The 72,089-nt window shown below is 38.7% G+C and overlaps 5 protein-coding genes across 5 annotated transcripts; 3 read left to right on the top strand and 2 right to left on the bottom strand.

The window, feature by feature from the left end:
• Positions 1 to 20,383: 20,383 nt before the first annotated feature.
• Positions 20,384 to 21,975, bottom strand: LOC109169127. The gene is made up of 4 exons (XM_019318001.1): positions 21,930 to 21,975; positions 21,710 to 21,838; positions 21,265 to 21,643; positions 20,384 to 21,119 (listed from the first exon to the last, which is right to left on the bottom strand). Exons 1-4 carry the CDS (start codon positions 21,973 to 21,975, stop codon positions 20,384 to 20,386), a joined length of 1,290 nt encoding a protein of 429 aa, XP_019173546.1.
• Positions 21,976 to 25,985: 4,010 nt separating this feature from the next.
• On the top strand, positions 25,986 to 27,305 carry LOC109169126 (probable LRR receptor-like serine/threonine-protein kinase At3g47570). Its single transcript, XM_019318000.1, has one exon. The coding sequence runs from the start codon at positions 25,986 to 25,988 to the stop codon at positions 27,303 to 27,305; it is 1,320 nt and encodes a 439-aa protein (XP_019173545.1).
• Positions 27,306 to 39,471: 12,166 nt separating this feature from the next.
• Positions 39,472 to 41,439, top strand: LOC109169125 (pinin-like). Its single transcript, XM_019317999.1, has one exon. It carries the CDS (start codon positions 39,472 to 39,474, stop codon positions 41,437 to 41,439), a length of 1,968 nt encoding a protein of 655 aa, XP_019173544.1.
• Positions 41,440 to 47,384: 5,945 nt separating this feature from the next.
• LOC109169124 (putative receptor-like protein kinase At3g47110) lies at positions 47,385 to 55,939 on the top strand. Its single transcript, XM_019317998.1, has 4 exons — positions 47,385 to 48,270; positions 53,435 to 54,730; positions 54,800 to 55,297; positions 55,483 to 55,939. Exons 1-4 carry the CDS (start codon positions 47,385 to 47,387, stop codon positions 55,881 to 55,883), a joined length of 3,081 nt encoding a protein of 1,026 aa, XP_019173543.1. The 3' UTR covers positions 55,884 to 55,939.
• Positions 55,940 to 57,340: 1,401 nt separating this feature from the next.
• Positions 57,341 to 58,630, bottom strand: LOC109169123 (U-box domain-containing protein 15-like). The gene is made up of 5 exons (XM_019317997.1): positions 58,484 to 58,630; positions 58,239 to 58,442; positions 58,121 to 58,153; positions 57,571 to 57,719; positions 57,341 to 57,479 (listed from the first exon to the last, which is right to left on the bottom strand). The coding sequence occupies exons 1-5, from the start codon at positions 58,628 to 58,630 to the stop codon at positions 57,341 to 57,343; spliced, it is 672 nt and encodes a 223-aa protein (XP_019173542.1).
• Positions 58,631 to 72,089: the final 13,459 nt, after the last annotated feature.

The following is a 72,089-nucleotide window of genomic DNA, read 5'->3' as shown; positions in this document are numbered from 1 at the left end:
TATTATTTATTTTGGTATATTTATTATTCACAATTTTTTTAAGAGTGATGTAGTTTTGATATACTAAATTCCCCAAATTCATGAGATATTGATATTTTGTAAACTTTTATCTCTTGTAAGGAAATTTTGTTTAGTAAATTAACTAATGACGATAACGTATAATTTAATATTTAATAAAAAATGTAATTGTTGAAACTTGAAAGGGATAATTAAGTGAAGGAATAAGGGTCAAATAAGCCATCGAACTATACACAAAAATGTAATTAGGCCACTGAACTCAAAAAACATGCAATTGGGTCCCTGAACAACGCAAAATGTTGCAATTGGATCCAAATGTGACTTGCTTACCTGAAGTGAAGGTTATTTTATTAAAATAATAATTTTTTTTTATTTTATTAATAATTATAAATAACAAAATTATTAAAAAAAAAAAAAAAAAAAACCTTCGACTCCTTGCCGGAGAAGAAGGGATTCCATCGTCTCCAGGCCGGAGACGAAGGGGTCCCTTCGCCTCCAGGCCGGAGACGAAGGGGTTCCTTCGCCTCCAGGCCGGAGACGAAGGGGTTCCTTCGTCTCCAGGCCGGAGACGAAGGGGTCCCTTCGACTCCGGCAGCCTGGAGACGACGAAGACGTTTTTTTTTTTTTTTTTTTTTTTTTTTAAATTAGTTAATAAATAAGAAATTATTATTTTAATTAAATAACCTCTACTTCAGGTAATCAGATCATTTTGAGTTCGATTGCATTATTTTGCGTTGTTTAGGGACCTAATTGCATGTTTTTCGAGTTCAATGGCCTAATTGCATTTTCTAGTGTAGTTCGATGGCCAATTTGACCCTTATTCCTTAAGTGAATAGAACAAGATGATTTTCGTATTAAAAAGTTACTAGTTTAATTATTGTCAACACTCTTTTAGTCAAATATGTCTACAGACTAGATCCATATGTAAGATTTTCCCTAATAATATACATTATATATTATATATCACTACTAAAAATTATGAAATTTCCGACCACCTGAAAATAATCTTAAATCAAGTCGAAAGCCTTGTTCCGACCACTTTTGGTATCCGGAAAAACCTTTGTTGCTATTTCCGACCACTTTTTGTTATCAACTTGATTTAAGATCACTTTCAGGTGGTCGGAAATTCCATAATTTCTAGTAGTGTATTAGGGCCTTAATTAAGTGGTGCAAGTAGACTAGGCTTATTAAGTGGTCTGATTGGACTAGTCCACCAAACTCTGTGTCTAATGTAATCCTGGATTGATGTGATAAGGATGATTGATGTTAGCACATTCAGTTACAGTACTCAGCTCAGTAGACACCAATACACCATCTAGAGTTCTGAGTCAGGTATGAGGCATATAATGGCTGACGGTCTACCATTGAGGCATATAATGGCTAACGGTCTACCGTTGAGGTAATACAACAGGAATATCAACCATGGCTGGAGATCAACGGCTACGCTTCCGCTCTCATACGAGGTCAGATTTCTCGTATACTGTTATTCATTATAGTTAGACTATTTAGATCTAACATTTTGTATCAAGAACCTTTATAATTTCTGTCTGATTGATTGTATTGCTTAAAATCAACATTAAGTTTTCCATATACATTGAGTTTTTGGTATATGGTTTTGTATATTATACTTCAAAATTAACATACAAGATATCTCTATTTGGTTATGATTTAATGAATAACTTGTGTATGTTTTATTGAAGAAATAATTTTGTTGGGACTGTTGAAATTGAATTTCAACATTAAGATTACACTGTCTTCGCAATTCATTTACCTACGGCCATAATTTGTCTGTTTATCGTTAATTTTTGAGACTCATACGAGTTGTTGTTGCCGGCGGCCACCGAGATGGCTGGAGTGACGGCGGAAGAAAAACTAAATAAATAATTCTCTTCCCTGTTCTCCCTTCGGACGAGCCGTCGCTATGGCGCCGGTTCTTCTGGTGACGACGAAGGCCGATGGCGACAAGCGAACGACGCAAGGATCGTCGGACGCCATAAGGAAGGTCGCCGGCCGGCGGAGGCTTCGCGAACAGAGGCCAGCGGTTGTTACTGGCGTTGCGAAGAGGAGATGCGGCGGAGCGAAGCTGGGTTCCCCGGCGAAGTTGCTGCTCCATTCCCTCTTTCAGGCGACGCCGACGACGTCAAGTTGCTGCTTCTCCTTGTTTAAGTCGCAACTGCCGTTCGCCATGGAAGTTAAGGCTGTCGGCGGGGTGCTGGTTTTCTGGTGAAGATGGTGCATGCGAAGACGGCGATGCCTTGAAGAAGAAGCTGACTGGTTCATCCCTTAAATTAAAGAGCAATTTACGTTTAATTCATTATTTTAATCATATTTAATTGCTTTATTTAATATTACATATTAATTAGGATACTGGTAATTATTTAGTTTCAAATTGCCATATTAATATTATCTTAATTAATATTGTAATTTGTTTTGACAAATGGTAAAAATATGGGGTAATTGCTTGTTTTTGGATGATCTCCTATAGTTTTCTTAATTTTGACATTGAATTCATAATTAAATTATTATTCTATTTTTAGCAAATATTAAATTTTAAATTTGCTATTTGAATTTTAATTTAATATTGAGATTATATTAAATTGCCTTAAATATTGTAATTTATTTAGAATATATGGGTTAATAATATATTAATATGCAAATCCAAGCATGCTACGTATATTTATAAATTATTGCTATAATTATACATTCATAATAGCATGCATTAAGGTTGGATTTAGCATATTCTTAACTCATAAATTCATTATTAAATATCATTCCATTTTTGGATCCTTGGTCAATTTTAGGTATTATGACCTACTAAAGCAGCTTGTTTGGTTTTCCCTTAATTTTGAGCAAATTTTAGTTTTATGTGTCTTTGGGACTTAGAACCTATTTTTGAACAAGCTATTTAGGACCTATCTTGAGTCATTAAACTGTTAAAGTATGGATCTCACCATTTTGATTGATATTTAAATAATAATTGTAGCTCTTTTATTTGATTATTATAACATGTTTATTAAGTTTTAATTATTATCAACTACCATATTTTGGTATTCATCGTTGGTAATAATATTAAGTTTTGCGTCTACTTCAGACTTAGACCATTTATCATTCATGTTATAATTCACTTGGGCCATTGATGCCTAATTTGAGTGATTAAGTGCTATAATTATTGTCTTGGCCTGTTTTGAGACATTAAGGATTTAAAGATTTAATTGTTATTTTGGCCATTAAGAATTACAAGCTATTGTTTAAGTTGATTATGTTTTTAATCTATCAATAGTTTTTTCGGGGCCTTAATAATAATATTAAATCTTTAATTTTATGGCAAAAACAATATAGTTGGTATATTGTCTGTATAATGGTTATTTGGTTATTACTAACTTCAGTCTCCCTAAGTATCATAATAGTCATGGTTAATTATTATGTGGTAAAATTGAGATTAGTATTTGACATCCCTTAATTACAGTTTTGACATTTATTATGTTAAATTCGGCATTATTAATTACTGTTATTAAGTTTAGGAGCTAATCCCGTTTATTACATCTTCATGATAATTATTATTTCATGGTAATCTACTATATTTGGTACATTGGTATGATTACCTGCTTCATTTTAATTACTATGAATGTTGGTAATTAAGCCCTACCAATAACTTTGCTAACGTACCATTGGACGCTGCATCGAGTTTGTTGACACCGACAGTGAAGATGGGGAGAATTCTGGAATTTTTTCTTCTCTTGTGGATCATCATCGTTGTTAGCGCAATGGGGAGATGCGGTTTGCATCATTAAGGTTAGCCATTAATTATCTTTTATAGTTATTATTGATAATTAGTGCTACAGTTACAGTTAACCGCTAATTTGGACTAGTCACATATTTTGTCTTTAGAAAAATAGAAACATTAAAAGATGCATTACCATACTTTGATTTGTCGTTATTTTTAATGTTAATAGTAATTATAATGTTACTTATTACTATTAATAATTAACTAATGATGACATTAATATTGTTATTGTATTCAGATATGTACCTTGAACTGTTTACAAATAAATTTATGTGACAATATTCCAGTACAGGAAATAATTTTCTTGACATTAATGTTTTTTGGACTTCAAATTTTATTAAGTTTTCAAAATTTTATCCGAAAACGTTTATAAATGTTAGCGGTTTCAACCATTGTTTTCCATATTTAGTCTCCTACCTAATGTGATAATATTATTATGGCTATTTATTGCTATTTTAGTTATTTGCAATTTTGCCATTAAAAATAATATTATTATTAACTACATTTGGAGAGTGATTTTGAATCAATTTAGTAATCTAGGAAAAACATATTTGCTAGGCAATTGACTATTGCCATTAATTTCATAATTGATTTAGTTCTTTGAATTATGATTGCCCATATTTGGTTAAGTATGAATAAATGAATATTTGGTTTAAATTCATATTCTTTAGTTGGTTCATACTCCTTAGATTGTTTTATGCATTCGATCACATTAAGTGCATAATATTAAGTTTAATTATGCAATTAGGGTTTATGAGATTTTAATTTACAAATTATAGCATATCCTTTTGGTGTGATATTGTTTGAATTTGTAAATTCAGTTATTTCTCATGAATTTGATATTCATGCATTAAAACATTTTACCATGGGCTTACAGTTTAAAAATTCAAAGTATATATCCATTACATTATTATTCAAACTGTTGGGTCTCTTTTGGTTTGGACTCGTTGATTTTTGAATATTAAGTTTATGCTTTGAAATCTCATATTGTAAATTGCTTTAAGTTATGCAATTTATTTGGAATATATGAGTTTAATGTTTAATTTATGCATATTTATCCTACGCATAATATTATGTTTTTTTCAATGGTGAATGTAACAATCTTTGTGAGTATGTGGAGATGGCGTTGCCCGAGGAAGTGATAGAGATAGTAGACCCATTGCTTTCAGCATGCCTAGAAAGCAATCATGGAATAACACCGGATGTAGAGTTGGGGAATAATGGCAATTTGGTGGAAATTGAAGAAAGCAAGGTCCATAACTTCTTCCTCTCCATCTTCAAAATTGGACTCACTTATATATGCTTCAAGATCACCAATGGTTCGCATGCATATGAATGAAGTGAGCAGGGAATTACAGAAGATAAAGAAGGCTTTCTTTGCATAAAATTAAACAAACATGTCTTGTGAGGGTAGAAATTAAGAAAAGCTTGTTTTCCAATTTGTCTAATATATGTTGCTCTAAATTTCTTTAATTTTGATTTAAACTTTTCTTGGATTCTTCTTTTGTTGTATGATGGGGAACAAGCTAAGATCTAAGTATTATCTATGTTCTTATATTCAATGCATGTTGTGATTTGGTTGAAATTTTATATATAAATTATAGTATAACTATTTCTATTAAATTGACGTAACACGATCCTAATATGTTAATGTCTAGCTGTTGACTGGAAGTGTATACACACTACAAGAAAATTGGTCATTAATGAGAGGTAAAATCGTCACTAAAGAATCAAAAATCATCATAAAAGACTTTTAATGATGGGAAATTTACCGTCGTAATCCGTCGTTATATCTTCCGCGGTTAAAAACAAATAGTGACGGAATATGATACCATCATTAATAAGCATATAATGATGGTGTATTTACCGTCACTAAAACGTTCTTTTTGTGACCAAAAATCCCGTCACTAATACAACTACTCACTAGCATAATTTCCTTTTATTATAATCCTGTAATGATGGAAAATCCTGTCATTAATATTACTAATATTAGATTTTGCCCGTCACTAAATATTGTAATTTAGTGTAAATTAAAATATTATTTTTCTAATTTTGTATATACTGTTACCTCTCATTAAATACGGAGTATTAATTTTTATAATATATTTTTTTCTCACTAATCAATATTATGTTATATTGTAACTATAAATATTGTATTTAATTTTTACCCTAATGCGATCAAAGTAAACTCAATCAATATATTAAAAGACTTTATCATCACTATCAAAATGAAATGTTTTATACAACTTTGTAATGATTAAAGACAAAGAAACTAATTATAACAATAAATAGCCATAATAATGTACGTATCTATTGGCTACTTTGCCTCTAAATCTTTTGCAATTGAACTAATTTTGCCTCAAGTCTTGCAAGAACAGTGGTGCGTTCAAACAGTCAAACCCCTACTGCTTACCAACTCACTTCTAGGTAATTTGAATAGGTTTGTGGTAAAATCATCCAACTTTATGTTTAAACATATAAGTAGCCATGTCCATGATCAATTTCACAACAGCAAAAGAGGACCTCTTCCAACAGCATATGCTTTCCACTTCAAATCCTAATATGTGGCAAACTTCAAATAAACCAATGATAAGAACTAAGTCACTAACATCTATAGTAGAAATTCCAAATAAACCAATGATAGGAACTAAGTCACTAGCATCCACAGTAATAATAAAATGATGACTCATGAGTCAGCTATACAATCCCTCTATTTGGTAGCCCAGAAGCTTAGGAACTATTATATATGGAGTAATGAGTTTGCATATATACAAATAACCAAATATAGATAACTTACACACGAATAACATTCTTCTACTGCCCAAACTGGAAAATGAAGTGTGGCACTACAGTCTTCAAAGTAGTGTAAGTTTAGAAAACAAAATCAAATTACTTTACCAACACTGCCCTAACATGAAAAAAGTCCCATCTTGGTAGTTGATACAATCTTTATGTCTTCAATTGTACAAGGAGTTGACCATAATCATGAATTTACTACTCCGTATATTATTACAGTGTCAAGAAGAGTTCTAAATAACTATACACAAAAATCTTAACAGAGAAAAATGGTTTGAGCAAACCCTTCTCCACCCTATTTTGCAAAAGAAGATTGATCAGAATATCACTTACAATAAAAAAAAAAAAAAAAGATTGATCATATCAAGTTTACAAAACATAATGGGAGAATACCACTTACGAATTACGATCATGTGAAACAGTAGCTATTTTGTGGGATTTTATACTATAGTCTATCCCTGAAACAATTTAGAAATGTTACCAGATGTTGCAACAATGACAATCAAAGGTATTATCAGTAAAACTATCCATGTAAATGATTTATTAGTCTTAATCCATGTAACTATATTGTTGGACTTTATACTCTAGTCTATCCCTAAAACAATTTGGTAATGCTACAGATGTTGCAACAATGACAATCAAAGGTATTATCAGTAAAACTATCCATGTAAATGATTTAGATAGGGAAATGAAGTTTGAAGCAAACAAGAGAATCAACCAATTATCACACAAAAAGGCAGCAATTGTACGTGACTCCTGCATGGGATGGTGTCTATACATGATACCTCTATAAGCATATATCCAGGATAGTTGAGATCTTTCACGATTATAGGGCATGTCTGCTCATCACTTCCCAATTCCAGTGACAGCTTGTTCCTGGTTGAAAATTAGCTTTCGCTTTACTTGACTTCAGACTCTTCCCGGTTAAAACCTATTGAGATTTAACCCAAATCATGGCATCACACTCATATTTTTTCACTTTTTATAACTCAATTCATCAAATGTGTAGCACTTGTCCTATTCCTTGGGTAACATGGGATATATAATGTCCCAAAATGTAATACATAGGATCTTTATTTATAAACAAATCCAGTAGTCATAGCAATTAGCCATCACATATGCATTACTTTGGTAGTAAAGTATCAACTACAAGATGTGAAAAGATAAGTATTATCTGTACAAATGTAAACTATATGATACCCATTACCCAAAATAAAGTAGAAACGATTCCTACATTGAATCAGTATGCTGCAAAAAATAAATATCAAAAACTAACCTCTTTTTTAACCTGTTGCCTAACTTATCAACCTGATCAGTAACATTTTTCATGAAGATCATGTGTTTTGTTGTCCTATCTAGCAAACCACATACGCTGCACTGTTATATCATGACAAAAAGATCAATATTATGTTGAGCTGAGCATTCAAGGTGAAAAACATGTAAATAGCACTCACTTTTGCACTATTAGGGACAAGTTCTCGGAGCTCCTTTAAACGATCCTGAATCAATTGCCTATCTCGTGGCTGTCTAGGCTGCCTATCAGAGACTTGATGAAAACATAAACTATGACAAACAAACACATATACATGTATAAATAATCCGTTTCAGACTTTCAGCAGGGAAAAATCCCCCTCAAAAAGCGCTGAAAAAATCCCCCTCAAAAAGAATTTAAGGAAGCATCAGTTACTAAATTGGCATGCTCAAAATTTGCTTCAGACTAAATGGCTTACCTTGGTTGGTCATGTAAACAACAACATTAAATTCCTCAACAATTCTTGTCAATCTGAAGAGCATCTTAGCCAACTTTTGCTGGAAATAAAACATATCCAAATAGGCATCATACTCTGAAAGAATACAACATATAAAGATGCTACTGAATCATCTTAAGTTATATCTTTAGTACCTGGCATTCTGCAAGTTCTCCTCTTCCTGTGAAATCCACTCAAAACAATGCAATTACCGAATCAACAATATGCATTTTCATTTGAAACATATGAGCCAACTATTACCAGTAATTACCAACATTAATGAAAAACTGAAAATCTAGGGTTGAGTTCAGGTACTAAATTTAAACAATTTAAACAATATTCTTAAAAACAAACCAAAACTCACAATGTAGGTGGAAGGGCTGGTGGCGACGGTGACTAGCAGCGGCTGAGGGGACGGTGACTGGCAGCGGCTGAGGGGACGGTGGCTGGCAGCGGCTGAGGGGACGGTGGCTGGCAGCGGCTGGGGCGGCGGTGGCTGGCAGCGGCTGAGGCGGCGCTGAGTGGAAGTGGAGTAACCACCATATTCTACTCTTCACTAAGTGGCTTGTAGTCCACTGGTATCGGGTTGCTGCCTTAAGTGGGAGGTGAAAGGTTCGAACCTCAGTTGAGGTAGTAGTGTGTATATATAGGGTATCCCCCTTCCTTATAAAAAAAAAAGGAATAAGGGTCAAATAGGCCATCCAACTGCACACAATAATTCAATTAGGCCACTGAACCTAAAAAAGCAACAATTAGATCCCTAAACTAATCATTTTTTTGCAATTAGTCTAATTTGTAAGTTTTCTAGGTTGTTAGCATGTCACCTTGGATTTAAAATATTTTTTTAAATTTAAAATATTTTTTAAAATATTTATTATTTAAAATAATTATTTAAAACTTAACAAAAAAAAAAAAAAAAAAAGGAAACAGATCGTCTCCGGCCATGGATTCGTCTCCATGGCCGGAGACATCTTCGTCTCTGGCCTGCCGGAGACGAAGAGTCTCTTTGTCTCCACTGCCGGAGACGAAGAGACTCTTCGTCTCCATGGCCGGAGACGATGAAGTTATCTTCGTCTCCGGCCGGCCAGAGACGAAGAGGTCTTCGGCCATGGAGACGAATCCATGGCCGGAGACGATCTTCTTCTTCTTCTTTTTTTTTTTTTTTTAAATTTTAAATAATTATTAAATAATAAAATTTTAAAAAATACTTTAAATTTAAAAAAAATATTTTAAATTAAAAGGTGACCTGCTAGCAACCTAGAAAACTTATAAATTAGACTAATTGCAAGAAAATTGTTAGTTTAGGGATCTAATTGTTACTCTTTTAGGTTCAGTGGCCTAATTGCATTATTGTGTGCAGTTGGATGACCTATTTGACCCTTATTCCAAAAAAAAAAAAAACCATATTCCACTCTTCCACTATGAGATTTATATTTTTCTCTTCATAAGAAATTAAATACTAAAATATAGGGAAAATGACACTTTTTACCCCTGAGTTATATACTTATAGCACTTTTTCCCCCTCAATTATTTAGGTAAGCACATTAGCCCCCCCCCAATTATTCTAAAAGTGGTGCCTTTTCCCCCTAATATATTAAATTGACATTTATACCCTTAAAGTAAACATTTTATTTATTTTATTACTCCAACAAATTATTGCGTATACGTAGGGATGACCACGGTTCGGTTTGAATTGAACCGGATACTAAAGCAATCGAAATAATAGTTTACGGTTATAATTCAGATCTAGAACCCAATATTTAAATGTCAATTTATTAAAATTATGTATCAAAAAAATTGAATCTTGAACCGTGAACCTGCGGTTCCGGATCTAATTCGCAATTTTGAACCGTCTTTATTTTAAAATTTTATTTTTTATTTTAAAATAGTCTAAATTCAACAATAAATGTATTTTATTTTTTTAGTTCGGAACATGAACCGTCCGTTCCGGTTCACGATTTTAATAAACTCTAAATATCGAATTTCGATTCTAAATTGTAATTGGAATATTTCGGTTTGGTTGCTATAGTATTTGTTTAGTTTGAACCAAATTATGGTCATAATTTGTTGGAAAAAAAATAAATTAAATATTTAGTTTAAGGGTAAATATGTCCATTTAACATTTCAAGGGGAAAAACAGCCACTTCAATAATTTAGGGGGAAAAAATGCTATAGGTATATAACTCAGGGGGAAAAAGTGCCATTTTCTCAAAAAAATATAAAAGCAATTGATAAGGAAGACTCTTTCCGGAAGTTATGATTTTTTTTTTATATACTAATTAATTAAACACCCACCCTTATATATATATATATATATATATATATATATATATATATATATATATATATATATCAAAACAACAACTTTCACTACTACAGAAATCACTTACAACGTCGGACATATAACATCGATTTTTTACAACTTTCACTACTACAAATATTATAACTCATTTTTAAATAAAAAATTTTTAAAAATACACGACGTCAACGTTGTATTGTATATTTACTTTAAAAAAAAATTAAATTAACATTACGACGTCGGTTTGTCATCCAACCAACGTCGTAACATATTGTTTTTTTTTGTTTGAAATAAATTAATACTGTACGAAGTCGGTTTTTCATCGAACCTACCTCATATAACTATATTAAAAAAAAACGACCCTTCTTTCAGATCTAAAGCACTCTCCCTCTTCATCTCTTCACTTCAAAAAACGACCGTTGTGCCACCACACAGCTCCTTCTTCTTCTCCTCTTCATTCTTCTACATTCCTTCTTCTTCCCAACCACCTCCGCGCAACCACTTCTTTTCATTTTCTTCGGTCGTCGCCGCCGGACACTCTCCCACTCGCCGCCGCCCCGCCGCCTCCACCACCATCACCTTGTAAGATTTATACATATTTTAAATATTGTGTTAATTTTTAAATTTTTATGAGTTAAAAATCATTTTGAAAATATATTTTGATTTATTTCTGTGAACAGAATAACAGAATTGAAAGAGATCAAATTACTCAATGGCCCTTGTGATCTTGTGTAGCCATCTTCATCACCCCCCCGTAAGCTGGAGCATGAACATCTTGAAGGCCCAGCTTAGAGTGGAAATTAGCAAAAGCTGGATAGGGTAAAGTCTTGGTGAAACCATCAGCCACCTGTTTTTGAGAAGCAATGGGAAGCAGTTTGATTAAGCCTTCTCTGACTTTTTGCTTGACAACATGGCAATCTATTTCAATATGTTTGGTTCTCTCATGGAAGACAAAATTCTCCCCTATAGCTATAGCTGATTGACTATCACAATACAAAGGAGAAGGCATATCCATACTGACATTCAGATCAGCTAGTAAGTAATGAAGCCATTGAATTTCACAGACAGTAGAGGCCAGAGCTCTATACTCAGCTTCTGAAGAGGACTTTGAGACAGTAGCTTGTTTCTTGGTTTTCCAGGAAATCAAGTTCCCACCAAGATAAATGCAATAACCAGTGATTGATTTCCTAGATTCTGGACAATTTGCCCAATCAGAATCTGAGAAACCTTGCACTTTAAAAGGGGAATTCTTATGATAGAATAATCCCTTTCCTGGGGAACCTTTGAGATATCTCAATACTCTGTGTGCTGCAATGAGATGATCATGTGTGGGCTTGTCCACAAACTGACTTAGTTGTTGGACTGAGTGAGAGATGTCTGGCCTAGTGTTTGTTAAGTATAAGAGCTTCCCAATCAGCCTTCTATATATTTCAGGCTTTTCCAATAGACCATGCTGTGAATGTATGAGTTTTATGCCAGTGGTAGCTGGAGTCCTGGCAGGCTTAGACTCAAGGAAACCATTTTCCCTCAGGATTTCAAGAACATACTTTCTTTGGAACAAATGAATGCCATCAGCTGTTCTGACTGCCTCAAGTCCTAGGAAGTAGTTTAAGCTGCCAAGGTCCTTAATCTTGAAAGATTTGTCTAAAAATTTCTTCAAAGCATTGATTTGCAGTGTGCTTGTTCCAGCCACTAAGATATCATCCACATATATTAACAAAGCAGTGAAAGAGTCACCTGAGGTTTTTGTGAAAAGAGAGGGGTCTGCAACAGATTGTTGATAGCCAATGTCCTGCAATGCCTTTGTTAATTTGGCATTCCATTGTCTGCTGGCCTGCTTTAAGCCATACAAAGACCTGAGTAACTTGCACACTAGCTTTGGTTTATCACTATGAAAACCAGGAGGTAACACCATGTAAACTTCCTCCTCAAGATCCCCATGCAAGAAGGCATTATTTATGTCTAATTGCTGGATATCCCAATTCCTTGCCACAACCACAACCAGAAAAGTCCTTATTGTTGTCATCCTTGCAACTGGTGAGAATGTTTCAGTGTAATCCACCCCCAACTGTTGTGTGTAACCTTTTGCCACAAGCCTGGCTTTGTACCTTTCAATTGACCCATCAGCTTTGTGTTTAACTTTAAAAACCCACTTGCATCCAATAGGAACTTTGCCAGGTGGAAGATCAGTGAGGATCCAGGTGTTATTGGCCACTAAGGCCTCTATCTCAGTTGTCATGGCTTTCCTCCATGATTCATCTACTACTACCTCAGTATATGACTGAGGCTCATGTGAAGATAGGATGGAAGATGCACATACTCTATGGCTATATGACAGATGCTCATCAGAAATGACTTTGTCAAGGGAATGTGGAGAAGTTCTTAAATCTGTGTCATGCTTCCTTATGGAATGACAAATATAATCATGCAATCTAGGAGGTAAGTTTCTTACCCTTTGAGATCTCCTTAGCTGTATGTGATTAAGAGATTCCCTCTGTGAATTCACTTCTATATTTGTCTCATCATACATTTCATTCTCAACAGAAGTAGATGGCTCATATCCATCAGGCTGCATTAATGGAACAGTAGGACTGTGATCAGGTGTGGAGTTTTCTGTGGAAGCCATTCTATTTTCTTCACTACTGTTACCATGGTTAAGCTCACTATTATGTATAGCAGCATGCTCTTCAGAAAACATAGGAACAACATGCCTTGTTGAGTAGGAAGAAGGCATATCATCAACAGAAACTAGAGGTAAAACAGGATCTCCAAAGGGCCTGTCTGCTGAATCTTCATTATTCTTTTCTTTGAGGGGATAAGTATGCTCATAGAACTTTACATCCCTGGAGATGAACACAGAATTGTCAGTGAGATCACACAAGATATAGCCTTTAACATTTGCAGGGAACCCCAAAAATATGCATCTTCTAGCCCTTGGCATCAGTTTGTTTCTCCCTTGAGAACCAGTAGCAGCAAAACACAGGCACCCAAAAGACCTTAAATGATCATAATCCACACCCTTATTAAACAGAAGTTCATAGGGTGTCTTCCCACCATTTATGGGTGTTGGTAACCTATTAATAAGGTAAATAGCATGTAACACACAATGACCCCAAAATTCCAAGGGTACTCCAGACTGGAACCTGAGTGCCCTGGCTAAGTTCAAAACATGCTGATACTTTCTCTCTGCTATCCCATTTTGTTGGGGGGTGTTCACACAAGATCTTTGGTGTACAATTCCTCTTTCATTAAAGAAAGATGTCATCAGGAATTCACTCCCATTATCAGACCTTACAGTCTTGATTTTTGAGGCAAAATGTGTGTCAACATAGTGATAGAAGTTCTGAAACAAAACTCTTACTTCTGATTTCCTTTTCATCAAGTGTAGCCATGTGAATCTACTAAAATCATCCACAATTGTTAAAAAATAGTGTTCTCCTTTTAATGATCCAATAGGAAAAGGTCCCCACACATCCGTATGTATCAAATCAAAACAATTTTCTGCTCTATTATTACTTGTAGGGAAAGATGATCTCTTGTGTTTAGCCAAATGGCATACATCACATACAAAATCAAGGAGTTTATGAGACTGAACAGACTTTATTCCTTTTAGATCAGAAATTTTATCTATAGGATAATGTCCTAGTCTATTGTGCCACATTTGTAAAGACAAACTGCTACACTGTTTCTCAACATCTCTTTTCTTGACAGGTGGATGATCAAGCAAGTATAGGCCATCTTTTTCCTTAGCAAAACCAGCCATTATCCCATGGGGTCCCTGAATATTACAGACATCAGCATTCAAAACAATGGTGCAAGCAACTTGGCTTATTAGCTTACTAGCAGAAATTATGTTGAAGGTGAAGCTTGGTATGTATAAAACATTCTTCAACAAGAGATTGGGATAAAGCCTTACTTCCCCCATGTAAGCCACTTGCATACTTTCTCCATTTGGCAACTTAACAGATATGTCATTAAGCTTTTGATAGTTATCAAGATAATCTAAGGAGCATGTGATGCGGTCAGTTGCACCAGAATCCAATATCCAAACATTAGGACAATTTAAGATAGCATTAATATGAGATTGAGATTCAGAAATAAACCTGCCTTCTCTTGATTCATCATTCAGATTGGAGAAATCTGGCCTCAATCCAGTCTTATTCACTGTAACTGCAGCACTAGCAGAGGACTGTGCTCCTTGATTTTGTCCTTGTAACAAGGACAGAAGCCTCTGGAATTGATCAGGTGACACACCTATGTCACCAATTTGGTTAACAAAGGTTTGCTGATTCTGCTGAGCATCTTGACCTCCCTTGTTTTTGGACTTGTAACCAGGTATCCACCCAGGGGGATATCCATGCTTTTTGAAGCATTTTTCAACAGTGTGGCCACTCATACCACAGAATGTGCATTTTGGTACATTCTTCCCTCCATAATTGCTAAATTTCTTCTTGTTAAAGGAAGTTGCCATGGCCATAACATTCTGTTCTTCTGATGTTGTGTTCTGAACAGCATTAGCCTGTGTTATCTCACTGTTCTTATGGTGATTAGAACAATTAAGCTTTCTTTCCAACTTTAGTGCCATATTCAACACTTTCTCCATATTAGAGATAGGATCCATAACTAGTACACCAGACTTGATAGTTTCAAATTCATCATTTAAACCCTCTAGGAATCTAATAACCTGGTCATCTTCCCTCTCCTTTCTTATTTTGTCCATTAACTTGCAGGTGCATCTAGGCACACACTCACAGACAGGTAAAGGCCTTACAGCATTCAGTAGTTCCCAAAGAGCATTGCATCTAGTAAAGTACTCATTAATAGATTTGTTACCTTGCACATTCCTGTATATATCATTCTGAATTTCTGCTATCTTGTGAGGATCTGCCTGCGAATACCTCTTCTCCAAAGCATTCCAGATGTCCTTTGCAACTTCAAAGTATAGGACACTTTATGCTATAGTGGAATTGAGAGACTTGAGTATCCAGGCGCAAACAATGTCATTGCACCTTTTCCAGGCTGAGTATTTGGGATCGGATCTCTCTGGAACTGGAACTGCACCAGTCACAAAGCCTAGCTTGTTCTTCACTCCTAGAGCAATCTTCATGGATCTGCTCCAAGTAGCATAATTATGCTCAGAAAGGGGGGGTGAAACAAGTGTCATGTTCGGATTCTCAGTTATGTGTAGAAACATTGGATCATCAAACTCATCCATCCGATTTACTGGAGGCAAATTCACATGGATACAACTTGCTGTGGCTGAGGTTTCTCCTCCGTTTCCAGTAGGGTTTCCTCCTGTGCCTTCTCGATCCATGCCTACAACTGCTGCGTAGCTGAAACGTCGCTCTGATACCATGTAGGAAACAGTAGATTATAGCTTCATTGATGGATTAAGCTTGAGATACTTGAGTGGAAGAAGAGAGATGAGCTTAGCTTTCATTATTCAGTTTGTGATGATATTATATGTGTACAATATGAAGCAGCCAAGTATTTAAACTAAGGAGGGAAAAAGGAATGGAACAGTACAAAGCAGTGAAGAAGCAGTTATAACAGAATAACAGAATTGAAAGAGATCAAATTACTCAATGGCCCTTGTGATCTTGTGTAGCCATCTTCATCAGAATGCACTGACGGGAGATCTGGCTAAGCTTAATCTCAGCAGCTGCGTGCACCTTAGGGAAATCTATTTTTATGAAAATGGCCTCCAGGGGAACCTCCCTACTGCATTCCAATTCCTACCTAATTTGAAGAAGCTACAAGTACTATCTCTGGATAATAACAGATTGACAAGTGGAATTCCTCCCACTATTGGGAATTTGTCATCACTTCGAAAGTTGGGCTTGCAGGAGAATCATTTGAAGGGACGTATTCTGCATGAGATTACGCGGTGTTGGGATTTAAATTTCCTTTCACTTTGTATCAACAAATTCACTGGTACACTATATCTCCTTCTTTCTTCAATATCACTTCATTACAAACTTTTTCAATATCCGAAAACTTACTTGAAGGGACCATTCCAAGCTACATAGGAGACACCATGCCAAACTTGGAAGACTTTTATTTTGGTGCCAATGATTTCCATGGAACCATCCCAATTTCATTTCCCAACGCCTCTAAGCTTCAAATTCTTGAGGTATCAAACAACTATCTTGTAGGTAAAGTTCCAGACAATATTGGAAGGTTAAAAGATCTTCAAATTTTGAACCTTGCATACAATCTTCTTGTTAGCAATGATCCCTTAAATGACTTGGCTTTTATAACATCTCTGTCCAATTGTAGTAATTTAAACTAGTAGTTGCACCCGTGCGATGCACGGCCATGTTATTATGATGAAATATATAAGAAATTGTTTTATTCATGATATATTATCAATAAGGCTATAGACGTAACAAATACACAAAATATAATTTATTGGGGTTAAATAAAGAAAACAATTACAAATTATTAAAGATTTCTTTATAAACTACATTTTGAGTCTTGTTTAAAACACCTCTAGACTCCCCACAAATCAAGACCTTATGACCATCAGGATTACTCACCCTAGAAACTGCTACATATAATTGGCCATGATTAAAAACAAGTTTTTTCAGTAACAAACCAACATGTGAAAGCGTTTGACCTTGACTTTTGTTGATTGTCATTGCATATGATAACATAAGTGGGAACTGCTTTCTTTGAAATTTGAATGGAAGTCTTGGGTCTGAAGGAGTCAAAGATAACCTTGGTATCAACACCTTTGTACCTGCGTTATTGCCAGATATGATTTTTGCCTCAATAACATGATTTCCCAACTGTGTTACTATTAACCTTGTACCATTGCACAATCCCAATGAGTGATCTATATTTCTCAACAGCATAACTGGAGTTCCAGCTTTCAAAGTTAAAGAGTGGTTTGGTACACCTGAGCACCTCAAAGTCTCAAACTATTTAAAAATTCTGTTGTGTGGACCTGAGATTGCATATCAAAATTTGTCTCCGCCTTGCAAACAAAATCACAACTCAAGTATGTCATGGATGCAACTTGATTCAAACCGTTCATGTATTCGTTGACCTTGTCAACAACATCTAATGTTGGAGCTAGAATAGCTCTACTCTCGAGTTGTCTTTCATCCATGTTTCCAGAACGGTATTCAGGGAATGTTTGTCTAATGGGATCGGCCTCATTTTCTAATACAATTGAAGACGGTATCATTATATTGCAATCAACACCATTGTCTTCACCAAGTTTACCATCACCTAAATCTGCAATCCACTTGGCAAAACTATCTAACTTCTCAACATCCTCTTCATTACTAACACCTCGCAATCTTAAATTCTTCGTTAAACAAAGAACTTCACAATTATTCCACAAGTAAGATGAATTAATACTGGCTTGTACTATATCTTGTCAGTACCTTTTGGAATAACGGGTAGAATTTGTCTAAAGTCTCCCCCCAAAACAACTGTTTTCCCTCCAAATGTCATTGTTGAGCTCCTAGAATTTTTGAAACGCATTAAATCTCTCATTGTTCGATCCAATGCTTCAAATCAATGTTTGTGCATCATCGGAGCTTCATCACAAATTATTAGTTTGGATTTGATTATCAATTCAGCAAGTGGACTGCCTTGCTTAATGTTGCAAGTGGAATCTTCAGTAACAGCAATTGGTATAGCAAACCTGGAGTGTGCAGTCCTTCCACCAGGTAGCAGCAATGAAGCTATACCGCTTGATGCTACATTTAGAACGACTTCACCTTTGGACTGTAAAGCTGCTGAAATTGCATTGTCTTCAACAAAAAGGTTTTTCCTGTTCCACCACAACCATAAACGAAATACATTCCACCTTTCTCCGTTTCAACATCTGTCATCACCTTATTGTAGATGAGTAACTGTTAATCAGTTAGTTTCGGATGCAAAGAATTATGTTGATGCATTAGAGCTTCCCTATCATATGACATTTCCTCGAACAACAACCTGTTACCAAAAAACAAATCATTGTTTTCATCTGTGGCATCGGCATAGGTGGATAATCTGATAGAGATTTGTTCCGAGCATTCAACAACTTCTCTATTTCAAGCAACGCATAATTCTTTTTTTTTTTTTTTTTTTTTTTTTTTTTTGAGATTCATTGAGACTTAAATCTACAAAATTAGGAATAAAAATTCGGTAAGATATGATACTTATAAAAATGGATATATATATATATATATATATATATATATATATATATATATATATATATATATAAGTAATTATTACCTTAAATTGAGAGGTTCCTTCTAGAAATAAATTCAGCATCATCTGATAAGTATCCAAACCAGCTCCCACACATTTTCTGGCTTAGACATTGAATTGGAGGTCAAAAGTGTAACGAACAATATCCGTAGCGAATGTGCTGAAGACTAAACTGTTGCCTCATTGATTGCATCAACATACTCTTTATCATCTTCGATTAATCCGCGGGCATAACATGCATCTCTAAATGAATTGTATTGAACACCATCCACTTTTTTAATCTCATCAAATGAAGTCGGTCCACGAACTATATTAAGTAAACATCTAAGATAAAAGATTTCACCAGTATTTGGGGGCACATAAATGATTCGACCAATTGCCCAATTCATTTGCCTAGGTTGTCATTCTCTTTTATCATTCTTCCAAACAAATTTAGTTGGCATTTGTGAATAAGTCAACTGTCTCCCTTCTGCGTACTTTTTATTAGCCTCAAACCAGGCAGTAAACATGCTTTGAGCTACTGTCGTTCGATTTACAACATCATTGACCAAATCGTCGTCATGAAATATTATTGAATGCTCATTGGGAAGATGGAAACTCAATCGCTCAACAAATGGATTCCTAAATTGTATGTCAAACGCAAAAATCCTCCACGCGGCCTCAGAGGGTGAAATATATCTACAGTCATAGTACATCTTGATTTCATCTATAATCTTTCCAGTAGATTCTTCCACCCCACTGTTGTAAAATTCAGCTGTGACCCTATCATTACCCTTGTTGACGTACTTGAATAAGTACTTTATTGATCTAGATTGGTTGCACCACTCCACATTAATATGAGCCTTGTACTTCATCAGCAAATGTCTATTGTGTGGAACACCATATCTACTATCAAGGTCAATCCCATTTTTCCGTATTGTACGACCATTATCTCGACGCTGATATATCGGATATCCATCGTAATCCACTGTTGAGTTTTCAACAATTTTTTTGGGAAGAATTTAGAGCACTTACCATTTACCATGCAAGGTGAATTCTTCCTCGCTGCACCACATGGACCGTGAAGCATAAATTCTTCCACATCTTTATAATACTCAGGGTCGCACAATTGAATTGGAATCTTAGCAGATATGATCATGTCAATATCTTTTGATTAGGATAAGAGTTACTCTTGCTCAAGAATATCAAAATGTGTGCATGTGGCAATCCCCTTTTTTGAAATTCAATCGTGTAAATTACTGCAAATTCAAACATAGTGAAATTAGACAAAAAAAAAGTGACAATTATTGTTAAGATATCTATCAAACAAAATTATTTAGAAAATCAAACAAATTACCTGCATCTACCACTCCAAAAATGTTCTCTTTCTGAATCTCTTTTATGAGTGCATTTAATTTGATTTTAAACACACGACATATTATATCTGGCCTATCTTTAGCTTTGAGTTTCCTTTTGTAAAAACCTTTCAATCTCAGGCCACTTAGGATTACATGTGAATGTAATAAATAGACTTGGATACCCAATCTATCTACAAATCGCCATTGCATCTTGGTAATTTTGCACCATATATCTTGCACCTCCGGTAAAACTCGATGGCAAAATGATGCGCTTTCCTTGGGCCGTAGGATCTACTTCACCACGTGTTAACGCATCTGTCAAACATTTGTATGATTCACACCGAAGTGACTTTTGATGAGTCCTAATATAAACCAAGCGTCCCGATTCTAAATTGGTATAAGCATCAACCAAATATTGTTGAAACAACCTTCTAGCATAAAGCAATGTTGAGATTTCATTGAACCTATCTTGCAAACGGAATGAAAAATACTTCGTTGGACTAAGTTTACTCCTTGCATTTGAACTCCGACCTTCGACATTACTAAACTGTATATCGTCTCTGTAACCGTCTTCACCATAAGGAAAGAGCAGTGGGTATTGAAGTGGGAGATATGCTGGATTTAATTTAGTTATTCTTTGAAAATGACCAGCTTTAGATTCGACCAATATATCTCTTTCCCCCATGTTTGGATCTAAATTACCAACAATCAATGCCGCCACCTCTCCAACCTGTGGCAAGTTATATGTCCTTGCATCTTTATTCCTCTTACCGATGAGTTTGATTTTAATATCTGCTCTATGATTACTTTCCATCTGTGTTTTGGCCATCCTAAAAATCTTGACCAAAACATTATTTTCATCTAGTGCATCCTTAATGTCTTTAACAATTTCACGATGCAATGTAGTGGTTGAATCATCTTCCCTGTTTTAATTATACAAAACCATAAAATTTTATACTTTATTTTATAGTAAAAAATGATGCTCATTTAAAGAAATTATAAAAATGTACATAACTTAGACGATTGTTGATCTCATTTTGAGTATCATAAATATATAATTAAGCAAACTTTGGTCTTTCGCCAGATTGTGGTAGCAAACTACCCATTAAGTGAAAATTTTGACCATGTAACCTATATGTTGGTGGTGCACTCCCATTGTTGATCGTTCTGTCAATTTTTCCACCCATGGAAGTAAAGCAAAACATATTGTTAAAGGACCGAATGTTCTTCAAGAAATGGGTACTCTTTTGATCTTGGTTAAAGAACAACTGCCTAATTGCCAGAGGTGGAATATTTGTAGGCGACAACTTGATCTTTCCATGACTGCAACATAGTGAATATTTGGGATTTCGAACACCGCTAGATTTATTAACTCGCTCATCTAACCAAAACATAGCTCCACAGTGCTGGCATGAGTATATTTGATCACCAATATCACTGTAATAATCTAGAAAAAGAAAAATGTTATTATTAAACTCAAATAATCAAGCTTATTAATCGTACCTATACCCACCAGTATAATTTGTAGAGTTTGAGGGAGTATCATGGACCACACTATCAAAAGCTGCCATCAAACCACGTTGCATTGACATATTTGGTGATGAGCTATTGTAATCCACAACGCACGATTGTGGTGTTTGAACTATAAGATGAAAACAAATGTTATTATTCATTTTAAAAAATTTATATAAATTCGTATTTTAAAAAATAATTAACTTCTTTGCGAAAATTACCATTTGTTAAATTGGCTAAAGGCCCTCGACTTTCATTGGACGCCATAGGTGTACTTTCCAAAATGGTAGATCGGGATGTCATTGATTGAATATTATTTTGGGAAACTATTAGCAAAATTAAAAGAAAGAAATTTATTATAATACCCAAACTAAAATTCCAAATATAGTAAATATATATAGATATATAATTTATCATACCATTGTTAACGTTGAAAGTTTGATTAGAAAGACCAATACGCTGTCCGCCAATAAAACGCCTCTTATTTTGAGATGTTGAATTAACGCATGTAAGCTGAGATCTATCACTTGCCGATTGTACTGCAATTGAACACTCTAATAAAAGAATGATTTGCAAAAAACTCACATTAATATATTTAATTGTTGATTGTAAGAAAAAAACCCAAAGTTTACAATTATTTTTATAATATAAATACAATAAATAAAATTTACTCTACCATAGTACCGACATTGCAATTAGAATGAAAGGAATTACCAGCCATCGCAGTTAGTTTCGGTGTGTTGAATGTTCCATTTTCCGTACAATCATTTTCTGTCATAAAAGCAATAAAGAAATTATAAGCAATAAAATAATGAATTACTAATATAATTATTGATGTAGATAATATTAATTCAATTATTACATTAAACTAATTTACCCAAAAAAAATCATATATATGTAACACCCATAATTTAAATACAATAAACACCATACATACTATTTATTTGACAAAGTTGAATATTGTACTATATAAATAAGCATATGTATAATATAAGCATATTAACCATATAAAATAGTATATATATATATATATATATATATATATATATATATATATATATATATATATATATATATATATATATATTGAACTATTTATAACAAAAAAAAAATGGATGGAAGTGTCCAGAAGTTAGGCTTCTGGACACAATCCGATCATCTCTCTATCTGTCTACGCTACATCTTCTCCCTACGATTTCTATCTCTTTCTATCTCTCTCTGTACTGCACATGGTTTAGGCAGTGATGCCGGTTGAATTTGCCATCGTCCTTCTCTAATCAACTCATTCTTGGGTAGATCGCAGTCTATATTGTGATTGACTGCGAGAGAGAGATAGAAGAGGACGAATTTAGGGAAACCCTAAATTTGTTTCAGGTTTCAAATCCTATTTTTATAAAGCCATCGCTAGTGAAATGCTTGCTTGTTTCTACGGGTGCAACCTAGATGAACGTCGATCTGCATTCTAGAGCTATGGATGTACGACAGCAGTGCAGTGCTATTTTCCAATCGTGTTTAGATCTAGCTGGTTTCTTGTCATGGATCTCACATCATTTACAATCGGATGAAAGTAAGTTATTTTGTTACTCAATTTTAGTTAATCTTTAATAGTTTTCCCAAAAAAATCTAGATGTAAATTGGTATTCAATTCGAATTAGGTATCCTAAACTGTATGTCTGTATAATTAGGGTTTTAATGCAGTACTTTAGCAACTTAGGGTTATCTGTTGAACTTGATTCTTATTACTTAAGGTTTCTTATGTTTAGCTTTCTTAAAATTACCAAGAAATATGAGTTTTTAAATTAGATAATTCGTATGCTTATACTGATTCAAACAGACTTGAAATCTGTTTTTTAATTTGAACTTAACAGTTTGTAAATACAGAAGAAGATGTTTGCAAGATCAGAAAAAATCAATATCAAGAGGAGAAGTAAACTTCTGGCAGACAAATACTATGGTAGTAATAGAGGTTTGGATCAATGTTTAAAGTACTTTTATTTGAAATTGTCTCCTTCTTTTTGGAGCCGATGACAGTTGATTTAGTTAACTTCCTCATTGATTTCAACTACTTAATGTTTGGAAAGTGTTTTGCTGTAAGTAGTGAGTTCAGTTGAATAGCAATTTTGTACTCTGCCTTTAAATGTGAATCTGTGAGTGTAAAACTTAAAAGTAAAATTAAATTCCCTAGAAATTTGCTGGAATTTAGTAATGATTACTTCTATTGGGAAGCATAAAAGGAACAGATTGAAAAGATAGTATTTATTCACAGTATTTTTCCTGCCATAAGGATTTCAAAACTAACATGTTTTTTTCCAGCAAAAGAACAAAGATGATGAAATTTAGTTTTGATGTCAATAATCACACATCAGTAGATGTGTATTTTGTGTAAAAATTGTATTATTATAGAACTACTCCTCTTTTTGTATCTCATTTTATTTGATTTATTCTTTTTTTTTTTTGATAAGAGTTCATTTTTTTTTTTTTTGGTTTACTCAGATTCTAACATTTTTTTTTTCAAGGAAATGGCACATGATGATATTCATTTCTGATGCCATTAAATTTCAGAGTTTCAAGCTACATTAAATTAAATTTGCACTGGGAGAGGATTAGTCCTAAATCCAGGAGTTTAAAATTAGGTGATCTCTTGAAATTCATTACTGTCAGAGACCATATGAGGTTTGGTTTGGTGCACTCAGTTACACGACTAACCAAACGTGAAAGATTTCAGAATCTTGCCCCCACCATAATCAACTTCCATTTCTAGTTTTCTATTTATGTAACCTCTGTATTATATCTGGAGCTTTCAGGAATTGGATTCCAAAAATCAGGAAGATAGCACAAAATGGCTAATGATTTTACTGAAAGTAATATCGATCAGAATAGTTCATTTTTAGTCCCTAAACCACGGGTGGAGAACAATTACTATGTATTTCAAAGTTTTTTATAGGAATTTTGTTTAAGAGCATACCATTCTTTACAGTGTTTTGAATTTATTCTTTCATCTTTACATTTAATCGTCTTTAAAATGGCCAAAATGATTTCGTTGGCATCTTTATGGTCATATACTTTTTATAACTTTTTATAACTATAACTTTGATTTCAATTTTAGTTGTAGTTCTTTATTGAAGTACCTTGTTTGAATTATTTATTGAGAAGTAGGATTTCCAGTTATGAGAATTAAACTACTTCATGTTGTTATCTGATTAAGCCATTACAGAACTATGTTAGAATTTGACTCAAATTTGTATGATATTCTTGGTTTGGTTAGACTTAAAATGTTGACTGACTTTGTATAGCCTTTATTATAAAGTCCTTTACTATTTTAGAATCTCATGAAAAGATTTTGAAGCTAAATTCAGAAGTTGACAAACTTGGTCTGGAAATACTTAGGACACATAATATCCTATTACACTTTCAACAGGTGATATTGAAGAAAATAAAAATGGACTAAGGTACCAAATGACCATTTTGTAAGATGTTTTGTTGGATTAAAATATATAATGGAGTTGATGAAAGTACAAATTCTTTAATTTCAGGTGTAATGAAAGATTACGGTTACTATAAAAGTGAAAGAGATATACTTGGTTGCTGATATGGAAAATGCTATTTTAAGTAATACAATTGTGAACAAAGTAGCTACTGCCATTTCAGGTACTCTCTATCATAGGTAACTACTTTAACTAAATCTGCTGCTATTAAGTTTCTTGTAGCTCTGTTTGTTGTGTTTGCTACCTGATCTCTGCCTGTTCATACCTGCAATCAGTTAGGAAATAGAGAAACCCTAGTATAAAACATAGAAAAAACATTTTATAAAACCATCAAATCCAAGCACTTATAAAAAGTGCATAATGTCCAAAATTACCATCACCAATCACATATAATATGTACTTAGGAGTACATATTATCAAAAACAACTTACAAAATACATCAAAATAAAATTCACCAATATTCAATGCTACTTGTCCATCATTTAAGCACAAAACAGAACCTTAATTCTTCTCCTGTTTAACCAAAACAGACTTTGTTTTCTTGACATTGAAAAAAATAGATTTAAAGGTAAATTCCCAAACACCATAGCTAACCTCTCATCCAAACTCCAATACCTATATCTAGGAGGGAATAAGATATTTGGTACAATACCTGGAGGAATGAAAAATCTAGTTAGCTTGATTGGTTTCGGTATACGAGACAATCTATTATCAGATGTTATTCCTAGTGAGATAGGTGAATTGCATAACCTACAATATTTGAATCTTGAAGTAAACCAATTGTCCGATAAAATGCCACTAACTCTTTTTAACCTCACTTCCATAGCTGCAATTCGTTTGCATAACAACAATTTTGATGGCAATATACCACCAAATGTGGAAAACTTCTGGAATTTGAATGAATGTTCCTTGTCCAATAATAACAAACTAGATGGCACCATTCCTCAACAAGTTTTTACTTTGCCATCTTTGTCTAAGTACCTTTACCTTTCCCGTAATTCATTCACTGGTCCGTTATCTCCCGCCGTGGGCAAATTGAAAACACTAAATGTCTTAGACATCTCTCAAAACAAATTGTTGGGCGAAATTCCAGATACAATTGGAGATTGTTTGAGCCTTGAATATCTTGATATGCATGACAATCTCTTTGAAGGTAAAGTCCCACCTTCTTTGGTTTCCTTAAAAAACATTACACATTTGGATATCTCAAATAATAAGTTGACTGGAGAGATACCAAGAGACCTCCAAAAGCTCCCTCTCTTGCAATATTTGAACCTTTCTTTCAATGATCTAGAGGGTGAGGTACCAAAAGTTGGAGTGTTTACAGTGGCAACCAATGTATCATTGCTTGGAAACAAAAAGCTATGCGGTGGTATACCTGAGCTAAAGCTGCCTCTATGTCCCGTGAAGAAAACCAAACATATAAAGCATTTAAAGATTATGATTGTTATCTTCACATGTATTTGCTCGGCTCTGGTGTTTGCATCATTCATTGCTTTTCTAACATTGTGTTGGAGGAATGAAAAAAGGATGGAGTCAGCTAAGACATCCAATGTTGAAAAGCTTTCCAAAATCCCTTACGGAGACTTGCACCAAGCTACTAATGGTTTCTCTGAGACTAATTTGATCGGATCGGGAAGTTTTGGCACTGTTTACAAAGGTAGATTGGAGCAAGGTGGAGGAGAACAAACAATTGCGGTGAAGGTACTTGACCTTTCAAAAAATGGAGCTTCAAAGAGCTTTCTTGAAAAATGTAAAGTGTTGAGAAACATACGCCACCGAAATCTTGTTCCAATTTTGACTTGCTGCTCGAGTTGTGATTTTGCAGGAAATGAATTCAGAGCTTTGGTTTATGAGTTCATGGAAAATGGGGATTTGGATATGTGGTTGCATACACATTCATCTAATGCCCAGACAACCGTTCTAAGTGTTCTTCAAAGATTAAACATTGCAATTGATGTAGCTTGTGCATTGCATTATCTCCATGATGATTGTGAGCCGACGGTTATTCATTGTGATCTAAAGCCAAGTAACATGCTGCTTGACAAAGATTTAACTGCTCATGTTGGAGACATTGGTATATCAAGACTTTATTCATGTACAATTTGTTAGGAACTTTGTATTAGGATTTTGATGATACCAATGTAATGTAGAAAAGTAGACCCCTAACTTTTAGCTTTTTCAATCGCTGCTTTCGTCCTAGACGAGAGTTGCCATAACTCCGCTGTAATTCGTGTTAAGCTAGACAAACACACGAAAATGAGTTATGACTAGATGTTAGGGTCTCCAAGGCGAAAGAAGACACGAGACATGAAGAACAACAACGAGAGTCAAGCAGGAGTTGTCAACAAGCACGAAAGGACAGTTTTGTTAAAAGACGATCCTTATCAAGCATTACTTCTCTTCAACAACGAGAAGAATGTTCTACCTGTCTGATTTGACAACATCCTAGGACAATAAGGACTTCATCTTATGGGACACACTTTTCAAGAAGCATTAAATGAAGATGTACCATCTCTTAGAGCTAAAGGACAAAACCCTATGCATTCCATACCTTCAACGGCTACATGGTACAACCTCATTAATGGAGCATTTAATGCATGAAGCTCCCCGGTCCTTGTCCACTGGTTAAAAGGTTCGAAAATTTCATCTCCCTCCAACGGATGAATTTTCATCACCTATAAAAACCCACCTTCATCAACTAAGAAGGTGCTGGTTCATTATCACTCGACTCATTTACTTGCAAAAGCTCTTGAACGCTCTCAAATTTCCAAAAGCTTTTGTGAACCAGTATTGAGGTGTTAAGTTACTTGAAGAAGGTCTTTGATCATTTTTCTTACACCTCAAAAGAAGTCTTGCAATCTGTTCGAAGCAATCATCTCTCAGTCAAGACTTCATTGTTGGAGAAATCAAGAAATCATTTTCTACCAACCTCAACTCAGGAGAAGAAGTTGATAGAGGCGGAGTAAACTTGTGAAGTTGAAAAACCAACGAAGGCTGTCCGGCTTAGTGATCAAGGAAGTCTTTGTGTAATTGTGCTAAGGAGTGATAGTGCAATCTTTCCATAAGTTGTGGAAGAAGAGTGGAGTAGGCAACGTTTGGCCGAACCACTATAAAATCTCGTGTTCCTTCTATTCCTTTACTTACGCTTTTTATTTCTGCATTTGCATCATTCTAATCATCACCGTTACCGAAAGTTTCTCTAATCTCATAAACTCGTGCAAAGCTATTAAAACGAATTTGACTTTTCCGCTGCGCCAAAACACTGAAAGGTGACGTTAAGGGCATTTCACGAAAAGAGTCTATTCACCCCCCCTCTAGACTCTCGTTACATTCTATCGGGACCAACAAGTGGTATCAGAGCCAATACCTTGTTCGGTAAAGGCTTTGCATTTACTGCCTGGTAGATCCCCTATCAAAAATCTCTTGAAAATCTTGCATATTTTCTTTGCACGTTTTTTATCTAAAAATGGAAAAGGAACATGCACATCGCTCTAAGCAACTTGCCTTTAGTCTTGCCAAATTTGATGACTGGAAGTTAAGAATGCAGTCTCTCCTATGCTCTATTCATGATGAAATGTGGGACGTCATAACAACCGGACCAATTACGGTCATGATGGCGAATGCACAAGCAGCCGCACAAGGAGCAGGAGCTGCACAGATGATACCAAAGCCGAAAGACCAGTATTCCACGAACGAGAGAACAAGGGCAAATTTGGATAATGTGGCAAGAAATATTCTCTACAACTCTCTGGATGATTCCTTGTTTCCCAGGGTCCGAAAGTGCAAGAATGCCATGGAAGTGTGGAATGTCCTAATGAGTTTGGGAGAAGGAGACGAGCAAGAAAAAGACAACAAACTGACAATGGGCATGAAGAAATTTGAAGATTTCAAAATGCTGCCAAATGAAACAATCATGGAGATGGAACTCAGATTCACCAGACTTATGGGCGATCTGTCAGATCTCGGGAAAGAGCCAACTGAAAAGGAGATGAATCTGAAGATTCTTCGTGGATTACCAAAATCATGGGAAATGAAGGTTATTGCAATGAGGGATAGCCGAGATATGAAAACTACAAGCACAACCAAGATTTTCAGTGATCTCAAAGCATATGAGTTCGAGCATGAACCGAAAGATGCTGAAGAATCAGAAACAAGAAACATTGCTCTCGTGGAAAACCAATCAGCATCAACATCCAACAGGTCGAAATCTAACTCTTGTGATTTTTTATCTGATGAACAATATGCACTATTTGTCAAGAAAATGAAAAGGTTCATGAGAAAGAACAACTTTCAAGATCCACAACGATCGGGCCACCGAAAGAAGCATGAGAGCTTCCCTCAAACCTCAAAAACCGAAACCATGAACTCGCAGCTATTGTGCTATAATTGTCGAAAGCCAGGACACTTCAAGGCGAATTGTCCTCATCCTATAGTGAGCAAGCATCAAGATAAAAACACTACCACAAGTCCCTCAAAAGAGACTGGAGAAAGATATAAAAGGAGCGACAAGCCTGAATCATCAAACTCCAGAAAGGAAGGAAGAAGGAAGGCAATGGTAGTAGACGAAACTTCTGACACAGTTGCAACCGAAAGTAGCTCCTCAAGCTCTAGCTTAGAAGACGAAAACACTGATGAGGAGAAAGGACTGCTGTGCCTATTTAGTCAAGAGTCAGACGAACTGTGGCTCACGGCAGATGAAGATGAGGTGAACTCTCATTCATATATCTTCTTGTTATTCAGCTGAGTCAAGTTTTGTGGGAAGTCATACCTCCAATGAATCTGTCACCGAAATGATGAGGAGGTTCAAGGTGATAAATAACACTTACTCCAAACTTAAAGAGGAGAACTCTCGGCTCATGACTAGCTATAATGAACTAAAGCAAGTTCGTGTTGAGAACAATATGCTGGTCATTCCTAAGGAGCAGTTTGAGAAAGATGTTCTCGCTCTAAAGGAGCAATGCACAGCAAAAGAAAAGAGAGAGCAAGAACTGCTTGAAGTCTTGAATAAATTCAATAATTCATCCAATCTAATGGATAGAATGATAAATGAATCTAGACTGCCCGGGGAAAGAACTGGAATTGGTTTTAACCCCAGCTCCTCTTCACAAGTCAAATTGAACAAATCCACGAATGCATATTCACACGAAAGCTTCGAGGCTGCATTTGTTCAAGGACCTACCCAGATGTTTGAGCCTATGATGGTAGTTAACAATGTCAAAACACCACAAACAACAAGCCAACCGAAAGGAATGGCTGTACAACGTGTTGTGGAATCTGGAAAGGAGAAATCTGTTAAAGGCAACCCTAGACAAATTTATGTCAAAAGGAATGGACCAAATGGCAATATACAAGATCTAAACCATAAAAAAGGTCAGCCTAACAGGAATACTCAATCCAAGAAAAAGACGAATGTTAACCAGAGGCAATATCGTCCGAAATTCACACGAAAGAATCCTGCTCAAGGAATCTCAAAGAACGGACAAATCAGACAACCCGAAAGATCCTTCAAAAGATCTGGGTATGGCAATGGATGGACTGGGCCATCAGAAGAAGATTGGTTTGATTACCCAGAACCTCTCCCTAGAGCAGTATTTGAAAAAGGTTCATCTGCGTAAACAAACTAATCATCTCAAGCATTATGAGAATCCTACTCAGGAAGATCAACGTAAGAAATATAATGCTAAAGTCTTTGCCAGCATCCATTATGATTATCGTACATCTAATGGATATAGAGGACCAAGGATGAGTCATGGATACTCTAGGTTGATGTGGGTTCCAAAGTTGACTGCTAACCCCCAAGGACCCGAAACTCAATGGGTACCTAAAAACACATAATCTTTGATGCAGGAAAAACAGGTCATATGGTATGTTGATAGTGGATGCTCAAGACATATGACTGGTGATAAAACAATATTGAGCAACTTTATAGAAGTAGATGGACCCAAAGTTATCTTTGGAGGAGAAAACAGCGGCAAAACTCGTGGAAAAGGGGACATCATCAAAAAGGGAATAACAATACAAGATGTCTCTTATGTTGAAGGACTGAAGTTCAATCTCCTAAGCACAAGTCAATTTTGTGACAAAGGATACAAAGTAGAATTCTTCAAAAACGAATGCAAAATTGTGAACACGAAGGATGGCAAGACAGCCTTGACGGGTCAACGAAAGAAGAACATGTACGTAATATCCTTAAATTCTTCTAATGCTAATGTTTGTCTTGTGGCCAAAAGTAATGCAGATCTCAATCAAGAATGGCACAACAAACTAAGTCATCTGAATTTGAAGACGATAAACAAGCTTGCCAAAAGAAATCTTGTGAGAGGACTACCCGAAGTATCTTACACGAAAGATAAAATATGTGAGGCATGTCAAAAAGGGAAGCAACTCAAGTCATCTTTTAAGTCAAAAGATGTGGATGCAAACTCTCGTTCTTTAAGTCTTTTACATATGGATCTCTTTGGACCAGTAGAACCAGCAAGTTTGAGTGGAAGAAAGTACACTCTTGTTATAGTAGATGACTACACAAGATATACATGGGTGCTTTTCTTGAAGAAGAAGAACGAAACAGAAACAGCTCTTCAAAATCTTTTGAGACAACTCCAAACAGAAAAGGAGGTCAAAATAATTCGAATAAGATCAGATCAGGGAACGGAATTTGTCAACAAAGTCATAAAGGAATTCTGTGCGCAAAATGGAATTTTTCATCAACTCTCGGCAGCACGAACCCCTCAGCAAAACGGCGTGGCCGAAAGGAGAAACAGAACCTTGAAAGAAGCTGCACGAACGATGATCTCGCACTCAGGATTACCTAAGAGGTTTTGGGCCGAAACCATAAACACGACATGTTATACACAAAATAGATCCTTGATCAACAAATCTCACAGCAAGACACCGTATGAGTTATGGAAAGGTAAAACTCCTAGTATTGGTTATTTTCATGTCTTTGGTTGCAGGTGCTTCATACACAACAATGGAAAGAATCATCTAAGGGCTTTTGATGAAAGAGCTGATGAAGGACTATTCATGGGATACTCTTCAGTAAGCAAAGCATTCAGAGTTCTAAACAAACGAACAATGGTAATTGAGGAATCCATTCATGTCAAATTTGATGAACAATCTGAGAAGAATCCATCTGGATGTAAAACTTCAATCAAGTCAAGTCAAAGTCCTCAGAAACCTGTTGACGAAGACATCTCAGACGAAGAAGATATACTTTCGTCCTACACGAAATATCAGCTAAAGGTTTTAGAACCTGAACCTGTGTCTCAAGAAAAGGTTGGAGCTCAACAGAATGATCCTACAAATACCACAACATCTGAACCAATGATATACATCGATCTACCATATATTCCTGAAATGGATGCTCAAAATCAACAAGATGCATTTGAACCAGACCTTCGGTGGTTAAGAGATCATCCATCAAATCAGGTTATTGGTAATGTCCAAGAATGTGTGAGAACAAGAGCCTCTCTGCACGAAAGCATGATGGCATGCTTCTTGTCTCAAATGGAACCAAAAACCATAAAAGAAGCCCTAAAAGACCCTGACTGGGTAATAGCTATGCAAGAAGAGCTTCATCAGTTTGAACGAAATGAGGTATGGGAACTTGTTCCGAGACCATCTCATCAGAACGTCATTGGAACTAAATGGATGTTTAGAAACAAAATGAGTGAAGATGGGCTCATTGTTAGGAACAAAGCTCGTCTTGTTGCTAAGGGGTATTGCCAAGAAGAAGGAATTGATTTTTATGAAACCTTCGCCCCTGTAGCTAGATTGGAGGCTATACGCATATTCCTAGCTTTTGCACCCTATAAGAATTTCAAAGTCTATCAAATGGATGTCAAGAGTGCTTTCTTAAATGGACTTCTTGAAGAAGAAGTGTATGTTGAACAACCACCTGGCTTTGCAGTCAATAATGAGCTTGAAAAAGTCTACCATCTCAAAAAGGCTCTTTATGGCTTAAAGCAAGCTCCACGAGCCTGGTATGATACTCTTTCATACTTTCTTATCAACTGTGGCTTCACGAAAGGAGTGGTTGATAAAACACTCTTTCGTATAAAAGATAATGATCATATTCTTTTAGTTCAAATATACGTTGATGACATTATCTTCGGAAGCACGAATCCAATTTTGTGTGAAGAGTTCTCCAATCTTATGAAAGGCAAATTTGAGATGAGTATGATGGGTGAACTAAACTATTTTCTGGGGTTACAAGTCAAACAATTCCCAGATGGAATATTCATAAATCAAGCCAAATATACCAAGGATTTAATCTGGAAATTTGGCATTGATGGAAAAAGTTCCGTTAAAATTCCAATGAGTACATCCCTTAGAATGGATGTTGATAATGAAGGAAAAGATGTTGATCAGACAAACTTTCGAGGCATTATTGGTTCTCTTTTATACCTAACAGCAAGCAGACCTGACATTTCATTTGCTGTTGGTGTATGTGCACGATTTCAAGCCAAGCCGAAAGAAAGTCACCTAAGTGCAACTAAAAAGATATTAAGATATCTTAAGGGAACGCAAAGTGTCGGACTCTGGTATCCGAAAGAAGGATCATTTGATCTTATTGGATACTCAGATGCAGACTTCGCAGGATGTCGTATTGATCGAAAGAGCACCTCAGGAACCTGCCAGTTCCTAGGAGGACGAATTGTGTCTTGGTTTAGCAAGAAGCAACACTCTATTGCTACAAGTACGACTGAAGCCGAATACATAGCAGCTAGAAGCTGTTGTGCTCAAATCTTATGGATGAGACATCAATTGAGAGATTATGACATAAATGCACGAGAATTGAGCATTAAATGCAATAACACGAGTGCAATCGCCATTACACATAATCCTGTCTTACACTCTCGGACTAAGCATATTGACATTAAATATCACTTCATTCGTGATCATGTCGAGAAGAAAGACATATCTCTTGAGTATGTTAATACTGATGATCAACTTGCAGATATACTCACAAAACCCTTGAGTGAAGCAAGATTCTCCTCTCTAAGGCATGAACTCGGAATGATTGAAATGACATAAAGCCAAGAGAATCAAATCTGCAAAGATTCTTGCTCTCGATAATCAAAAGATTTAATCCATCCTCACACGCAAGGATCTTTATAAATGAGGTACACTACGAGGATAAGATTTCATATCTAACAAAAACTCTAGTGTTTGTTTTTGCATGTGCAAGTATGAGTACGGGAAGCGAAAGAACCATTACGAAGGCACAAGAGGGAAATAGCGAAATTCTCAATGAGCCACTAGTAACCGAGCAAGAGTTTAATCAGTTTCTTGAACACTCTCAATAAATACAAAGTCTCCTCCGTGATACAACCGATAATGAGTCAAGAGAATCATTCCACTCTGTTGGCAACCCTATAGGGTATGTCAAGGAAGATAGTGTGCTGAAACAAAATGGGAGCTTTAACTCCTCACTGTCAAGCACTCCAATTAAGATGGCATCTCATCTCAAGTCCACCGCAAGCAGCAAGAAAAAGAAGGCCTAAATAGCTTTGTTAGGCCACGGTGATAAGTTGTGATGTTATCAAGATTGTGATCTTTTAATATATGACTCTATCTTTCTTTATCTTTTCAATATGATGTCAGTATCTAAAAGATTTTGCTAAGATTCTCACGACATCTTTCTGCGTATAAATTGTGTCTCTATTTCATGAGCTTTACTCATTCTCAAAACCTTAGAAAAGGAAAAAGTTTGCAGGAATGGACAAAGGAAAAGGAAAGATCGATGAAGCTGAGAAAAGAGCTAATCGTCTTAAACATCATATGCAAGAAGCTAGCAAGCTACCAAATGCCACCATCATTAGGCTGGAAGAAGATGGGGAAAGGGTCATCGTAACTTACTCCATGCCTAACACAGCACCAAAGGAGAAGGAAACTCTTGACAAATTGGTCAATGAGTCCAGGGCTAAGAAGGCATACTGCATGGAACAAGCCACACGGCTTGCTAAAGAGAGAATTCTGATGATGAAAAGCTCTAACAAGCACACACCATCTTTTCCCACTTCTCACTGGCATCCTTCTTATGAAGTTCCTCAACCTAGTGATCAATCTTATGAAGATTTCACTATGGTTCACTCTCGGTCCTCCACTCTTTCACCCGAACCCACTCTCTCACTTGAGGAGCTGGATGAATATGCAAAGAAGGCCAATCTGTCTGATGTGACCGAAGAGATGACTCGTCTAGAACTTCACGTGCCCTATCGCTTTCTCTAATTTGTTATGTACTGTACTCTCGTGACTTGGAACTCTCTGTCTCTCATCCTTATGATCCAATAAAAATGTTATCTTTTCGTACTAAGAATGAATGCAATTCATGACTGTGTTTAACTTTGTCTGTTTCTTGTCAAAAGTCACAGGAAATCTCATCACTCAAATTTAATCTGGTCAAAAAGGGGCCATAAAGTATTATGAGTTACATGACTATTGAGTTCATTGGAGTTGAAGAAATGCTTAATAAAGAACCGTTTTAACAGTCAAAGTCTTGCCTGGAATTGATAACTCCTTGAACATATTTATGAGCATTTATTGCTACGTTGAAAAATATGTGTAACAGACACATGAACAGTATGGATCTCTTGCTATAAAAGGAGAAGAATTCTTCACATTATCTCCATCATCTCTTTTCTTCACCATGGATCCAAAGAAACCTTTCACTAGAGGTGACTCTCACAAACTAAGAGAAGGTGCTAGACATCTCAGGGAGGAACAGGGTGACCTTTATCCTGGTAACAGTCCACAAGCACCAGTGGAAATTCTCTCTGATTCCGACTCATCCCTTCTATATGATGATATGGCTGGTTTTATTGTTGAAAGTGAAGAGAGGCTTTCAAAAGATCCTACTCCAGTCACTCCTGAGGATCCTACCAAGTTTTATGATCGAGACTATATGGCCTTTCTGAAACAAGAGGACTTAAAGGAGACATATGATAAGGAGGAAGAACCTGAATCCTCATCTGGCTCAAACTACCCACGAACCGGAAAGTGGTTTAAGCAAATGCTGGGAAATCTGAAAAAGGCAAAAGATGAGCCGTCTGGAGTCAAGAAAAACGAGAGAAAGAAAAATTGATCCTTTGGCTTTTGTATCTTATCTTATGTATTTTCTTATCTCCGTACTATGAATAATAAAACTTTGTTGGCTCTGGTTTTCTTTTGAACGAGATTTTACTTATCTTATTTCTCATCTGTCTAAAATCTCGAATCAAGGACAAATTTCTTGGAAAAGAATATATTCCCTAAGGCGTGCCTTGGTCAAGTCATTCGGACACATCTTTTGAGAGGCTCAAACTCTCTATTTAATGGATTTTTCTCACTCAACTATGGACTCACTTATCACTTTTTTCAAGCTCATGGATAAACGAAAAGAAATGGCCCTCACATCCGAGAGCTTATCTGAGTCTAAAAAAATGTCTCACCATGATCTCGGAAACTCAGTTGAGAAAGGTTCACCATCTGGGAAGGAACCAGACATCTCAGAGTTCTACTCTCTTGTTGAACTCACACCTCTTCTAAAGCACGAAGAAAGATATCGTGCATTGTACGCTTTTGCTAAAGCCAAAGTAATGGCTGAACTGGATGACATGGAGAGACGAGGTCTCTCTAGAGAAACATTGGGAGCAGATCACGAGACACTCATCGCTGAAGTGTTTGCTCATGAAATCCGAAAGAGGGAATACTTTGAGTACGCACGAAAGAAGAAGGGTAGCAATGAGTAAAAGGCAAGCCTGCCTACTAATGCACGAGAGATCGTAATCATTTATGTTACGTATTGTTCTGTGTAATAATTCTCTCGGGAAAAGCATCTCTGTTGTTGTAAAAAGGACCTGTTTGACTTTATTTGTCTCACAAGTCTTATGTTATGAAAATCTTATCTATTTTCGGGTTTGGAATCATGCCTAAAATGCTTGATGTTTTCAGCTTTTAATTCCAACCGTTTAGATGGATCCTAATGGGATCATGTGGCCGAGAAAAATGGTCCACTCTCCCACTCTGTCTGATACAGGATGTGACGTGCATTTAATGCACCCATAAGCACTCAAGTGCTTTTCTCTCACCTCATTAAATGAGGGAATGATCGTTTTTGATCTGCACACGATCTTATCACTCCCCCACGTTGATCAGTTACCATATTAGAGAAGAGGAACCGGGAGTACTTTTAAAATTCAAACAATTCATCTCTAAATGGGTTACCCATACCCGGTTATCCGGAGTTCTATAAAACCCTGTTTAAACCTTTTTGCTCATTTTACCTTACCTTCTTCACACAGTCTCTTCTCTCATCCACCATTCTGCTCTTTTTCTCAAATTCTTAACAATGGCGGAACATTCACAAGCTTCACCCACTAACAAAGAACCAGAAACACCATCCATCCTGGAAATCCCAAGCTTTCCAACTGAAAACCTAAGGTTCATCGAATCCAGAGTACCATTTATTGTCGGAGGTAGCTTGTGGGATGCGCATGGCTTTCTTGAATACATTTTGAACAGACGATTTGGCGAAAACATCATTCGTCTTCTCACAGAAACAGTGTTATATGGTTTCATCACACACCTATACACCATATGGCATCCTATCGACGTAACTCAGTTCTATATGAATGCTTCAATATCCTCTGATTATCTGACCATTACTTCCAGAGTCAATAATCATCATGTGGTCCTTACCTCGGAGGACGTTCGATCAACTTACGGGTTTCCACAGAGAGATAAGACCTACAAGTCTGATATTATCTATTACCATCTCGATCCAGAGGAGTTCTATGAATCCATCAAGAACAATCACGCACCATCCAAGGCAGAAATCACATGGCCGTTGAAGAAGAAGTGGTTCCGGCTAGATTATGAGTTTACTGTTGACATTTTCAACAAAATTGTTGATTACAAGACCTCGGGCACTAATGACGTGACAAAGGAGAAATTGAAAATGCTGCATGGCTTTCTGAATGATTTTAAAGTCGACTAGTCAAAGATCATCTTCAACAATATTGTTCACACCATCACCTTTCACAGGAAGAGTCCAGGAGACATTGCAAAGAAGTTAGGGTATGGCTTCGTGATAAGCCATCTTCTTGCAACGAAAGGAGTCATATTGCGCCGAGGAATTCGGCCTGGACAGAAAGCATGTCACATGAAACAGAAACCATCAGGGTATGACAAGCAGAAGGCATTGGAGTTGGGGATTCCTATTGAGCAGGTTAAAGCCAAGAGGAAGTCGAGAACCCCTAGGGTTTCAGAGGATGATCAACCCAAGCCGAAACGACAAAAGCGAGAAAAACACTCCTCTCGGAGTAAGGCGAAAAAGGCAGAAGAAACTCCAGCCGTTCCAATTCCTCCAAAATCTCCTCAAGAGAAGAAAGATCCCACTCCATCACCAGAAACAATCATTGTAAAGGATTCATCCAAAGAAGACAATCTGGTGCTCTCTCGAATCATCAAAAAGAGTCACTTTCGGTCTCCTGTCAAGCCTAAACCTTCCCCGAAGGAACCTTCTACACCGAAAGCAGCAGAAACGAGAGATGCACCTCCACAGGGGGAAGAAGCTCTAAACGACGCACTTTCTGAGGGGGAAGCTCAACCGAAAGTTGCCCTTCCTGAAAGAGTTTCTGATGGTCAAGAACTCGAAACTGGTCTCGGTTCTCCTCAAGTCCACCATCCACAAGAACCTACTTTGGCAGAGCAACTTCTTCGTGAGTTGACACAAGAACCTGCTGATGTAGAAATGGAGGCCAGTCGCTTAAGTCTTCCACAAGAACCTGGTTCGCCAGAAAAGACGAAAGGAGCGACTGTTGAATTTGTTGATGTTTCTTCTCTGCCACAAGAACCTACCAATGCAGAGCAGGGTAATCTAACACAAGAACCTGCACTGGTAGATGATACAGCTGTTGTGCCGGTCACAACCCCCGTGCTCCCAAATCCTTCTGTTCCAGCTCCCAAAGCACCAACACCAGATCAAATTCTTCGAGCATCCATTGAAAGCGATTACCAACGAGTTCTGCAGTGGAAAAAGTGGCGTACTGCTCCCCTAAGAACTTTTCTTGAAACTTTTGAAGTCATGCAAGACGAAGAAGAATTTGCACTAAAATGGATTGGCACAGAAGATGTTTCCAAAGCCCTTCGAATTGAAGAGATCAATCGAGTGTTCTCATACAAGATGACGAATCGCACTCTCGGGAGAGATAAAGCTCCAATCTGCATCGAACTTAACAAGCCACCCTTGGATCCAGTCTTTGAAGAAGAAATGAAGCAACTTTGATATGCCATGTTGCTATCAAAGATCAAGACCACATTAGAGAAGGAACACCAAAATGATCCAAACTGCAATGTTAGTGGCACGAAGGATGAGCTTGGACGAGAGATTGAAGAAGACGAAAGTGATGTGAACGAAGATGAAGATGAAGATGATAATGATGATGATGTTGACGATGCAGATGACGAAAATGATGATGACGATGATGATGGCAATGATGCTCAGTTGGGTAATGAAGGTGCTCAAGAAGGCGAACCCGAAGACAGTGCTACAATTTTAATCGGCCCTGACTATGACACCTTTCCTCAAAGATCTCCCTTAAGAAAATTACCCTCTGACAGTGATGACCAGGACGAAGTTTCAACCAAACATCCCGAAGATCTGTCTCGTGCCATAGTTCCACATGTCCAACCCATGGACGAGACTCCGATCAAGCAAGAAAAAGAAAATGTGTGTGAGGGCAAACTGGAAGCCTCACCAATTCTTCTTAGCTTAGCAAGTGGTGGAAAACGGGAAGCACCACCTCAAGATGAACACATGGACACGACGCCAACAAACATTGAGGAAGAATCTACTGCAGAGTCCCCACGGACTATCATGAACCTCATGAGAGAAACTGTCCATTCAGCCGAAACCATCCACATGCAATATCTTGCTCTACGAGAAAAGGACACGAAAGTTTTGGATGATTTGTGCAAGAAGGTCGATTTTCTGATAGCTGCACAATCTCAACCTCAGCCTCCACCTCCAGCACAGCCTCAACCGCAGCCACAAAGCCAATCAGATCACAAGATCCTTGAACGAATGGCAAAGAAGCTCCATGACCTTGAAACTGCCCTGAACAAAGTTGCACGGCAACAACACGAGATCAAACATTCTCATTTCAGTCTCAAAGAGCGTGTTGATCTAGCCTGTACAAAAATTGACACTTATCAAGATAACTCGTACCAACTGGGAGAATATGCCCTTCAAATTCTTGGGTATGCCCAGGATATCTTGCTTGCAATCAATAAGGTTTCCTCTGTTCCTCCTACCACCTGTGCAGATGATGCCAAAAAGGGGGAAAAGAGAGATGACGACAAAGATAAGGATGATGATCGTCCGAGAGATATCACGAAAGATCAGTCTCCACAAGCAAGACACTCACCCTCTCGGACACCAAGAGACTCTAGCCGAAGGAACACAAATCCATCCCATCCTCCCTCAAGGTCTCGTGGTCACCATTCCTCGAAGTCAAGATACCATGGTCGATACCAATCCAAATCTCTTAAGCCTCGCCAATCCTTCGGTTCTGAAGCCAAGTACATCTTCACGGGTTTGCCCAAGAGAGAGCAAACGAAACTAAGGCAGAGACTTATGAAGGACAACAGAGTAACTATGGATGGCATAGGAAACTTTGTGGACTTTGTTCCATACGAAGAAGGAAGTGGTAAATGTTTTGAGGGTTGCAACGTTCCTACCTGGCTTAAAACTAGGGACAATCATACAAGGCAAGATCACATCAGCACCCAAAACGAGAGGATCAAAAGAGAAAATAGAGAACTATGGAAGAAACATGATGAAGAAATCAAAAGAAGAGAAGATGAAGCAATGGAAAGAGAAAGGATCAGGAGTCTCATTGAAGATCTTTCTAGTGTAACCAAAGACTCCCCACAGAATGTCATTCACAATGCAGCTTTCAAAGTGCACAAGGAATCAGGAAAGAGTTATCAAGAAGGCATGAATTCGTTTGAGCTAATTTCGTGGTGGAAGTCTGGAATTGTTGAAGGAAGCAACATTCGTGAAGCCTATAACAATTACACAAGCCTGAATATCAAAGGAGAACATGAAGAGCTTGTCAGGACTAATCCAATTAAAGTCTTCAGAGCAAAAATCAATGAGAAAATAGACTTCAACAGGATGCTAAAGCAACAAAAGGAAAGGGATGACCGAGAACTCAAGGAAGCTGAACAACAGAAATCAAAGCTCTTAGAAATGTAAGTTAACTTTCGTTCTGTTTTCTTCATAAAGTTTTTGTAATTATCACAACTTTATATATGAAACTCTCATTGTCACACATCTCGTGTCACTTGTCTGAGTTATTTGTCCTTGTCATTCTTATTAACTCTTTAATCTAGAAAAAGACTTGTAAACTCTCAAGTATGGCTGTTTTTATAATAGAAAAATCCTTATGGAACTTTTATCAGCCTTATAAGAAGAGTATAGGTTTTGGCATCATCAAAAAGGGGCAAATTGTTAAGAACTTTGTATTAGGGTTTTGATGATACCAATGTAATGTAGAAAAGTAGACCCCTAACTTTTAGCTTTTTCAATCGCTGCTTTCGTCCTAGACGAGAGTTGCCATAACTCCTCTGTAATTCGTGTTAAGCTAGACAAACACACGAAAATGAGTTATGACTAGATGTTAGGGTCTCCAAGGCGAAAGAAGACACGAGACATGAAGAACAACAACGAGAGTCAAGCAGGAGTTGTCAACAAGCACGAAAGGACAGTTTTGTTAAAAGACGATCCTTATCAAGCATTACTTCTCTTCAACAACGAGAAGAATGTTCTACCTGTCTGATTTGACAACATCCTAGGACAATAAGGACTTCATCTTATGGGACACACTTTTCAAGAAGCATTAAATGAAGATGTACCATCTCCTGGAGCTAAAGGACAAAACCCTAATGCTTTCCATACCTTCAACGGCTACATGGTACAACCTCATTAATGGAGCATTTAATGCATGAAGCTCTCCGGTCCTTGTCCACTGGTTAAAAGGTTCGAAAATTTCATCTCCCTCCAACGGATGAATTTTCATCACCTATAAAAACCCACCTTCATCAACTAAGAAGGTGCTGGTTCATTATCACTCGACTCATTTACTTGCAAAAGCTCTTGAACGCTCTCAAATTTCCAAAAGCTTTTGTGAACCAGTATTGAGGTGTTAAGTTACTTGAAGAAGGTCTTTGATCATTTTTCTTACACCTCAAAAGAAGTCTTGCAATCTGTTCGAAGCAATCATCTCTCAGTCAAGACTTCATTGTTGGAGAAATCAAGAAATCATTTTCTACCAACCTCAACTCAGGAGAAGAAGTTGATAGAGGCGGAGTAAACTTGCGAAGTTGAAAAACCTACGAAGGCTGTCCGGCTTAGTGATCAATGAAGTCTTTGTGTAATTGTGCTAAGGAGTGATAGTGCAATCCTTCCATAAGTTGTGGAAGAAGAGTGGTGTAGGCAACGTTTGGCCGAACCACTATAAAATCTCGTGTTCCTTCTATTCCTTTACTTACGCTTTTTATTTCTGCATTTGCATCATTCTAATCATCACCGTTACCGAAAGTTTCTCTAATCTCATAAACTCGTGCAAAGCTATTAAAACGAATCTGACTTTTCCGCTGCGCCAAAACACTGAAAGGTGACGTTAAGGGCATTTCACGAAAAGAGTCTATTCACCCCCCCTCTAGACTCTCGTTACATTCTATTGGGACCAACACAATTGGAGATCCAATTGGTGAACGAAGTAGTACCATTGGATTAAAGGGGTCAATTGGTTATGTTCATACTTTACCACTTGTTTCCATAACTAGCTAGCTTAACAGAAAAAATCATATTCATATATCATATCTTATGTTGACGAAGTTCTTTCCCAAAAATTAAAATCCTCTATTAAGTTTTTTTTTTTTTTTTTTTTTTTTTTTTTTTTTTTTTTTTCATTTGCTTTGTTTGTTTTCACATATAATTTGGTTTTAGAGTACGGGATAGGAGCAAAGGCATCAACTTTTGGAGATGTGTATAGCTTTGGAATTCTTTTGTTGGAAATGTTCACAGCTAAGAGGCCCACGGATGATTTATTCAATGGTGAATGTAGCAGTCTTTGTGAGTATGTGGAGATGTCGTTGTAGACCCATTGCTTTCAGCGTGCCTAGAAAGCATATATGGAATAACACCGGATGTAGAGTTGAAGAATGATGACAATTTGGTGGAAACTGATGAGAGCGAGGTTGAATAACTTCTTCCTCACCATCTTCAAAATTGGACTCACTTGTGCTTCAAGATCACCAATGGACCGCATGAGTATGAATGAAGTGAGCAGGGAATTACAGAAGATTAAGAAGGCATTCTTTGCATAAAATTAAGCAAACATGTCTTGTGGACATACAATATCTCCATGTGTAGAAATTAAGAAAAACTTGTTTTCCAATTTTCCTAGCTAATATATGTTGCTCTAAATTTCTTTAATTTTAATTTAAACTTTTCTTCGATTCTTCTTTTGTTGCATGATGGGGAACAAGCAATGCTCCAAGATATATGTTCTTATAATAAATATTGTGATTTGGTTGAAATTTTGTATATTAATTAGAGTATAAATATTTCGATATATTAAATTGACATATATAACACGATCCTATGGTATGCACAATTAGTCAACTAATTAACCTAACATAAATTCATAAGAAAATAAAATTGCACTAAAAAGATTTTGCGTGACGGATTCGGTCGAGAGAGTTGGTAAGAATTAAACTAGTAACTTTCAAATACAAAAATTGTGCTTCAACAATTAGCCACCATTATAAATACACTAGAAATAGAGCACCATAATGACAAAAAATAAAAACAAAAATAAAGAGACTCGATATAAATCTAATTAAAAGGTCGGAAAAGCTAAAGTTGCACATTGTATGTAGTTGTTATAATAAAACTAGTGTATAAAAAATGAAATAAAAAAATAAAGCAATATTGTCAAATGAAATGAAAGTGTAATTAGAATTATACTTATTTCATGAACCACATTACTACATGGACCATGATCCACATTAAAATTTGCCCTCATTATCTTGTCTGAGGTAACTAAGGACGGCCTCTGCCTGCAAGTAGCCAAAAAAAAAATGTTGTTAGCCCAATGCAAAAAAGTTGTTTTTTTTTTTTTTTTTTTTTTTTTTTTTAAATTGTTGGTTCGAAGTTTTGTGACATGTCTACCTATAGTCTTTGACTATCATTGTTTTTACTTTCAGCCCCTAGACTTTAAATTTTTATCACTTTTAATCCTTCCGCCAAGTTATACCGCCAAACGGATGTTGTGCACATACTGATTTTTGGTGATGTTTAACTAGAAAAGCCATTAGAAGGACTAAAAATGTTAAAAGAAAATAACAGTAGAAGACTATAAGTAGAAATGCCACAAAAGTCGAACCACCAGGAATGGTAAAACTCGAATCCAAAACAAAGAAAGAGACCCTACATGTTATATATATAGTTAGCATCAAACCTTTTCTCTTGCTCTAGCTGGTGTTGCCATACTGCAACAGTGCTTCTAATGAAGGGATGGAGAATGATATTAGTGTTGGTGCATAGTAGCAGGAGAGTAGCAGCCGCGCTAGCTCTCCTTACCTCTTGCTGATCCGCTGTTAACAATGTTAGTGTTTTAATTGCTCCAAAAAATCCCAACATATAATTGGCAATATTATTATGGCAAACTAAGATAGGGTTAGCTTGGTGTCGGTTTGTGTTACAGAAGACTGATTGATCAGATACAGCAACAGACGCACTGGCACTGAAGATCTGTTTTAGGAAGATGTTTCCTTTTTACTGAACGCGGTATAAGAAGTTAGCTTTGGAAAGAATATCAGCAGATTTGTCTTGGAAAGGTATGGACCGAATCTTTAAGATTACATCCCTCTCATATCGTCCTACCATCTACTATCAGAGATGCTTTTGGAAAGTGTTCTTGCTATGGAAGTATAAGTACCCCTATTCGGTTATGAATTACGGTTACACTTTTGAGAAGAAAGAAACACTCCGACTTATACTAAAAGATCACATCTTTGATTATCATGCCTCTTCTCAAGACAATTTGTTCTTGGTGATTATGATGAAGAATTTGAGAAGAGATATCGTTGCTTAAACGAAAAGGACGCTAAGATCACACAGTTGTGGGAACAACATTGGACTGCGTCACTGAAGTGGACTGCATCAGAGTTAGCTCTCCAAGTGATGGGATTTCATTGGACTTCTGTATGCACGGCTCTCCAACTTCAACAATCCACTAAATCTGTGTAGACTGGGTATGTACCTTTTGTGGGGCACTTCGGTGAGATTATTGTTTCTCTACCTTTGTACATTGGAATATGAGTTAGTGGATTGGACGCCTCTGTGATCATCCCCCAGATGTAGATACACACTGTATCAAACTGGGTAAACATCTTGTGTGTTGTTTTTGCTGTCTGCCTTAGTTTACTCTTTATGCAAACATATAAGCAATCTATCTAACTGACCGACATCATCGTTGATTCTGTCAGTCTAATCCATCAGTCACTTAAACCTATTAATATCCTTAAATTGAGGAAATGCAAAATTACAAACAACTTCAACCACAACGGGGATCCTGAACAATTGCGGTTCTTCCTTTATGAATGGTAGCAAGATTGTACAGAGAAGCAAGATCAAGACAATTGATCATAATATAATGACATCCAAATCATCAATATGAATTTAAAAAATCAAAACAAAAATCTAAAAATACTAATCCAAACTTAAAAATCATATATTATTGTACTAATAAGATGGAATGATACCAAATTTTAATTCGGAAATGAAGTATTTATTTGAATGGGTAATCAAATCTCATAGTTGTTTTTAAAAAGTTGTCAACTAAACACTAACTATAATTTTGATTCTATTCTTGATGTGTAAACCCATGAACCAAACACACCATTATTATGTTATTTGGCCCACATAGCAGAGTTAAATCACATTAAGAAGATCTTGTGAGAGAACATTAGCGACTAGCGAGAATCAACACTTTCAAATATTAGAATCACGCTCCACTCATTTGACTAGTCTTTTATGGGCTTTCCTTTATTTTATTTTATTTTTTTGAGTGACAAGGGAAATCCATAGTGACTACTTAAGGGTGTACACTAAGTAAATCATACATCGTGACTTTAGTTAACAAAAGACCATAAGGAGGTAAACCAACCTAAGTTATCCATGATTGATTCAAACCAACGAGGTCAATATTCCTCTCCCAATAGAAGTTGCATGAAGTTGTAATCTTGTGGTTACCAAATCAATCATCTGACCAATTAGAGTTGTTAACGGATTTCCCTTAATTTTGATAAGCTATATATTAACGTAATATTGGGTGTCATGTTTGTCTATATATTACTTAATAACCCAATTTATTGTGTTACAGAGACTTTGTTGACGAAGACGAATTGAAGCATGAGAAAACCATATCTGTCATATATGCATGGCGTATATAGTATGGAGCACCAATTGAAGCGTATTTGCCTCCGATATTCAACTTGTCAAACACGCATATCACTTTAAATTCTTGGGTGACGGAGTCCGCCACCAAGTTTCTTCCATGAAGTTACATTTTAACTTAAAATATTCTCTAATATAATGCTCCTTAAAAAGAAAACACATGAGATGAATTGTCAGTTGTTTTTTGGTGACTACAATTTAATTAATTTATTTGTAGTATCTGCTCAACAATACAATATGTCAACTAACATTCTTGATTTGATCTTTCATTTAGAAAGGTTATACTGATACCATCAAATCACAAAGTATTATTAACACATTGTTTTCCCCTTAGTTTGGAACAAGCATTCACGTGAAAGTGGGAGTACGTCAGTTTGGTGATGACTTACAGAACAATTAATGTGCACCACAAAATTATTGAATTGCCTGACTTTAATTTCCAAGTCTAGCAGACACTTTAGTATCACAAAATTCTAAATTGACGTATGGAGCATGGTATGAAGTGTATTTAATTTGCCTCTACTTACACGCATATCAGAAATTTCTTGGGTGACGGACTCCATTTTGATTTAGCACATCTATATAAGCAATATATAATACCCTGTGAGAAAAACACATCATTCACTCTCTTGTTTATCTAAATCCCATCTATCTTTTTGAATTCTAGTTCAGAGATGGAGGTGATGAAGAAGATGGCCCATGAGAAAACCCTCTCCTCACTCTTTTATTATCTTCTGTTTTGCATAATATGCAGTGTTTCCCTTATTCCCACTTCCTCCTTTGTATCATCATCACCTACTCTCTACTCAAATGAAACCGATAGAATTGCTCTTTTAGAGTTTAAACACCGGATTATTTCTGCTGATGATCCGAATGGAGGAGTAGTTCTTAACTCCTGGAATGACTCTGTGCACCATTGTGGTTGGCACGGAGTGAGGTGTGGTCGTCGACACCCACGAGTTGTGGCGTTGAGGCTTCCTAAGATGGGGTTGGTGGGAACCATATCTCCTCATATTGGAAATCTCACTTTCCTCAGGCTTCTTAATCTCAGTGAGAATAATTTGTATGGTGAAATTCCAGGAGAGATTGGTGGTTTGTTTCGACTAAGATCTCTCTACCTGTATAGGAATGCACTGAGGGGAGAACTGGTTTCGCTTAATTTTAGCAACTGCTTACAACTTAGGGAACTCGAACTTTCTAACAATGGCCTCCAAGGGAAGATCCCTACTGCATTCCTAGCTAATTTGAAGAAGATACAACAACTATCTCTGGGTAGCAACAGATTGACAGGTGGAATTCCTCCCACCACTTTTGGGAATTTGTCATCACTTCGAAAGTTGAGCTTGGAGTGGAATCATTTGGAGGGACGTATTCCGCATGATATTACGCGGTGTTGGGGTTTAAATATCCTTTCTCTTGGTTCCAACAATTTCACTGGTACACTATCTCCTTCTTTCTTCAATATGACTTCTATACAAATTTTTTCAGTATCCCAAAACTCACTTGAAGGGACCATTCCAAGCTATATAGGAGACACCATGCCAAACTTGAAAGTCTTTTATTTTGTGATGAAATAAGGCATAATTCATTCATCTCCAAGTGTCTCAGCTCATCCAATTCATCTGCTTCTACTCTGCTTGCTTTGTTTGTTTTTTAGTCATTAAGGGCATGTTAGTCTTTTCACCTTCATGGCAGTTATAACTGCCGGTTCATGTAGCTTGGTGGTCCACAGCTTTCTTTTCCCTTCTTCTTCTTCATATGTAAACAGCTTTGAGCTTCAAGCTTTTTGTGAGTTCAATGGCACATTTCCAGTTTCTCTTCTAAGCTTTGAAGTTTTCCAACATGGTATCAGAGCGCCACCGGAGTTACGCCGCAGCAGTCACGGCGGAGACTGAAACCGGTGATGAGAATGACGGCGATCAAGCTGCTTCGTCCGAGCATGTTCCGATCAACCCTAGTCCTGTTCAGCATGTGGAAGAGCTCCACGATCCTATGTACCTACACGTAACGGAGAATCCTAACCTCGTGCTTGTATCTCCTCCATTGTCAGAAATCAATTATGCAACATGGAGCAGGTCAATGAGAATTGCACTTGAGGTTAAAAACAAATACGGATTTGTTGACGGAAGCATAACAAGTCCTGGAGAGTCTGATCCGAGGTATCCGACCTGGAGAAGGTGTAATAATATCGTGTGCTCCTGGCTGTTCAAATCGCTCAGTCCTACGATTGCAGAGGGAGTGTTGTACTTTGAAGTTGCAGCTGAAATCTGGAGCGTTCTTAAGAGCAGATACTCTCAAGTTGATGCTCACAGAATTGCAGAACTGCAGAACGAGATTTACAGATCTACTCAAGGTAGCCTTTCAATTAACGAGTATTTTACTAAGTCTAATGCTCTATGGGTCCAAATGAATGCCATGAGGCCTATCCCTAAATGTGAGTGTGTACCGAGGTGTTCCTGTGCACTTACCAGCAAAATTCAGAAGGAGAAACAGGAGGATCAGATCATTCGATTCTTGGAATGACTGAATGAAGAATATGAAAATATTAAGTCTGGAATTTTGGTTATGGATCCTATTCCTAGTATGGAAAAAGGTCCTCAATATGGCACTTAAGATGGAGAGGAAGCTTAGAAACTCTGGCATGAAGAATGTTGATTTGGTTCAATCTAATTCTATTCAGACCACAACAACACAGAATGCAGATGATCAATCAGTTGTGGCTGCTGCAACTTCCTTTAAGCAAAAGAAATTCAACAGTAATTCTGGGAAGAATGTTCCTAAGTGTATGTTCTGTGGAAAGCTAGGGCACACCATTGAGAAATGTTACAAGAAACATGGTTTTCCCCCAGGATGGATTCCAGGTTATAAGTCCAGAGACAAACAATCTCAGGACTCTCAGCCTGCTTTTGTAAACCAAGTTGGAGATGTAGGCCTCACTGCTGATCAATTTCAGAGGCTTGTGACCTTATTGCAGAACCAAGGCCAAGGAAGCTATTCATCCAATAATGCTGCTGTGACTTTGTCCAACATTGGAACTAATCCAGATTCCAGAAAAAATGCAGAGAGACATACTGAAGGCAAGTTCATTCTTAATCCCCATGTTAATACTGTCTTGAATTCTGTTGATATTTGGATCCTAGATTCTGGTGCAACTGACCACATTACCTGTTCCCTGGATTACTTTGAGTCTTATTATGATGTTCATGGGTATTGGTGAAGCTACCTAATGGGGAAACAGTTAATGTTACACACATGGGAGATATTAGACTTCACATGGATATAATGTTGAAAAATGTGTTGTTTATTCCATCCTTTTCTTTCAATATTGTCTCTGCTAGCAAACTAGCAAGAGAGTCAGGCTATGAGATTGTCATTGGGGCTGATTATTGTAATATTCAGGGCCATCTTGGGATGGTGGATGGTTTTGCTAAAGAGAAGGGAGGATTGTACCTGGTCTCCAATCCCCCAATCAGAAAGAGAGCTCATCCAATTCATTCTGATAGCAGCTCCATTGAGATGACTTGTAGTAGTTCTTCTGCTGAGATATGGCATAATAGGTTGGGTCACTACCCAATGAATAAGATGCAAATGTTGAAAGGAGTGAGAGTTTCACCTTGTACTATTCCTGAAACTCCTTGTGATACATGTTATTTTGCCAAACATAAGAAGGCTTCCTTTCCTCTTAGTAGTAGCAAATCAAAGAAGTGTTTTGATCTAATTCATATGGATATTTGGGGCCCCTTCTCTGTGGCCTCTCTTAATGGAGAACACTATTTTTTAACCATTGTTGATGATTATAGTAGATATACTTGGTTGCATTTAATGAGACAGAAATCAGAAACCAGAACCATATTCCACAACTTCTATAACTATGTTCTAACTCATTTTGGTGACAAGATTAAAACTGTTAGAACTGACAATGGGAATGAGTTTCTGATGCAAGCTTTCTTTAATGAGAAAGGGGTGGTCCATCAAAGGTCATGTGTACACACTCCTCAGCAGAATGGGGTAGTGGAAAGGAAGCACCAACATGTTTTAAATGTAGCTAGGGCCTTAAAGTTTCAGTCTGGTCTTAATGACAGTTTTTGGGCACACTGTGTTTTGCATGCCTCTTTTCTCATAAACAGGTTGCCCACTGAAGTCTTGGATGGACAGTCTCCCTTCCAGATGTTGCACAAAAGAAATGTTGATTACAGTCTTTTGAGATCCTTTGGGTGCCTATGCTTTGGAGCCACTATTTCACAAGGAAGGAACAAAATGCAGACAAGAGCCAAGAAATGCATTTTCTTGGGGTTTCCTGCTAATATAAAGGGATATATGGTTTTTGATATAACTGATAGAACTGTTTTTGTCTCCAGGAATGTGGTTTTCCATGAGCATATTTTTCCCTACAAGGGACAACACTCAGGGACTGGTATTGATAATGCCACTTCAGATATCCCTGGTCCTTCACTTCCTTTGATTCCAACATATATTGAAGCAGATTATAATGTGTCAGATCAAGTTGGGAGACATAATAACAGAAAGGTGATCAAAGATACCTTGTTGAATGATCACCCTATAGAAATACAGCCTGAGCAACAATCCACTCCAGACATCCATGTTGAACTCTCCCAGTCTAGGGATTACTCCATTGATCATGGTCATGCCCATATCACACAGCCACATTCTGAGGATGATCTCAGAGACACTGATGATCAAGTTACTCAGCAGCAACTTAGGAGGTCTGTGAGATCAAGAAATCTTCCCTCAAAACTACAGGACTATGTGTGCCAGATTGCCACATCTGAGAACTTTAATACCAGATCTCTCAAAACATCCCCTCATTCTATAGGGAAGTTTATTTCTTATCAAAATTTACCCTTGGCTCATAGAATATGTGCAGCTGCTATTTCCTCCTCTGAAGAGCCACAGTCCTATCAGGAAGCAGTAGTGCACTTGGAATGGAGACAAGCCATGGAAGCTGAGATACAAGCTCTGAATCAGAATAAAACTTGGATATTAACAGATTTACCAGCTGGTAAATCTCCTATTGGTTGTAGGTGGGTATATAAAGTAAAGCATAGGGCAGATGGTTCCATAGAAAGGTACAAGGCAAGGCTAGTTGCTAAGGGCTATACTCAACAACTAGGTGTTGACTACATTGAGACCTTTTCTCCTGTGGCTAGAATGACAACAATCAAAGCCTTTCTAGCTGTGGCTGCCATTAAAGCTTGGAACATTCAGCAACTTGATATTAATAATGCCTTTCTACATGGAGATTTAGAAGAGGAAGTGTATATGTTGTTGCCTCCTGGCTTTAAGAATGGTAAGCCAAATCAGGTTTGCAAGTTAATGAGATCTTTATATGGTCTTAAACAGGCAAGTAGACAGTGGAATGCCAAGTTAACTAAAGCCTTACAGGTACATGGCTTTCAACAATCAGCTGCTGATCCTTCTTTGTTTACTAGACAAACAGGAACCTCTTTCATTGCCCTATTGGTGTATGTTGATGATATCCTGCTAGCAGGAACAGATTCCACTCAAATTGATGAATTAAAGCAGTCCTTGGATAAAGAATTCAAGATCAAAGACTTGGGGCATTTGAACTACTTCCTAGGCATTGAGGCTTTCAGAACTGATGCTGGAATCAACATTTGCCAGAGGAAGTATGCTATGGAGATCTTGAAAGAATATGGCTTTCTGGAAGCCAAACCAGCTAAAACTCCTGCTGTCACAGGTCTAAAACTGACTAATTGTGATGGAGTTCCCCTTGCTCAACCTGAAGTTTTTAGAAGATTGGTTGGGAAGCTCTTGTATTTAACAAATACTAGACCTGATATTTCATATGCAGTTCAACAATTGAGTCAGTTTGTGGAGAAGCCTAGAGATGTTCATATGAGAGCAGCTCATAGGGTATTGAGATATCTAAAAGGGGCACCTGGAAAAGGCTTATTCTATTCATCTAAAACACCTATGAAGCTGCAAGGATTTTCAGACTCAGACTGGGCAACCTGTGTGGATAGCAGAAGATCTGTGACTGGATATTGTATATATCTTGGGAGTTCTTTGATTTCTTGGAAAACTAAGAAGCAAGCCACAGTCTCTAGATCATCTTCTGAGGCAGAATACAGAGCTTTGGCTTCTACAACATGTGAAATACAATGGTTATTGTTCCTGTTAGCAGACCTGAAGGCAGAAACCACTACCCCAGTAACTTTGTATTGTGACAATAATTCTGCTATTGCTATTGGTGAGAATTTTGTCTTCCATGAACGTACTAAACATATTGAGATTGATTGTCATGTGGTTAGGCAAAAGATTAATGAAGGAATCATCAAACTTCTTGCTGTCTCTTCACAAAACCAGACTGCAGATGGCTTCACAAAAGCATTGGCTAAGCCCTTGTTTGATAAGTTTCATGATAAGCTGGGCCTTCAAGATCTTCATGCTCCAGCTTACGGGGGGGTGATGAAATAAGGCATAATTCATTCATCTCCAAGTGTCTCAGCTCATCCAATTCATCTGCTTCTACTCTGCTTGCTTTGTTTGTTTTTTAGTCATTAAGGGCATGTTAGTCTTTTCACCTTCATGGCAGTTATAACTGCCGGTTCATGTAGCTTGGTGGTCCACAGCTTTCTTTTCCCTTCTTCTTCTTCATATGTAAACAGCTTTGAGCTTCAAGCTTTTTGTGAGTTCAATGGCACATTTCCAGTTTCTCTTCTAAGCTTTGAAGTTTTCCAACATTTTGACATTAACCAATTCCATGGAACCATCCCTATTTCATTTACCAACACCTCTAAGCTTCGAATTCTTGACGTATCACAAAACCATCTTGTAGGTAAAGTTCCAGATAATATTGGAAGGTTAAAAGATCTTCTACGTTTGAACCTTGAGCACAATCTTCTTGGTAGCAATGATCCCCTCAATGACTTGACTTTTATAACATCTCTGTCCAATTGTAGTAATTTAAAGGTCTTTTCCATTGATAAAAATAGATTTGAAGGTAAATTGCCAAACACAATAGCTAACCTCTCTTCCAAACTCTATATCTTATCTCTGGGAGAGAATAAGATATTTGGTACAATACCCGGAGGAATAAAAAATCTAGTTAGCCTGATCGCTCTCGAGATTGGAGTCAATCTATTATCCGGTAATATTCCTAGTGAGATAGGTGAATTGCATAAACTACAAGTTTTGAATCTTGCAGAAAACCAATTATATGGAAAAATGCCACTCACTCTTTTTAACCTTACTTCTCTAGCTTCACTTGTTTTGTATAACAACAATTTTGATGGCAATATACCATCAAATGTGGAAAACTTCAGGAACTTGAATGAGTGGTACATGAGCACTAACAAACTACATGACACCATTCCTCAACAAGTTTTTAATTTGCTATCTTTGTCTGAGTGCCTTGACCTTTCCAGCAATTCATTCACTGGCCCGTTATCTCCCACTGTGGGCAAATTGAAAACACTAAATGCCTTAGACATCTCTAGGAACAAATTGTCAGGCGAAATTCCAGATACAATTGGAGATTGTGTGAGCCTTGAATATCTTGATATGCATGGTAATTTCTTTGAAGGTAAAGTCTCACCTTCTTTGGTTTCCTTAAAAAGCATTATGTATTTGGATATCTCAAACAACAAGTTGACTGGAGAGATACCTAGAGATCTCCAAAAGCTCCCTCTCTTGAAATATTTGAACCTTTCTTTCAATGATCTTGAGGGGGAGGTACCAACATTTGGAGTGTTTGCAGTGGCGACCAATGTATCATTGCTTGGAAACAAAAAGCTATGCGGTGGTATACCTGAGCTAAATCTGCCTCCATGTCCTGTGAAGAAAACAAAACACAGAAAGCATTTTAAGCATATGATTGTTATCTTCACATGTATCTGCTTGGCTCTGGTGTTTGCATCTTTCATTGCCTTTCTAACATTGTGTTGGAGGAAAGGAAAAAGGATGGAGTCAGCTAAGCCATCCAAAGTTGAAAAGCTTTCCAAAATCCCTTATAGAGACTTGCATCAAGCTACTGATGGTTTCTCTGAGACAAATTTGATCAGTTCGGGAAGTTTTGGCTCCGTTTACAAAGGAAGATTTGAGTAAGGTGGTGGAGAACAAACAATTGCGGTGAAGGTACTTGACCTTTTAAAAAATGGAGCTTCAAAGAGCTTTCTTGCAGAATGTAAAGTGTTGAGGAACATACGCCACCGAAATCTTGTTCCAATTTTGACTTGCTGCTCGAGTTGTGATTTTGCAGGTATTGAATTCAAAGCTTTGGTTTATGAGTTCATGGAAAATGGGGATTTGGATATGTGGTTGCATGCACATTCATCTAATGCAAGGACAACCGTTCTAAGTGTTCTCCAAAGGTTAAACATTGCAATTGATGTAGCTTCTGCATTGCATTATCTCCATGATGATTGTGAGCCAACGGTTATTCATTGTGATCTAAAGCCAAGTAACATTCTGCTTGACAAAGACTTAACTGCTCATGTTGGCGACTTTGGTATATCAAGACTTTATTCACGCACAATTAGAGATCCAATTGGTGAACAAAGTAGTACCATTGGATTAAAGGGGTCAATTGGTTATGTTCCACCAGGTAAGAATATTGTCATAAAACTTTACCACTTGTTTCATAACTAGATAGCTTAAGAGAAAAAGTCATATTCATATATATATATATCATACCTTCTATTGAAGAAGTTCTTCCAAAAATTAAAATGCTCTATTAATTATTTTGTTTTTTATTTACTTTGTTTGTTTTCACAAATAATTTGGTTTTAGAGTACGGGATAGGAGCAAAGACATCAACTTTTGGAGATGTGTATAGCTTTGGAATCCTTTTGTTGGAAATGTTCACAGCTAAGAGACCCACAGATGGTTTATTCAATGGTGAATGTAGCAGTCTTTGTGAGTATGTGGAGATGGCTTTGCCAGAGGAAGTGATAGAGATTGTAGACCCATCACTTTCAGCATGCCTAGAAAGCAGTCATGGAATAATATCGGATGTAGAGTTGGGGAATGATGGTAATTTGGTGGAAATTGAAGAGAGCAAGGTGCATAACTTCTTCCTCTCCATCTTCAAAATTGGTCTCAATTGTGCTTCAAGATCACCAATGAATCGCATGCATATGAATGAAGTGAGCAAGGAATTACACAAGATTAGGAAGGCCTTCTTTGCATAAAATTATGCAAACATGTCTTCTGATCTAGCAATGTTTCCACTGCTGAACTAGCAATTATGTTTTTTTTTTTTTTTTTTTTTTTTTTTTGAAGAAACTTGCAATTATGTTAACTTTGTTATTTATTTGGACTAATAAATGATGCTCTGTGTTTCTTTTGCTATAAACTTTTTTTTTTTGGATTCTTCTTTTGTTATATGAAGTAACCAATATTTTCTATATTTTTATTACACTAAAGGTCCGTTTGAAAACTTGAAAAATATTTTAATTTTACTTGGTTAAAATAATTTACTACTTGATATTACGATATTCACAAACAAAACAAAAGATGAATCCTGGGGAATGAAGTACAATATCAATATAAAAATTTGGAGATATTCTATGCAACAGAAGGTGTTTGCTTGTTCTTATATAAGAAGCTCTTTTGATCTTCTGTAACTTGATGATAACATCTTTCATAAGTATTCGATCCAATGGGGATGTAGAAGCACAAGACAGTCCGATTTTGAAGATGAAGAAAAAGAAAGTACGCATCTCGCTCTCCTTAATTTTCAGCAAATTTCCATCACTGTCCAACTTTTTATCCCATCCATGGTTTCTTTCTAGGTATATATGTTACAAGCAATGGGTCTACAATCTTCATTACTTGCTCTGGCAATGCTGATGCTACATACTCATAGAGACTACATTCATCATTGAATAACTCTGTAAGTCGCTTTGCAGTGAACATTTCCAGCAAAAGAATTTTATAACTATATATATCTCCAAATGTTGAATCATTTGTGCTCGTTGCATATTCTAGATCAAAATAATTTGCAAAGAGAAAACAAATTAAACCAAATGTAAAAATAAAGCATCTATTATAGTTTTAGTGTGGTGAAGAACTAAATCATAACTGTAAGTTTATAGAAATGACTATATGGTAAAGTTTTAATTAAAAATATGTTAGTTAATTACCTGGTGGAACGTAGCCTATGGTCCCATTTAATCTGACGTACTAGATGAATCTTCAATTGTTGGTGCATAAAACATTGATGATCCAAAATCTCCAACATGAGCTTATACTTCCGTTTCCTGAGAACTCAGCACATAACGTACAAAACCGGGCAACGATTCATCAGAAGACAAACGGGGATGAGATGGAGATGATGATCCTCTTGGGATTATAATAGAATGGATTGAATTTGGAGTAAATTAAGGCCTTTAAAGAGTTTAATTAGGGATTACACACAATTTTGCAATCACTGCCTTTAAAGAGTTTAATTAGGAGTAAATTAAGGCTCCAAATATTTGAAAAGTTCTTGTTATCAGTTTTCTTGATTTGTTAAGAAAGCAGCAAGTCAGCAACTTGTATTTTAGACTTTTAGTCAGCAAGTCAGCAAGAAAGAAAGTATTTATTTAATGTTCAACAACCATTGTTATTAATCAGCTTTCCGCATATACAATTTCCATCATCACATTTACTCAACAACAAGATTTCTGTGACGTATGTTCCTTAATATTTCACATTCTGAATGAAAGCTCATTGAAGCACCATTTTTTAGAAGGTCAAGAACCTTTACCATTACAGTTGGTCCCAGACCTTGCTCAAATGTTCCTCTATAAACAGTGCCAAAACTTCCATAACCAATTCAATCAAATTTGTGTTAGAGAAACCGTTAGTTGCCTCATGCAACACTCTGAAAGATACCTGCTCGTGAAAACTGGGCCAACTGGAAAAAGAGTTGCCGTAAAACTTTTCAACATTGGATTGCTTAAAGATTTTGAAAAGCTTTGAAACCTCACATAACTTAAAGGATTTCCTTCTTGTCTCAATTGTGGATGTGAACCTAAAAGAGGCTGATGAGTGTGAAGAAATCTCAATTCTATCACCAGCAGTTGCATGCAAACAATTTAAATTTGAATTTTCGTTGGATGCACAAGTAGTATGATCATGGTGTAAATGGGAGTCTTCATCATGTGACGCCATAGTATGGTTAGAAAATTGACTAGCTCACTTCTTACTTATATCTCTTGAGAGTGCCAACCGGTCTTTATAAGCAGAAGAGCTTGTGAAGAACAAAGATGAATCCGGCTTCTATTTGAATTGTACTATATGAGACGGAACTTTTCCAAGGGGAACCTAAAGGGGGAGTTGAATCAGTTCATTAAGACGTAGTTTGATTATGATCGAAAACCAGTTAACAACACAAACCAAAATAAGAGCAGATATCATATGTGATAGATAGTTAGCATCAAACCTTTTCTCTTAAGTAGTTAAGAAGTCTTTGTGCCTGCAAGTAGACAAAAACAAGTTATCAAAACAATTAAAAATAAGGACATATCAAAACCATAATTGATAGATGGTTAGCATCACACCAATTGTCGTGCTCTGGGAGTACTGCAGTTGGACAACGCTGTTAAAGGAGAGACAGCTCCAAGCCGGAGAACCATATTGCAGCACTGCATGTTGTCAGTGCATAATTGCAGGAGAGCAACAGCTGCATCCTCTTTAGCTCTTGAAGATCCCAACTCGAGAATCTCAACCAGAATAGGGACCCCTCCTTCTCGACAAATTCTGAACTTCCCTCAAAAATGGAAGAAAGATTAGACAAAATACAAACCGCTTCATCAACCATCCCAACATCAGGGCGCATCAACTCTATGAGGTACTTCACTGCACCTGCCTGCACAATACGATACTTGTTCATCAAGTATAGATAAGTAATACAAAGCTGTAGCTGCATCTTTCTTGCTCCTGGGAGCTCCATATGCCAATAATTCAACAACAGCTTTTATTGCCCTACAAATCTTAACCTTAAATCCCTCAATATCTGATAAGTTGAAAAGAGTGGCAACAGAGGTTTCTTGAGCCTCTGGGCTCCCAGTAGAAAGGACTTGTGTAACACCCCGAATTTTCAAGACTTTTAAAACTTACATAGTAAAAGATAGAATCTCATTAAATCCCCAAAATACGATACAACGAGTACGGGGTGCTATGCCACACCGAGCTAGAGAACTCGGGTGCACAGGCTAAATTCTAAAACCTCAATCAGTATCAATACTAAATTATGGCACGCAGGCCGAAAGGGAAAAACTATCTAAGCTATGCCCCAAGCTTCTAGCGCGCTCCATTGATCTACTCGTCTGTGCCTGAAAGCCAAATATATCTGTTCAGCGAGAGATGCTGGTAACCCACTCCAACGCGTTGAAATACAATACATATAGATATATATATAGATATACGAAAACCATTTTGAACATGAAGATATATCCTACGAACTCTAGCTTTTAAAACAGGGATAAACTCAACAGATAGGGCTAAGCACAGACAGCAGTTATACCAAGCATATACAGTTTACAACAGGCAAGACAGATAAGATAAGCACAATTAATAATCATAACCCAACATATACGATTCCCAATATGAATCCCATAGTCACATTCCCAAGGCACTCATAACAACAACTCCTCCATATCTCATCACATAGCACACTTTGTTGGCGCCACAGGACCAATCGCATGCCCATACATGAGGGTCAGCGCATATAGCTCTGACACGGCCCCGCAGCACCCTGCCCCGTATCGCAACACGGAGGGGTCGATCGCAACCGACCAATGAACCGCAGCTCATCATAGTTTGATCGCAACCAAACAGTTGATCGCAGCCCAAGAGTATGTCATCTGACCGCAGCCAGGAAATATGAACCGCAGCTCATGTAGAAACGTTTGATCGCAACCAAACGGTGGACCGCAGCCCGAGAGTGTAGATCTGACCGCAGCCAGCTTTTGAACCGCAGCTCAGGAATAACCAATCCGATTGCAACCGAATTGGGGTATCATGCACACATAACACATAGCAAACACATGCAACCCACATTAACACATTGGGAAGGGGGAGAAAACGTATAACAAAACCTATGCGTAATCCTTCACATACTAAGAATAATCCTAAGGGGTTCATACTGCTTTCACCTAGGTCAACGGGATACCAATTCAACTAGCATGCAATATATAAGACTCATACAACCTACGAACGGTATCCGAAATATCAAACTAGACATAGGCACGATAGACGGAGTTCGTTGAGACACCACGGGGGTCGGGGGAACATCAAATGGGGAAGTCAAAATCCCAAATTGGGGTGCAAACCAGCGGGTAGCTGGTGGGTGAGGGTTCACCCGCCGGCTGCCCGCCGGCGGCAGCTATTCCGGGCAGCGGGTGCCTAGCGGGCGGCTGCCCGCTGCCGGTGTTGCCTAAGAAGGCCGCGGGTAGGTGGTGTAACACCCCAGATTTTCAAGATATTTAAAACTTATAAAATAAAGGTGAAATCTCATTAAGTCCCAATCAGAGTACGAGAGTACGGGGTGCTATGCCACACCTGAGCTAGAGAACTCAGGTGCACAGGCTAACTAACTAATGTCCCAATAATATAAATGCATAAACATGGCACGCAGGCCGAAAGGGAAACTAACTACTTCTACGCTCCAAGCTCTAGCGCACTCCAGTGACCTATTCTTCTGTGCCTGAAAGCCAAATATATCTGTTCAGCGAGAGATGCTGGTAACCCACTCCAACGCGTTGAAATACAATACATATAGATATATATACATAGATATACGAAAAGTCATTTCGAAGCATGAGGATATATCCTAAGAGACTCTAGCTTTCAAATCAGGGAACCGACTCGACAGAAAGGGGTACACACAATCAACAGTCATAATCAAGTATATACAATTCTCGACATAAGGCACAGTTATAAATAAACACAACCAATAATCACAATTAAACATGTATAGTTTACTAGCAAGAATCCTATGGTCACGTTTCCATAACAGTCACAACATCAATCCTTCCTATCTCATCATATAGCACACTTTGTTGGCGCCACAGGACCAATCTGTAACACCCCGTGTTACGGCCTTTAATCCTGGATTAATTATTTAATTAATCCCGCTAATAATAATTAAATATGATTAATTATGTTAAGTTCCCCTTTAATTAATTATTAGGGTCCACCGTGAACCGTGGACCCTTGCCTAAATTAGAGGCTTAAGCCTATTAGGAATAAAGGTAGTAAACCTTTTACTATTCAGATTATGATTAGGATCCGCTTTAATTAACATGGACCCTTATCCCTAAAGCAAGTCCCTGAGTCCTATAAGGAATAGAATTAGTAAACCCATACCATTCAGGCCCCAATTAGGAATCTTAAATATATAAATAGGGAACTTAGGAGACACCCGGAACCCTCCCACACGCCTAAACGCCCCATCGCCCCCAGGAGAGCTCCAAGAATTCCCTTAGAAGAAATCAAGAAAGCAAGAAAGCTTAAAGAAAGATCCTTCATAGCCAAGGAATTAATTAAGGCTAAGAGGTAACCCATGTCTCAACAAAACCTATTTTCATAGCTATGATTTCCCCTTAGGGTTTCCCCCATATTGTTGTAAATGGCGATTGATGATGATTATTATTGATGTCGATATAATGATTCCATGAGAAATCTTGATAATCTTGATATTGGGAGTTTCGTGATAATTATGATGTTCTTGATGATTAATTGGGGTTTTGACGATTATGTGTTGTTCTTGATGATTATGATGTTTTTGATGATTAATTGGTATCCTTGATGACTATGTGTTGTTCCTACGAATCTTGCAATAAGAGGACGAATTGTATTCTTGGTGATATAAAAGTGATTAGAACCCTAGGTTGTATCGTATGATATTATTCTTGGATTATCGGGTGGGGAAATCGCATGTTTGGGTGTTGATTATGATTAGAAAAGCATGATAGGTTATGTGCCGTTCGTTTATCGTATTTGATCCGTTAATTGTCTATGTGTTGTCGTTAATTACGTTGAAAAGTGTCTAAGCATGGTTTCGGGTTCCACATCGGTTCCCGGGGCGAAAAGTGATGAAAAGAGTCAGTGGGGGGTAGGTGGGGGTAGGGGACCCGCCACCTACCCGCGGCGTTCACGGGCAGCCCCGGCAGCGGGCAGCCGGCGGGCGGGCAGCTGCCCGCCGGGCACCCGCTGCCCGGAACAGCGTTACCGGCGGGCAGCCGGCGGGTGGACCCCCACCCACCGGCTACCCGCTGGAATCTTCCCCCCTCGGGACCCCGGCTTCCCCGTTTGATGTTTCCCCGATCCCCGTGGTGTCCCAACGGACCCCGTTTGTCGTGCCTATGTCTAGTTTGATATTTCGGGTACCGTTCGTAGGTTTATGAGTCTATTATATTGCTTGCTAGTTGAGTTGGTATCCCGTTGACCTAGGTGGAAGAAGTATGACCCCCTTAGGACTATTCTTAGTATGTGATGGATCACGCATAAGGTTGTTATACGCTTTATCCCCCTTCCCAATGTGTAATGTGGGTTGCATGTGCTTGCTATGTGTTATGTGTGCGTGTTACCCCAATTCGGTTGCGATCGGATTGGTTATCTTGAGCTGCGGTTCAGAAGCCGGCTTTGGTCAGATGGGAATTCCTGGCTGTAGTCGGATGACGGTATCCTGGGCTGCGGTCCAGAAGCTGGTTGTAGTCAGATGGGAATTCCTGGCTGCAACCAGATGACATTTTCCTGAGCTGCGGTTCAGAGGCTGGCTGTAGTCAGACGGGAATTCCTGGCTACAGTCAGATGACATACTCTCTTGGGCTGCGGTCCACTGTTTGGTTGCGATCAAACATTATGATGAGCTGCGGTTCATCGGTCGGTTGCGATCGACCTCCCCGTGTTGCGATACGGGGCATGGTGCTGTGGGGCCGTGTCAGAGCTATATGCGCTGACCCGCATGTATGGGCATGCGAGTGGTCCTGTGGCGCCAACAACGTGCGTTATGTGTTGTGATATGGACGGGTTGTGATTATGAGTGTCTTGGGGGATGTGACTATGGGATTTATATTGGGGATTGTTCATGTTGGGTTATGACCATTGTTTATGCTCTGCCTTACCTGCCTTATCTGTTGTAAACTGCTTATGACTGTTATAACTGTTGCTTGTGTCTGGCCTTATCTGTCGAGTCATTCCTGGTTTTAAAGCTAGAGTTCGTAGGATATATCTTCATGCTCAAAATGGTTTTCGTATATCTATATATATCTCTATATGTATTGTATTTCAACGCGTTGGAGTGGGTTACCAGCATCTCTCGCTGAACAGATATATTTGGCTTTCAGGCACAGAGGATTAGAGCACTGGAGCGCGCTAGAACTGGAGCGTTGAAGTAGTATAGTTTCCCTTTCGGCCTGCGTGCCATATTATGCAATTATATTTCAGAGGATAGTAGTTAGACAGCCTGTGCACCTGGGTTCTCTAGCCCAGGTGTGGCATAGCACCCCGTACACTTATGTTACGTTTTGGGATTTAATGAGATGTTACCTTTATTATTAAGTTTTAAATGTCTTGAAAATCAGGGGTGTTACAGTTGGCATCAGAGCCTAAGTTTGACCCTAGGAAAAGACTCTTAAGACCGGACTTTAGGACGTTAGGCTTGAACTCTAAGTACCTAGGAACATAGGGCTCAGGAATCTTAGGACGCGCGGTGAGATTGTGAGACCTACACATAACTTCCCTACACGTTGCCCTTCCCCATTCTAAAACCCTTCCCCTCTTATCACTTCACCAGAAGTGCATCGAACTCTAACTTAACATTCTTATAAACACTGACCAGAAAGACGATAGCATGGCACCGAACAGAAGGCAATCAAGGACTCCGGAACCCGCCACTAATGACCCCTTAACCCAAACTCTACAGCAACTAACACAGGTCGCACAGGCACTAAGTGACGCGGCCCTTCGCAACAACAGGCCCCCACCGCCTCCATCAAACGCAAACTCGGACGTCGCCCGACAAGTCTCAAATCACCGACCACCCACGTTTTCGGGAGAAGAGGATCCCGCAGTCCTAGAAGAATGGATCCGGACGCTTGATAAGATTTTTGGAGTAGTGGAATGCCCATAGGAACGCCGCGTAGAGATAGCCTCGTTCTACTTCGGGCACGAGGCCGACCTCTGGTGGATCCACGAAGGACCCACCCATCGACAAGAACCAGGGTTCAACTGGGAAAGCCTCAAGGCACGATTACGTGAACGGTTCTACCCAACCCACATAAAAGCATCCATGTACGAAGAGTTCCTTCATCTAAAGCAAGGAACGGCCACCGTCGTGGAGTACCATAAACGGTTCCTCGAACTGGCGCGCTTCGCACCCGAACTTGTCCCCACTGAGGAGACCAAGGTGGAAAGATTCGTATCAGGCCTCAACTTCGAAGCCCGCAAGGCACTAGTAGTAAGTAGGCCCCGGACCCTCAACGAGGCTTACGTCAGTGCCGCGAACCTCTATCGAATCCAACTACTTCAACGCGGAGCTCAGGAACAAATGCGAAGAAGGAACACCGGAAGTGGGGCACCATCGGTGAAAAGATCAAGGAACGACATCGGCACGAGATCAAACAACCCGACTAACCCAAGACCGCTCCCGGGGAGCAACGAAGCAAACCCAAGAAACTTTCCTTGCCCGAGATGCAACAAATGCCACAGAGGCAATGACTGCGCAGGCAACCCCTGGCGATGCTTCAACTGCGGGGAGGAAGGACACAAGGCCTTCCAATGCACTCGGCCCCAAGGACCGCGCCCCACCACCACACAACACGGGGGTACCAGTCACCAAGGGGGCTACGGCGCTCCCGGAAAAGTATTCGTCATGAGCCAAACGCAAGCCAACCTCGGAAACGAAGAAGACCTAGGAGGGGGAAACCCAAACCCTGAAGACGAGGACCATACGGACCCCGCCGAAGAAAATCCCGAAAGCGAATTCTGTCTAGGATAAGCCATCACCCCCTTGTAGCCGTTCCTTGTGTCATGTCAACCACTTACTTAGTTTAATTACTTCGGAAGCATTATGTCTACTTAACTTAGCTACTTAGAAAGTATTATGAATAAAGATTCATTTTCGTTCAAGTTTCAATTCCGCTACAAAAGTAAAACACAAGTTATGTCATCAATTCAACCCTTTCCCCACTAAAAGACGAACTAAGGAAAAGGACAAAGGAAGACCACACCACCCAACAATGCCTAATGTTGCCAATGGGAATTGAACTCTAGACCTCCCACTTATAAGGCTAAGTTCTTAACCACTAGCCCATGTGTGTTTCTTGAAACCACAAGGGAACACCCTCTTAATAAACCCCTCTAAATCCCTAAAACCCATAAAATTCCCAAATCATAAACCCTCCTCCTTCTTCCCCAAATCACCCAACCCCTCTTTTTCTCTCTCACGACCCCCCCCCCCCCCCCACTAAATACCTCGCCGGCCGACCACCTTAGGCGCACCACAACCCGCGACGCCGCCCCAGCCGCACGCCGCCGCCGGCCGACGCACGACCGCCAGTCCACGACGCCGCTACGCCGCCCGGAGTCGGCCGCCTCCCTCCGCCCGGTGGGTGCCCAGCTCCAACCCGCTGCCACCACCACTCGACGCCACCGTGGAGACTGCTACCGCCACCGGTACGCCGTCACCCCCCCTCCTCGCCGAATCTACGTCGGAACCACCACCCGCCGGCGCTCTCCGTGAAAACGAGCGAAAAACCACCGCCGGAGACTCGCCGGAAAAGCTCGCCGGAAAACCGCCGTCGCCGCCATACCGGAAAAGCTCGCCGGGAAACGCCACGAACACACGATCGTCATCATGCCAAAGAAGCCTCTCGGAATCCGCACCCCGGAGTGGAACAATGCCGATTACACCGTAATCGGAGGTAAAGCACTCGAACCCGACCAATTCTCTCCGGAATTGGTTGAAATGCTTAAACATCAAGGGCTTTTAGATACTTACCTCGCCATCAAGGGGGACACATACCCCGACTTGGTAAAAGAGTTCTACCAACACCTTGTGGCCACCAAACGGGGTGACAAGATAGAAATTGCCACCAAGGTCCGTGGCAAGGAAATTGTGCTCTCCGAAGGCCGGTTGGCCAAACTCTTGAAATTAACCACCACGGGAGTGTCCGGCTATGACCGAAAGGGGTGGATTGACACCCAAACCACGGGGTACAAGGACTACCTCGGATACTTGCTCGGGAAAGAGGACGGGTTCACCTCGGCCACTCGACCAAACCGAAAATGGTTATCGGCGGAGCAAAAGATATTGGTTATGATTGTAACCGATAGCCTCTTGCCCACCAATAACAAGAGCAAGGACGTAGGGAGCTTGGAGTGCACCTTTGCGTATCTCCTAAAACATAAAATCAAGTTCAACCTGCCGGCACTCATGCTAAAGCACATAGAGTTCTGCAAAACAAGCAACCGGCTTAGCCTACCTTACGGGATGATCCTAAGTTGGATCATGGAGAAGAAGTGGGTAGACCTAAGCCACACCGAAGTCAAGACCGCCAATGGCATGGTTTTCAATGCCCAAAACCTCCGCCGCAACGACATCTACTACACCGAGGGAGGACACTATCTCACCCTCGAAGAAATTTGCCAAAAACCCGAGGTGGAACGTAGAGAATTGGTTGATCAGTTGGACATCTCCAACAAAAAACTCAAGCGGGCCAAGCAAGATTGCGGAGGCACGGAAGAAAATGAGGAACAGGAGGAGGATGACGGGCCCGACCCGACAGTACAACCACGATCCGGAAGGGACCCGAGGGATCAAAACGAGAGCTCGGTCAATGAGCGCATTCTCGCACAGCTCAACCGGCAAAACCAGATTATGGAAGAAGGGTTCTCATCCTTGATTCGCACCACACGCGCACTCGATCAGAGGGTGGCAGCGATCGAGGCCGCCTTGGGCACTCGTGGGGCGCCCAGTTCCAGCGCAGGAAACCGAGGTACACCCATAACTTCTCTATCACCACGCCACCAAAAGTACAGCCTACCCCAAACTAAGACAAACGTAGGGCCACACTCCTACCCAGGAGGCCAAACTACGGGATGTCTAGGGGTGAAAGGGTGGACTATGACACCGGGCTTCGGGGACGAAGCCCCTTGTAAGGAGGGGAGAGTGTAACACCCCGTGTTACGGCCTTTAATCCTGGATTAATTATTTAATTAATCCCGCTAATAATAATTAAATATGATTAATTATGTTAAGTTCCCCTTTAATTAATTATTAGGGTCCACCGTGAACCGTGGACCCTTGCCTAAATTAGAGGCTTAAGCCTATTAGGAATAAAGGTAGTAAACCTTTTACTATTCAGATTATGATTAGGATCCGCTTTAAATAACATGGACCCTTATCCCTAAAGCAAGTCCCTGAGTCCTATAAGGAATAGAATTAGTAAACCCATACCATTCAGGCCCCAATTAGGAATCTTAAATATATAAATAGGGAACTTAGGAGACACCCGGAACCCTCCCACACGCCTAAACGCCCCATCGCCCCCAGGAGAGCTCCAAGAATTCCCTTAGAAGAAATCAAGAAAGCAAGAAAGCTTAAAGAAAGATCCTTCATAGCCAAGGAATTAATTAAGGCTAAGTGGTAACCCATGTCTCAACAAAACCTATTTTCATAGCTATGATTTCCCCTTAGGGTTTCCCCCATATTGTTGTAAATGGCGATTGATGATGATTATTATTGATGTCGATATAATGATTCCATGAGAAATCTTGATAATCTTGATATTGGGAGTTTCGTGATAATTATGATGTTCTTGATGATTAATTGGGGTTTTGACGATTATGTGTTGTTCTTGATGATTATGATGTTTTTGATGATTAATTGGTATCCTTGATGACTATGTGTTGTTCCTACCGAATCTTGCAATAAGAGGACGAATTGTATTCTTGGTGATATAAAAGTGATTAGAACCCTAGGTTGTATCGTATGATATTATTCTTGGATTATCGGGTGGGGAAATCGCATGTTTGGGTGTTGATTATGATTAGAAAAGCATGATAGGTTATGTGCCGTTCGTTTATCGTATTTGATCCGTTAATTGTCTATGTGTTGTCGTTAATTACGTTGAAAAGTGTCTAAGCATGGTTTCGGGTTCCACATCGGTTCCCGGGGCGAAAAGTGATGAAAAGAGTCAGTGGGGGGTAGGTGGGGGTAGGGGACCCGCCACCTACCCGCGGCGTTCACGGGCAGCCCCGACAGCGGGCAGCCGGCGGGCGGGCAGCTGCCGCCGGGCACCCGCTGCCCGGAACAGCGTTACCGGCGGGCAGCCGGCGGGTGGACCCCCCACCCACCGGCTACCCGCTGGAATCTTCCCCCCTCGGGACCCCGGCTTCCCCGTTTGATGTTTCCCCGATCCCCGTGGTGTCCCAACGGACCCCGTTTGTCGTGCCTATGTCTAGTTTGATATTTCGGGTACCGTTCGTAGGTTTATGAGTCTATTATATTGCTTGCTAGTTGAGTTGGTATCCCGTTGACCTAGGTGGAAGAAGTATGACCCCCTTAGGACTATTCTTAGTATGTGATGGATCACGCATAAGGTTGTTATACGCTTTATCCCCCTTCCCAATGTGTAATGTGGGTTGCATGTGCTTGCTATGTGTTATGTGTGCGTGTTACCCCAATTCGGTTGCGATCGGATTGGTTATCCTGAGCTGCGGTTCAGAAGCCGGCTTTGGTCAGATGGGAATTCCTGGCTGTAGTCGGATGACGGTATCCTGGGCTGCGGTCCAGAAGCTGGTTGTAGTCAGATGGGAATTCCTGGCTGCAACCAGATGACATTTTCCTGAGCTGCGGTTCAGAGGCTGGCTGTAGTCAGACGGGAATTCCTGGCAACAGTCAGATGACATACTCTCTTGGGCTGCGGTCCACTGTTTGGTTGCGATCAAACATTATGATGAGCTGCGGTTCATCGGTCGGTTGCGATCGACCTCCCCGTGTTGCGATACGGGGCATGGTGCTGTGGGGCCGTGTCAGAGCTATATGCGCTGACCCGCATGTATGGGCATGCGAGTGGTCCTGTGGCGCCAGCAACGTGCGTTATGTGTTGTGATATGGACGGGTTGTGATTATGAGTGTCTTGGGGGATGTGACTATGGGATTTATATTGGGGATTGTTCATGTTGGGTTATGACCATTGTTTATGCTCTGCCTTACCTGCCTTATCTGTTGTAAACTGCTTATGACTGTTATAACTGTTGCTTGTGTCTGGCCTTATCTGTCGAGTCATTCCCGGTTTTAAAGCTAGAGTTCGTAGGATATATCTTCATGCTCAAAATGGTTTTCGTATATCTATATATATCTCTATATGTATTGTATTTCAACGCGTTGGAGTGGGTTACCAGCATCTCTCGCTGAACAGATATATTTGGCTTTCAGGCACAGAGGATTAGAGCACTGGAGCGCGCTAGAACTGGAGCGTTGAAGTAGTATAGTTTCCCTTTCGGCCTGCGTGCCATATTATGCAATTATATTTCAGAGGATAGTAGTTAGACAGCCTGTGCACCTGGGTTCTCTAGCCCAGGTGTGGCATAGCACCCCGTACACTTATGTTACGTTTTGGGATTTAATGAGATGTTACCTTTATTATTAAGTTTTAAATGTCTTGAAAATCAGGGGTGTTACACAATCGCAAGCCCATACATGAGGGTCAGCGCATATAGCTCTGACACGGCCCCGCAGCACCCTGCCCCGTCTCACATTACGGAGGAGTCGATCGCAACCGACTGATGAACCGCAGTTCTATATAATATTTATATACCTAACCGGTCTTTACCAGCCTGGTTAACAGTTGGGATGGTTCTCAGCCCATTCAACTGCCCGTATAGTGGATCTTTGTCCTATATAATATTTATATGCCTGACCGGTCTTTACCAGCCTGGTTAACATCCGGTATGGTTCTCAGCCCATCCGACTGCCCGTATAGTGGAACTTAGTCCTATATAATATTTATATACCTGACCGGTCTTTACCAGCCTGGTTAACAGCCGGTATGGTTCTCAGCCCATCCGACTGCCCGTATAGCCCGATTGATCTCAACCAAATCGGGGTAACATGCACACATAACACTTAGCAAGCACATGCAGCCCATATTAGCACATTGGGAAGGGGGGAAAACGTATAACGAAACCTATGCGTGGTCATCCACAACTAGGAATATTCCTAAGGGGTTCATACTTCTCATACCTGGGTCAACGGGATACCAATTCAACTAGCATGCAATATATAAGACTCATACAACCTACGAACGGTACCCGAAACATCAAACTGGAAATAGGCACGATAGACGGAGTCCGTTGGGACACCACGGGGGTCGGGGAAACATCAAACGGGGAAGCCGGGGTCCCGAGTGTGGGAATTTCCAGCGGGTAGCCGGTGGGTGGGGGTTCACCCGCCGGCTGCCCGCCGGCGTTACTGTTCCGGGCAACGGGTGCCCGGCGGGCAGCTGCCCGCCCGCCGGCAGCCCGCTGCCGGAACTACCCCTTCTTGACCGCGGGTAGGTGGCGGGTCCCCTACCCCCACCTACCCCCACTGACTCATTAACACCAAAAACACCCCAGGAACCTTCGTGGAACCCGAGACCATGCTCAGACACTTTCAAACGCTATTGATAACACACGTATACAATTAACGGATCAAGATTAAGAAACAAACGACACATAACCTAACATGCTTTTCTAATCATAATAAACACCCAATCATGCAAAATCCCACCCAATATACCAAGAATAACACCATACGAATTCCACGATATAACCTAGGGTTCTAATTATTTTTAAACCAACAAGAACACAATTCATCTTCCAAAATCAAGATTCGGTAGGAATATCATATAACTACCAAGAACCTCATATAATCATTAGGAACATCAAGAGCACCATGTAATTATCAAGAACGTCATTTAATCATCAAGAACGCCATAATTATCAAGAACCCGTCATCGTCAAGATCATCAAGAATATCAATGGAATCATAACACCAACCATCAATATAACGAATCATCAACATACAATAATATGGGGGTCCTAAGGGGGGGATTATAACTATGAAAATAGGTTTTGTTGAGACATGGTTTACCTCTTAGCCTTAATTAATTCCTTGGCTATGAAGGGTCTTTCTTTAAGCTTTCTTGCTTTCTTGATTTCTTCTAGGGGGATTCTTGGAGCTCTTTGGGGGTGGTGGGCGTTATTCTTGTGGGGGGTTCTAAGTGCCCTCTAGGTTCCCTATTTATATATCTAAGAGTCTTATTTAGGATCTAATCCTTTTAGGACTAGGGGTTGGGTTTAGAGATGCGGGCCCACGGACCATGGTGGGCTTTTTCCTAATTAATTTCTGTAATTTAATTCTTTCTTTTGCGTAATTGATTAAATGATTAATTGGTTTTAGTGGCCGTAACACGAGGTGTTACACTCTCCCCCCCTTAACGGGAAGCTTCGTCCCCGAAGCTTGGTCCTTGCCGAGTGACTTTTTCTTAGTTACCTGGTTTGAAAAGTTCGGGGTAGCGTTCCCTCATCGTGTCTTTGAGCTCCCACATTGCTTCCTCTGTCCCATGGTTGGTCCAGAGGACTTTCACCATTTCTATGGCTCGGCGACGGGTGTTTCTTGTCTTGGTGTCCAGGATCCTCACGGGTCTTTCTTCGTATACTAGTGACTCGTCGAGGTTTACGACCTCGGGTTGAAGCACGTGGCTTGAGTCGTGTATGTATTTCTTTAGCTGGGATATGTGGAATACGTTGTGTACTCGTTCTAGTTCAACGGGTAGGGCGAGGCGATATGCTAGGTTCCCAACTTTTTCTATGATTTCATAGGGGCCGATAAATCGAGGGCTGAGCTTTCCTTTCCTTCTGAATCTCATCACCCCTCGTGTGGGCGAGATTCTCAACCAGACCTTGTCCCCGGTGTTGAACTCGGCTTGTTTCCTCTTTAGGTCGGCATAGGACTTCTGGCGGTCCTGGGCAGCCTTCATCCTTTTCCCGGATGTGCTTGACCTTGGTGATTGTATCTTGTAGGTGTTGGGGCCCTAGTGTTATTGGGTCGACCATGTCTTCCCAACATAAGGGGGTTCTGCATTTTTGTCCGTATAGAGCTTCGTAGGGTGCCATACGAATGCTCGCGTGGTAGCTGTTGTTGTATGAGAATTCAATAAGGTCTAGGTGTTCCTCCCATGTCCCTTGAAAGTCTAACACGCAAGCTCTTAGCATGTCTTCGAGAGTCTGAATGGTCCTCTCGGTTTGGCCGTCCGTGGTGGGGTGGAAAGCAGTGCTTAGTTTTAGTTGTGTCCCCAAGGCTAATTGTAGTGATTTCCAGAATTGTGAGAGGAACCTGGAGTCTCTATCGGATACGA

This window comes from Ipomoea nil, unplaced genomic scaffold (genome assembly GCF_001879475.1).
Source record: "Ipomoea nil cultivar Tokyo-kokei standard unplaced genomic scaffold, Asagao_1.1 scaffold3251, whole genome shotgun sequence".
NCBI lineage: Eukaryota > Viridiplantae > Streptophyta > Magnoliopsida > Solanales > Convolvulaceae > Ipomoea > Ipomoea nil.
This window is presented reverse-complemented; position numbering and strand designations above follow the sequence as displayed.

Excerpts from the sequence above, each read along its gene's own strand:
- LOC109169127 (XM_019318001.1), bottom strand. The coding sequence starts at position 21,975 with ATGGCGTCCAATGAAAGTCGAGGGCCTTTAGCCAATTTAACAAATG. Across the intron at positions 21,839-21,929 it reads TTTAGCCAATTTAACAAATG|TTCAAACACCACAATCGTGC; the intron begins GTAATTTTCGCA and ends TTCATCTTATAG. Across the intron at positions 21,644-21,709 it reads AAACTCTACAAATTATACTG|ATTATTACAGTGATATTGGT; the intron begins GTGGGTATAGGT and ends TTCTTTTTCTAG.
- LOC109169126 (XM_019318000.1), top strand. The coding sequence starts at position 25,986 with ATGCCACTAACTCTTTTTAACCTCACTTCCATAGCTGCAATTCGTTTG.
- LOC109169125 (XM_019317999.1), top strand. The coding sequence starts at position 39,472 with ATGTTGCTATCAAAGATCAAGACCACATTAGAGAAGGAACACCAAAAT.
- LOC109169124 (XM_019317998.1), top strand. The coding sequence starts at position 47,385 with ATGGAGGTGATGAAGAAGATGGCCCATGAGAAAACCCTCTCCTCACTC. Across the intron at positions 54,731-54,799 it reads CTTGCATCAAGCTACTGATG|GTGGTGGAGAACAAACAATT; the intron begins GTTTCTCTGAGA and ends GATTTGAGTAAG. Across the intron at positions 55,298-55,482 it reads AATTGGTTATGTTCCACCAG|AGTACGGGATAGGAGCAAAG; the intron begins GTAAGAATATTG and ends ATTTGGTTTTAG.
- LOC109169123 (XM_019317997.1), bottom strand. The coding sequence starts at position 58,630 with ATGGAGCTCCCAGGAGCAAGAAAGATGCAGCTACAGCTTTGTATTACT. Across the intron at positions 58,154-58,238 it reads CTCCCAGAGCACGACAATTG|GCACAAAGACTTCTTAACTA; the intron begins GTGTGATGCTAA and ends GTCTACTTGCAG. Across the intron at positions 57,480-57,570 it reads GGCCCAGTTTTCACGAGCAG|AGGAACATTTGAGCAAGGTC; the intron begins GTATCTTTCAGA and ends CACTGTTTATAG.